Below are 72,089 nucleotides of genomic sequence, written 5' to 3'. Positions count from 1 at the left end.
AACACGAACCGGGAATGGACTTGCACAGTGTGAACTTGCTGATGTACCTTCAGTTGAGATTACTGACTGAATCAATTCCCACTGTCTGAGTAGGTGAATGGGTTCACCCCTGTGTAAAATGTTGGGTGCGCCAGTCAGTCAGATGATCGAGTGAATCCTTCCCCACAGTCTGAGCAGGAAGGATGATCGAGTGAATCCCTTGCTTCCACTTCTTAAATATCTGGACAGAGACAGCAAAACTGGCGTGTTGTGTTCGAGATTCCCATAGACAAATTCCCTGTCATTTTTAACCTGTAAAAAGATTTACAAAATTCATCAGTGGGTGTAGGACAACAGTTCAGATGAGATCACTTGAGTTGTCAAGGTGTGATCTGGCATCACACTGTTACAGTGAGGTTCAACCCAAGCTGGAGAGAGATATCATCTTCTAACTGGGCACAGTGCTGCCATCTGGAATGATCATCAAATTCTCTGATAGTCTTCCTGTCTCTATGAGAATGGGTTCAGAGGAGATGTGAGGGGTAAGTTTTTTTATGCAGAGAGTGCTGAGTGTGTGGAATGGGCTGCCGGCAACGGTGGCAGAGGTGGATACAATAGGGTCTTTTAAGAGACCCCTGGACAGGTATATGGAGCTCAGAAAATTAGAGGTAATTTCTCAGGTATGGCCATATTCGGCACAGCTTTGTGGGACAAAGAGCCTGTGTTGTGGGGTAGTTTTTTTTCTATGTTTCTACCCTCCCCAATCTGTGACCTGGCTCAGTTTGACTCTCTCCATTGGTATTATTCCCTGTTCCCACTGAGCTGCATGGGTGCCTGGCCCCACAGTAACCGAAACACTCTCACACGAATAGCCTTTGTTAACGTGCAGCTGGAATTTTCTTTTATGTATTACTAACTTAAAGTGCCACAGTTTTAACACCATATAAACAATTCCTGCTGAGATGAATGGTTGGTCCGCACAGCTAGTAAAAGGACTTAAAGTGAGTTTTTGTATTATTTCAGGTTCTTGTCACAGTCATAGAATAATACAATACAGAAACAGGCCCTTTGGCCCACCTGGTTGGTGCCGAGCTACTTAAACTTTCTACTGCCATACCCCTACCATCCAGGTACCTGTACAAACCTCTGAAATGTTCAACTTGAGCTTGCAGGCACCGGGTGTGCTGGCTGCTCATTCCACACCTGGATGACGGTCTGTGTGAAGACGTTTCCCCTCATGTTCCCCTTACCGTTTCACCTTTCACACTTAACCCATGGCTTCTGGTTGTAGCCCACCCAATCCCAGTGGAGAAAGCCAGCTTGCATTTACCCTATCTATGCCCCTCTATCACAATCAAATCTCCCCTCAATCTTCCACATTCCAAGCAATAAAGTCCTGATCTGTTCAATCTTTCCTAATAACCCAAGTCCTCCAGACCTGGCAACATCCTTGTGAATTTTTTCTGAACTCTTTCAACCTCTTTTACATCTTTCCTGTAGGTAGGTGACCTCAAGTGCAAACAAGACTCCACATTAGGCCTCACCAATATCTTCTACAAGTCAACATAACATCCATAAGACTGAAAGAAGCTGCAGAAGATTGTGAACACAGCGCAGCACATCACACAAACCAATCTTCCGTCCGTGGACTCACTTTACACCGCACACTGCCGGAGCAGTGCTGCCAGGATAATCAAGGACACGACCCACCCAGCCAACACACTTTTCGTCCCTCTTCCCTCCGGGAGAAGGTTCAGGAGCTTGAAGACTCGTATGGCCAGATTTGGGAACAGCTCTTTTCCAACTGTGATACGACTGCTGAACGGATCCTGACCCGGATCTGGGCCGTACCCTCCAAATATCCGGACCTGCCTCTCGGTGTTTTTGCACTACCTTATATTCCATTTTTCTATTTTCTATTTATGATTTATAATTTAAATTTTTAATATTTACTAATTTTAACTATTTTTAATATTTAATATGTGTAATCCAGGGAGTGTGAAGCGCAGAATCAAATATCGCTGTGATGATTGTTCGTTCTAGTTCCAATTGTTTGGCAACAATGAAGGATAAAGTATAAAGTATAAAGATCTATCATTGTCACTACTTTGGTTCATGAAGGCCAATGGGCTGAAATCTTTCTTTCTGTCCGTATCTAACTGTGACACCACTTTCAGTGAATTAAGGACGTGTATTCCCAGATCCCTTTCTTCTACAACACTCCTCCATGCCTGAACAGTCACTGTGAAAGTCCTCCCTTGGTAGGTCCTACCAAAGTGCAACACCTCACACTTGTCTCCGTTCAATTCCATTTTCCATTTCTCAAACCATTTTCCCAGCTGGTCCAGATCGCACTGCAAGCCATGATAGTCTTCTTCACTGTCCACTGCTGGTCCAGATCGCACTGCAAGCCATGATAGTCTTCCTCACTGTCCACTGCACCACCAATCTCGGTGTCAGCCACAACGTTGCTGATCCAGCTAACCATGTTATCATCCAGATTACTGATATAGATGACAAACAACAACAGATCCAGCACTGATCCCTGAGGCACACCACTAGTCACAGGCCTCCGGTCAGAGAGGCAACCATCTGCTACCACAGTCTGGCTTCTCCCAAAGACAGTGTCTCATTCAATTTACTATCTCATCTTGAATGCTGAGTGACTGAACCTTCTTGACCAACCTCCCATATGAGACTTTGTCAAGTGCCTTGCTAAAGTCCATGTGGACAACATCCACTGCCTTGCCTTCGTCCACTTTCCTGATAACTTCCTCGAGAGACTCTATAAGATTGGTTAGACATGACCTACCGTGCACAAAGCCATGCTGTCTATCCTTAATCAGTCCACATCTATCCAAATACTTATATATCTGGTTCCTGCACATACATTTCAATAACCTTCCCCTACTGATGTCAAGCTCACCAAAGTACAATTTCTTAGTTTATTTTTAGAGCCTTTCTTGAACAGCAGAACAACATTGGCTGTCCTCCAATCCTCCAGTACCTCACCTGTCACTAAGGTTGATTTATATATCTGTGCTTGGGCCCCGACAATTTCTGCACTTGTCTTCCGCAGAGTCCTAGGGAACAACCTGTCAGGTCCTGGGGATTTATCCACGGTAATGTGCCTTAAGACAGCAAACACCTCCACCTCTGTAATCTGTACAGGGTCCATGAAGTTGATGCTGCTTTGCCTCACTTCTATAGACTGTGTCCAACTCCTGTGCAAATACGGATGCAAAAAAACTATCTCCCCCATCTACTTGGTCTCCTCATATGGATTATCATTCTGATCTTCCAGCGGATTAACTTTCCCCTTGCAATCTTTTTGCTCTTAACATGTCTGCAGAATCCCTGAGGAGTCTCCTAAATCTTGTCTGCTGGGGCAACCTCATGCCTTCTTTTATTTTAACTTGAATTTCCTGTATTTCATAAGTACCCCATTTGTTCCTATCTGCCTGTACCTGGTATGCACCTCCTGTTTATTGACCTGGGAGAAGAAGCACAAAGGGGTGATGGAGTTGCATGGTGGGAGCTGGGGGAAGGGGTTATTTAAATTAAAGTTGCAGGGGGAATGGGAGCCTGAATAACAGAACAGATAGTAGAGGGGTTGTGGAGACAGATGCTGTTCAGTCCTCAGACAAAGTCAGGAATGAAAAACGTTGAGCATGGCGCAGTGAATATGCTGAGCCCTGTATATTTCAATACAGGGAGCAGCATAGGAAAGGCGGATGTGTTCACGGCGTGGAACAACACTAGAATTATGACACTAGGATCTGGCAACTGTGGATTGTGACAGGCTGCTTTATGGCAAAGGTGTGCTTGGTAAATGGGAGGCCTTCAAAGCAAAATTTTGAAAGTACAAGGCGGGTATGTGCTTGTCAGAATAAAAGGTAAAGTTGGAAACTGTATCTCTTGGTTTTCAAGAGATATTGAGACCCTGGTGAAGCACAAAATGGAGTTGCATAACAGGGATAGGCAGGTAGGTTCTTATGGAGTATAAGAAATGCAAGAGAACAAGGAAGAAATAAATCAGGATGGCTAAAAGAAAGCATGAGATTGCCGTCACAGAAAAGACGAAGGATAAGCCTCAGGGATTCTAGAGATAGATTGAGAGCAAAAGGATTGCAAGGCACAAAGTTGGTCCTCTGGAAGACTGGAATGGCAATCCACGTGTGGAATCAAAGCAGATGGGGGAGATCTTAAATATTTTTTTCATCTTATTTACTCAGGAGATGGACACAGTGTCAATGAGAGTGCGGAAAAGCGGCATTAAAATCATGGACACTGTACAGATTAATGAAGAGGAGATGTTTGCTATCCTGAGGCAAATTAGGGTGGATAAATCTCCAGGGCATGACAAGGTGCTCCCTCGGACCCTACAGGTGCAGAAATCGTCAGGGCCCTAGCAGAGATAATTAAATCATCCTTTGTGTCGGGAGAGTTATCAGAGGATTGTAGGATAGCCAGTTATTTTGCTGTTCAACATAGAACATAGAAATCTACAGCATATTCCAGGCCATTCAGCCCAATGTTTTGCCAACCATGAAACTTACTCTAGAAACTGCCTAGAATTTCCCTAGCACACAGACCTCTATTTTTTCTAAGCTCCATGTACCTATCTAACAGGCTTTTAAACGACCCTATTGTATCTGCCTCGACCACCACTGCTGGCAGTGCATTCCACACACCCATCACTCTCTGTGTAAAAAACTTACCCCTGCCATCCCTTCAGTACCTATTTCCAAGCAGCTCAAAACTATGCCCCTCATGTTAGCCATTTCAGCCCTGGAAAAAGCCTCTGGCTATCCACACGATCAATGTCCCTCATCATCTTATACACCTGAAAAAGGCTCTAAGCATAAACAAGGAAATTATACATTGCTTTGAGGATCTGTTGGAAGTATACAGAAGTAGGAGGGTATAGATAGGGTAAATGCAAGCAGTTTTTTCCACTGATGTTGGGTGGGACGACAACCAGAGGTCATGGGTAAGTGACTTCCCCATTTATACAACACAATACAATACAGCACAATACAGGCCCTTCAGCCCAAAATGTTGTGCCGAACATTACTTACTTTAGAAATTACCAAGAGTTCCCCATAGCCCTCTATTTTTCTATGTGCCATGTACCTATCCAGGAGCCTCTTAAAAGACCCTATTGTATCCGGCTTCATCACAGTGGCCGGCAGCCCACTCCACGCACTCACCACTCCGTAAAAAACTTACCTCTTGAGGTGATATCACGTGTCAGGACGTGACTGGACAGAGTTCCTAACGTGAGCAGAAATGAGAGAATGATCGAGAAGCATGGCAGTGTAAAACGTGGTTTTGTTGCTGTCAAATAAAAGTTCAATTCTGCCAGAATATGTTTGTTATTAGTAACCCACGGTACGTATAAAGAACACAACACCCCTGACATCTCCTTCGTACCTGCTTCCAAGCACCTTAAAACTGTGCCCTCTCTGCAGATTTCCTCTCGTTAGTGACTGGAGGCAGAACAAAGGTGATTTTCTCAACAGCTGATGTAAAATAGTTTGTTCCCTTTCTCCGAGTTCCCAGTCCTTGCATTTAGACAGCTGGAGCTCGGCTCTGTCTGAGAGATCCATCGGTTCCCATTCCCTCATCAGCCGGAAGCTCCCCGGGGTCCGTGCAGGGATCGTGGGGATGAGAGAGAGGGAAGAGAGCAGGACTGTCCCGGGATCGCGGGGCACAGTTTCCGGATGTCACAGTCACAGCAATTGCCCCTCAGTCGGTAGTGAAAATGGTCGCCCAGAGAAACACTTACCAGCAGCGATAGCCGAGGCCTTTAGTGTACTACGCATGCGTGATATTCGGGACCAGCCGCAACCCTGACGCCTGCGCATTCGATCGGTGCTTCAGCGACGGCGAAAAGTGTTACGCAGAGCTTTCAAGTTAATCACAGAGCCATTGAAAGTTTCTGCAAGCACTGGTTCAAGTACATAACTCAGTTTTTGTGTGTAGAAAACTCAGCAGCTCGTTTAACACAGAATGCAGCTCCCATAAAACATTACACTTAACATCAGCAAACGTTCCGCATGTTTAATGCCAAAGTAGAACGTTCTTACAAATGCAGATATAACACACAAGAGATTCTGCTGTTGCAGGAGATGTGGACACACTCACACAAAATGCTGGAGGAACTCTGCAGTTCAGGCAGCAACTAAGCAGAGGTGTACATAGCCAATGCATGCTGAAGGGGTTCGGCCTAAACGTTGTTTATTTGTTCCTCTCCACATTGACTGCCTGATCTGTTGATTTCCACCAGTATTTTGCAGAAATTAGCCACTTTTTTTTTGATCAACCAGCTTCCAAATGTTTTTGATCTTTCATTTGTAGCCACATCCAGTTGATCTGATTCCTCTTCTTCCCCCTCCTTGTAAACACTCGGTCCCATCTCTTTCTGGAACCCCAAACCCCTGACTCAGGCTGGCAACCCTTGGGGTCTGACTCTGGTCCATCGAAGATTCACTCTCTAGTCTGCTGTCAGACTTCAGCAGTGCATTGCAACAACCCAGCTGTCGATGGCACAGTCATTTGAAATTAGTGAAAACGGCCCAAAAAGTTAAAAAGAGCAGGAAAGAAGGAGTTTAACCACCTCAGTCCAGAGCCCTGGGGAACGGCAAAACCACAGTGAGCTCATTGTCTTATTCAGTCTGGAGAAAATCATGCAGGAAATTCATGCAAGTGTATAAGATGATGAGAAGCATTGGTCGGGTGGATAGCCAGAGGCTTTTCCCAGTGTTGAAATGGCTAACACGAGGGACATGGTTTTAAGCTGCTTGGAAGTAGGTACAGATGAGATGTCAGAGCTAAGGTTTTTAAACAAAGAGTAGTGTGTGTGTGGAATGCACTGCCAGCGATGGTGGTAGAGACGGATACAATAGGGTCTTTTAAGAGACTCTTAGATAGGTACATGGAGATTAGGAAAATAGAGGCCTATGCGGTAGGGTAATTCTAGACAGTTTCTAGAGTAGGTTACATGGTCGGCATAACGGACCCAAAGGGTCTGTAATGTGCTGTAAATTTCCATGATTCCATAATATTCAAGGGAAATTTCCTATCCCACGGGGTGGTGACTAGTTGTAACCTGTCATCACAGGGAGAGTGAGAGGGGAACAACAGAGATAGATATTGATATACTGATATGGAACATGAAACATGGGCAGGGACCAGATGAGCCGAGTGGCCTCTGTAGTGTACATTGTGAATGTGGTAGAGACAGCAAGTACCTGAGACACGGGAGTGAATATAGAACTGTTTTATCTTTCACAGATCCAGAATATTAAACACCAGTCTAGTTTAAGGCTAACATCAGCAGAACGGACTCCTCCAATGCTCAGTGACCAGGGTTCAGTCCTGGGTGCGATGAGCAGCCGCAAGAACTGCAGAATCTGACAGTAACAGTTCCTCATGAACCTGCAGCTGCCTTCAGTCACCGTGATGGTTAAACATTTGACATAGAGCTGATTTGAACTTCCTCCCTGATGTGAAGTTGCTGGTGTTGCAGCAGCTGGGATGATTGAGTAAAACTCTTTGTTCACTCCGGACAGAAATGTGGCCTCTATTTATTGTGAATTCACCGGAGTATCACAAGGTGGGTTAACTGAATGAGCCTCTTCACACACACGGAGCAGGTGAACGGCCGCTTCCCAGTGCGAAGCTGTTAGTGTATCTGCGATGGCATGGTTTTCCCTTCACTTTGAGCAGATTAGGTTCCTCTGATTTGCAGAGTAGGAGGTTATCTGTGTACCTGTTGAAGTGTTTCCTTCAATTTTGGAGGGACAATTATCTCCCAATTTGTGTAAAGGAAATTACAGTTCTACTGGATTCGCAAATGCAATATGCAGTTATGGGTGGGCTATTGATGGGAATCCAACTCTTTTGAATTTTGGATTTCCTGTGGTGTAGAAAGATGGGTGAGAATGCACACACAAAAAAAAAAACTGGAAACACCCTTCAGAACAGGCAGCACTGGGAAGGACAACCAGACTTAATGCTTCATCTCAAAGAACCTTTGTTGGAAGTATAAAGGAAACAGGAAGGTATGGGAAAGACAAGTGTGGCTCTATTTGAGAGACGAGAATACATTGCAATGAGAAAGGCAGTCTGATGTAGGAAAATTAATTTACCTGTCTGGAGGGGCTTATGGAATATCCTATATTAAGGGAGAAGGAAATACTCCCTTGTTTTTTTTTCTGGGGAGGGGGTTTATGGAATATGCTATATTGAGGGAGTAGGAACTACTCCCTTGTTTTTTTTTTCTGAATAATTGGTTTGAGATGGAGATCTGTTTTCTCCCGAGTCAAGGGAAATTGGAATACGTATTCCGTAAGAAGGAGTTAAATCACATCTAGTTTTTAAAATTATTATAAACAGGTTTGCTCCATCTAACACACGGACACCCCAAACATGACTTGCTCTGCTCACTCACCAGGAACTCCAGTGACGGCAATGACCGTGTACAATATTTTCTGCACAGTGCCGTACCTAACCCACATTTCAGACATTTTGTCCATCCAGTGATTTGACCCCAGACACCACAGACGATCTCTATGAACAAAATATTAAGTCTGTGATTTGAAATACCACTTAGCCACTCCAAAGTGACAGATTTCAACAGACTTAAAAATAAAGATTTTGAACAAGCCATTACGTCACACGAGTGTAATCCCTGCACTGACAGATTGTGATTAATTTAGTGAATTATTTTAGGTACTATTTGTGTGAGTTGGTTTGTTCCAACAAAGATTTGTGTCTGATTACAGAGGAAAAGATAGTCTTGTATGCAGAGTGAGGGATCTTCACAGGTTTGGAAAACAGGATTCCTTGGTGTGATGTGGAAGTTGATTCCCCTGGTGTGCACACAGGGAGATTTCCATGAACCGTGAGGGAGGGGTGTTCTCTAGTGTTTTGGAAGGTGATTTGCTCTGTTGAGGGAAAAGGTGGTTGGTGATTAATGAGGAACATGAATAATCTGATTTGGAAGCAATTAAGTCTCGCAGTGTTTTGGGGATGTGGGTCTTGGTGTGAAGGAAGGGGATTCTCTTGGTGTTAAGTGATGGATTTCTGTGGATGATGGTGAGTGGAGGAAAGCTCTCTGCTGTCTGGCTGGGGGTCATGAGCCTACGAGTGCAAATTAACCATGTTTCTTCACCCATTTCTCATCATCAATTGCCCTGATCCACAGATACGTGAGATGCTGATAGAGCAGACACCCTGTAAGTACGTCCTGTCTAAGTGCAGAAGATAAACGGAACAGAGAAAGCAGGAAGATGGAAAAGAGTTGATACAGAAGATACTGGATTATGGTCATGAATGTATTATTCTATTCAATGTATTGATGGGGTGGGGATGGTGGTGGGGAATCTGGGACAGTGGGGTAATCTAAGTAAAAAATGCATAATTATCCATGCAGTCTTTCTTCTGCATTTCCTACATCTTTTTGATAAACAAGTTATTTTTTTTTCCAATTTTAAAGTAAATTCTATTATTAAACCACATATATGTTACCATAAGCAATCCTGAGATTTACTTTCTTGCATATCAATAGAATAACAATCATAACCAAATCAATGAAAGACCGCCCAACTAAGGTGTTCACCAGAGTGCAGAAGACAACAAACTGTGTAAATACAAAATGAAGAGATGATCATAATAAATAAAAACGTACTGAATATTGAAAACATGAGATGAAGAGCTCTTGAAAATGTATCAATTGGTTCAGGAAACATTTCACTGATGGAGGAGGTGAAGTTGAGTAAAGTTATCCCCTTTGGTGCAAGAGCCTGATGGTTGAAGGGTGGTAACTGTTTCTGAACCTGTCCTTGATGTTAGGTGTTCCTGTTGACAGTGGCAGCTTTCCTGCCATAGCACTTCATGTAGATGTGCAGAATAGCTGGGAGGCCTTTATCGCTGACTGATTAGGCTGTATCCTTTACTTTTTGTAGGATTTTTTGTTCAAGTACATAGGTGTTTCCATTCTGCAAAGGCCAGTAAGTTGTCAATGATGGAATGCAAGGACAGATGCATTCATGACATTCTTATCTGTTTCAGTAATTGTGTCTGCATCTCTTGATACAAGGCATATGTTCCCATTTTACTTCAGTGTGACATTATGCTCATTTATCTACGTTGTGAAAGTCAATGTACTAAAGACACAGAATAATGCACAAATGTTTCCAGATAACTTTATGACAATGGGAACCAATCTAAACAGATTGCAGATAACATAATATATGGTGGCCATGTCCATCGGTAGGATAGTCTTGGGTTACAGGATGATATTGATTACTGGGGAAAATCGACAGAAAAACTTGCTCCACTCTTCTTGAACTCTCCCTCCCATCCCCTGCATGATCACGGACTCCTTGGTTAATGGTTTTGGCTGTTAAGAAAAAAAAAAGTTGGCAACCCCGGTCTACATGATAATTTCTCCATAATTTTATCAAGTTCTATCAAGATTCCCCTCTGCCACGAACATTCCAATAAAAGCCCATGATTGTTGAAACTCTAAACTCTGTTTATAAACCTTGGGACAGGCAGCATCCTGGTAAATCTTACCTGTACATTTTGAAAGTCACCTTAGGGAGATCGGAATTGCACAATTGTATTCCAAGTGGAAACCGGAATGTTTCATGGAGCTGCTGTTGACCTTCTCCAACCAATAACGACAGGCGTGTCAATAAAAACAGGCCTTCACCATTTTGTTGGCTTGCATACCTTTGTTCACTTTTAACCTGTTCTAAGATCAAACTGAACTCTTCCTGCATGGTCGTTAAATGTTTAATGGGGTAGTAAGTCTGGAATTTGATTGTAAATAAGGTGGGGCACCAGAAAACTGATTGAATGAGGATGAACCAATCAGGATGGATGGACGACGGAGACCATGCTGTCTCCCTTTTATGGGGAATGCTCCCAAGGTGGAGGGGGTGGGGTAGGTTCAGCATCTGCTACTCATTGTCCAAGGGTGACCTGCAGACTAGAGAAGGGAAGGAGCACATCAGGAAGAAGCGTGTGGGGTTCAAGTTTAGGGGTTCAGGCTCAGGTGTTGTAGGAAGGATCTTTGTTTCGTCAGCCACTCCTGTCACCACTCACAGTCCTGGCAGTGAGGCAGTGGGATACATGTGCTTAAACACCTGGGAGGGTAGCGGATAACAGTCTATTAATCCCGAGCTTCTAAATAATCTGGAATAAACCAGCAATGGCAGACAAGAAGATCAATGCGCCTTGATGTACCTTGCAAGATTGGTTTATTGTTGACACCTGTACCGAGGGACAGTGACAGTCTTGTCTTGAATACCGTACACAACAATCACAACACTACACTGTGCACTGCGGTAGAACAAGGTAAATCAATAACAGAACGCAGAATCGAGTATAACTGCCTCAGATAAAGAGATAAAGTGCAGTGCAGTTAAACAATAACGATATTGTGGCACATCGGACGGCAACTTGTTAAACGGCAATACGGAGTCGAACAGCGGTTCCCGCCACGACTCAAAGTTTCTTCTCATCGAGGTCGTCCGAGTGTGCGCTCCTGTCACAGAATCTTCTCGGAGCCAGCAAAGCACTGGATTACTCAAACCATCTTCAGGCTGTAAATCACAACCTTTACCTGTCCCAGAAACACATTAAAGATAAAAAAAACAGACATAAAAGAAGTAAAAAAAATATATATATTCGTGTCCTATGAGAGAGATGTCGACCGAGAGAGCGTTTCTCCAGCATTTGTGTCTGTTTTGGAAGAAGATGGTTGGATTCTAATCCAGGATCATTCCTCCCCCGAAGTCCAGTGCGGATGCCACTACATCACTGGCCAGATGGACAATAAGGTGCAAGATGCTAATCCAGTACATTGAGGTTGAGTCCATCTAGTTATAGTAGGGATATTCTTATCACATAAGGATATTATAAAACGTAATCATTGTCCTTATAACAGACTGTCCGTGAGCCTGGCAGTGTGAGCTTTCAGGCTTTGGTATCTTCTGTCCGGTTAGAGGGGAGACAGGATGTCTGGGGTGAGTGATTATACTGGCTGCTCTACAAGGCAGTGGGAAGTGAAGACAGAGTCCATGGAGGGGAGGTTGGTTTCTGTGACATGCTGAGATGTGTTCATAACCCTCTGCAGTTTCTCACAGTCACAGCAGGAGTATTTTGCTGTACCAAGCCATGATATCAGGATGCTTTCTGCCAAGGTCAAGGTGGACGTGGCTGCAGGGTTGTGGGCTGCCACATTTACCTGTCTGGATAGGGGGAGGAAATCGCGATGTGGTTCCACAGATGTCTCCACGGCCTGTGGTGGGGAGGTGGGTGATCTTACGTCTGGCTCTGTGTATGAATTAGGGAGGGAACCTCTCAGTCCACGACGGGAGTCCAGCTCCTTGTGTTCGAGGGAGGAAGTGCAGTGGCCGTTCACTTCGGCTGATCACTGTATCCACCTGTCCGGGTGCAGAACAAACATCCTCCAGCAGTTCTCCCACCTATTGCTTGTTGGGACATCGCAGACTCAGCCCACCCGTAGGTTCCTCTTGACCGGAAAACTCTGGTTTTCTATAGAACTCTGGTCAGATTGCACGTGGGGTATTGCATTTAGTTTCGGTCGCTCCATATCAGATGGATGCCGAGGATTTGGAAAAGGCATAGGAGAGGTTGTAATGAGGACCTTTAGGAGGAGATCTAGAAGGTGGAGTTGCACAAAGTTGGATTGTTCTTTCCGGAGTGGTGGGAGCCAAGGGGAGAACTGAGAGGATCATTATTGTCATAAAAGGAAATGATGTTACAGCTTTATCAATCTCTGGTTAGGTTGCATCTGGAGTTTGCAGTCGCCCCATTACAAGAAGGAGGCCAAGGCTTTGGGGAGGGGAAAGAAGAGGTTTATAGGGAGGAGATCTATAAGGAGGATTTGCAAGAACTTGTGTTATTCTTTCCAGAATGGCAGCTACCAAGGGGAGATAGAGAGGCCTATAAGAGTCATAAATGCGGTAGGCAACTGTGATCTTTCTCACAATATCAAAATACCGGATAACAGAGGACACGCAGTTAAGGTGAGAGAGGAAAATGTTCAAAGGAGGTCTGCGGAGAAATGTTTAATATAAAACAAAGCCGAGAGTTGCGGTTTCTGGAATGTATTTCTAGCTTGGTAGTGAAGGCAGTGGTGTGTTTCAGATTCTGTGATAGACAAACAAACACACAGAGAAAGGATGGATATAGACAACACGCAGGCAGGGTGATTAGTATAATTAGGCATCATCGGCTAAATCATATCAACCCAACATCACAGACTGAATTGTCTCTTCCTGTCCTACAATGTCTAACTGGAGAAATAATCACTGATGAGGGAAATTTCTTTTCCACTTCATTGTGAATATCAGTTCCTTCATTCTGAGTCTGTGACCGATGGTAATAGAATTCTCATTCAGGGGAAACATCCTCCCAGCCATCGGTCCAAATTATCTGGAAGAATGCATCAATTCTCCTCACAATTCCAGAAAATACAGGCCTAGCTCATTCACTGTCCCCTCACACAGACAGCTTGCTATCTCTTGAAGCAGTCAAGTCAGTGTGAGGATCTGTGACTAGACCTGGAAATAATATTCAACGTGCATTCAGGCAGAGGGATTAGTTTATTGAGGCTTAATTACATCAGCCCAACATCACAGACCGAATAGCCTTCTCCTTTCCTGCAATGTTGTATGTTTTAACTGGAGAAAGAATCACTGATTAAGGACATTTGTTTTCCACTCCTTCCTGAATATCCGTTCCTTCATTCTGGGGCTGTGACACATGGTATTAAAGTTATCATTCAGGGGAAACATTCTCCCTGCAATTGGTCTGAATGACCTGAAATAAGCCAGCAATTCTCCTCACAATTCCGGAGAATACAGACTCAGTCTCCCCGCACGCAGCAAGTGTGCCTTCCCAGAACGAGACCTGTCAGTGTGAGGAATAGTCTCGGCACCCTCTCTTCAATAGGGGTAACTTTCCCAAGGAAATGCGGCAAAACCTGGAACTAATATTCAACGTACATTCTCACCACACCCTGTAGGACCCCTCCCAGTCAGACATCTCTATACCTCTTCTCCAATCCTCCTGTATCACGGCACAGAATATCATTTGGCTCCCTAATTATTTGTGATACGTGAACGTTAACTATTAGTGATTTGTTGACAAGGACTGTCGGGTCCCTATGAACCGGTCACTCTGTCCCCAAGTAAATGTGGATTTTCTAGTTTGTTCCTCTGGGAATGAATGGCCTCGCATTCCCCCATATTCTGTCTGTCTGCCACATCTTCACTCCGTCACTTCTGTCTGCATCCCCAAACTCTCGCTGCGTCCTTCTCAAACCTTGCCTTTCAGCTCTGTACAACAGCCAACAGGGATATAATAAAGTTGGTCCTCACATCCAAATCGCCAATGTAGACTATGAACAGCTGGGGTCTCAGCCACAAACCCTGAGTCACCTAAATGTTGAACGTGTTCCATTTACTTCCTCTATCTGACCTTCACCTGCTGACTAATTCTCACACAGGCATAGTGTCCCGAACCCCATGTGCTTATCCGATCCTTTCTTCGGTTCTTCCAATACCACATTCATCAGTTCTCAATTAAACGTCTGTTTGTCCAATCCTGAATCCACACTGACTCTGCTAGCCCCAGTGAGTATTTGGGGACTTGGTCTGTGTCTCTACCTGTAAGATACTGATACAGAATTCAATGGGAATATTACCCATCTGTGGTTCAGTGTAACCATTGTATTGGTGACCTGTGTCGGGGTCTTGGGTTCAGTGTGGTACTGAATCTGAATATCTCTGCTGTCTGAAACTGTGGAACTGATGAGCTGTCAGTGTCTCTGTGCTCTGTAACATACCTTGTGTGTCAGACAGGAGCGGCTGATCTGGTGCCTCGACAGGAGGGAATATGGTAGTTGATTGCAGTTTGTTTTTCCAGTGGGTACGAGAAAGAAACTCGGTCAGTGAGGGAGAGGTAAATGTCATGTGGTTCTGTGAAGCGGCCGTTGCAGCCTGTGCCATTGTCAATCTGTCGGTCTGACTCTCTCTCTCTCTTTCACACATATATAACATTGCATCTGATGCTTGTCTTTCTTTCATTCACGTTCAGCTATCCTGCATCAATTCACCTCCCAATTTGTTAGATTATGAAGACATGCAGTCCTCTTCTACTGTCATTTAGTAATGCATGCATTAAGAAATGATACAATATTTCCTCCGGTGTGATATCACAAAACACAGGACAAGCCAAGACTGAAAAAAACTGACAAAACTACATAATTATAACATATAGTTACAACAGTGCAACAATACTGTAACTTGATGAAGAAGCCCATGTGCACAGTAAAAGTTCAAAGTCTCTCAAATGTCCCTCATCTCACGCAGACGGGAGAAGGAAGAAAAACTCTCCCTGCCACGCCCGATCACAATCCGTCTCTGAGTCATCCGAAAGCTTCGAGCCTCCGAATCAGCTCTCCGACACCAAGTACTGAGCGCCATCTCTGTACGAACGATTCGACCTCAATCTCGGTTGCCAACAGCAGGCAAAGCCGGGGATTTTGAGGCCATCCCTCCGGAAGATTCCCGACCGCGCCGTAACGACAGCAGCGAGCGAGCGCTTCTGAAATTTCTCCAGATGTTCCCCTGTGCTTTCACGTCCGTCTCCATCAAATCAGAATTTAGAGTCCTGTTTTTAATATTTAAGCGGTCTTCGCATTCCTTTGCCGATCGAAGCATTTCTTTGTAATTTTCGTTTGATCTCTTGCAGGTTTGAGATGCTCTTAAACGCCTATTACATCAGTAACATGTCAAAATTCTCCGCAGAGCTTTGCCAGCACTTTCTGTGTGTTGCCTTGAATTTCCAGCATCTGTAGGTTATCTCATGTTTTGTACATCAGCATCGTGATCATCTGATCACTGCCATCCCGTGTATGTGTGTGTGTGTGTGTGTGTGTGTGTGTGTGTGTGGCCAGGATGATGTTGAACGTGCAAAACCGCAGGGACAGAAGTTGGGAGTCGGACGTGTCATTGAACTCTGTTTACAAATGGATAATTAGCGAAGACAAAATTGAAATCTGTAAATGTGGCTGCTTCAGGTCTTTGTCAATAGAACTCCGACATTCTTTTCAATAGAACACACATCAAAGTTGCTGGTGAATGCAGCTGGCCAGGCAGCATCTCTAGGAAGAGGTACAGTCGACGTTTCAGACCGAGACCCTTCGTCAGGACTAACTGAAGGAAGAGTGAGTAAGAGATTTGAAAGTTGGAGGGGGAGGGAGGGGGAGATCCAAAATGATAGGAGAAGACAGGAGGGGGAGGGATGGAGCCAAGAGCTGGACAGGTGATTGGCAAAGCAGATATGAGAGGATCATGGGACAGGAGGCCTAGGGAGAAAGAAATGGGGGAGGGGGAAGCCCAGAGGATGGGCAAGAGGTATAGTGAGAGGGACAGAGGGGGAAAAAGGAGAGAGAGAGAAAAATAATGTGTGTATATAAATAGATAAATAACGGACGGGGTACGAGGGAGAAGTAGGGGATTAGCAGAAGTTTGAGAAGTCAATGTTCATGCCATCAGGTTGGAGGCTACCCAGACGAAATATAAGGTGTTGTTCCTCCAACCTGAGTATGGCTTCATCTTTACAGTAGAGGAGGCTGGGGTTAGACATATCAGAATGGGAATGGGACGTGGAATTAAAATGTGTGGCCACTGGGAACTCCAGCTTTCTCTGGTGGACAGAGCGTAGGTGTTCAGCGAAACGATCTCCCAGTCTGCGTCGGGTCTCGCCAACATATAGAAGGCCGCATCGGGAGCACCGGACGCAGTATATGACCCCAGCCGACTCACAGGTGAAGTGTCGCCTCACCTGGAAGGACTGTCTGGGGCCCTGAATTGTAGTGAGGGAGGAAGTGTAAGGGCATGTGTAGCACTTGTTCTGCTTACAAGGATAAGTGTCAGGAGGGATATCGTGGGGGCGGATGGGGGCCAGGGTGGGGGTGGGGGGACGAATGGATAAGGGAGTCGTGTAGGGAGCGGTCCCTGCAGAAAGCAGAGAGTGGAGGCGGGGGCGGGGGGGGAGGGAAAGATGTGCTTAGTGTTGGGATCCCGTCGGAGGTGGCGGAAGTTACGGAGAATTATATGTTGGACGTGGAGGCTGGTGGGGTGGCAGGTAAGGACCAGGGGAACCCTATTCCTAGTTGGGTGGAGGGAAGATGGAGTGAGAGCAAATGTGTGTGAAATGGGGGAGATGCGTTTGAGAGCAGAGTTGATGGTGGAGGAAGGGAACCCTCTTTCTTTAAAAAAGGAGGACATCTCCTTCGTCCTGGAATGAAAAACCTTATCCTGAGAGGAGATGCGGCGGAGACGGAGGAATTGCGAGAAGAGACAGGGTGAGAAGAGGAATAGTCCAGATAGCTGTGAGAGTCAGCAGGGTTGTTTCCACTGCCACATGTCCAGTCCTGGTATTCAGCATTCTCGGAATGGAATCGAAACCAGCCTCTGTGGATTCTGAAATCTGGATCTAAAAATAAACCGCTGTAGGATTCATCGATAGACCTCAGTGGGTCACGCAGATTTCCTTTCCCGAGGTGAGTAACTGCTGAGGTAATGCCTAGGAATTTAGAAGTGCTTGTCTTCAGTCGGCTGAATATTGACATCAGAGACAATGAATGGTGTTGAATTACCATGTTTATTCAAGTGACTGTTGTCAGTTCGTCAGCGGCATAACCGTATCTCTGGAGACTGATCCTTTGTATAAATCAGAGCCGGTTTGAATGCATTAGCTCAGAGTTGCTGAAGGAGCTGTGAGTTCAGAAGCAAGACAATTGGCAGATTATTCCTGAAATGGGGTATCCAGTCCTTTTACGGATAGGAGAAGTTTACTATCCATTTATTTCAGCCTTTGGAATTCCCGGTAAGCCGCCGTATCAGCTGCCGTTGGTGGGAATTGAAGTTAAATGCCAACGTAGTGATCGTTTCTGTCGCTGGTTTCCACGGTCACATGCTCAGTCCTAGTGTTCGGCATTCTCGGAATGGAATCGAAACCAGCCACTGTGGATTCTGATGTCTGGATCTAAAAATAAAACGCTGTAGAAATCATCGGTGGACCTCAGTGGGGCAGGCGGATTTCTTCCAGCGGTTTGTGTTTCAATGATGTAATGCTCGGGTCTCTGTGCTTTTGGTCTCGAAGCAGCTACACTGCATTTGCCAATATTGTGTTTATACTGCTGTGGAGATTTTAACAATTGCTTGTCTGCATTGGTATGTCAGCGGTCGTGTGAGCCACGTGTAATGATCAAACCATCGATTAGTGATAACGATTTAGGAAATGTGATGAGTTCCATGTTGCAGCATGGAACTTGAGGATTTTTAGTAAATGTGTGCGGTGTGACAGAAAATAAAACAGTTGTTGGACAACACAGTGACGTCGCTGCTGATCAATACTGTGAAGTGTATTCTATCATATCCACATCTGACCCCTCTACAGACATTCCACTGCGTCACCGGGTCTGCTACTGGACGTTGAATCCCTCTCCCCGGCTTCGCTGTGATGGATTCAGTCGGAGGCTTCGAGTATATCTGTGAGGCTGTATCAGACCTCGCTGTGACTGCTGCCTCGGACAATGTTCTGTTGTAAAATCAGCGAGGTGAGAAATGCTGGAATAGGGAACAAACACGGGGAATGCTAGAGGCACAAAGTAGCATCTATAGAAAGAGAAAGTCGTGTCATAGGGGCTCTCTGTAAACAGTTCCAACAAAATACACGTTAACTGCTTTCCCACATATTCTATTTTGCCTGGATGAGTGGTTCTGGGATTTCCTATTTCTGTTTCATCCTTCGGCTATTCTGTCGCTGACAGGGAGTTGCATGGAAGTTGATGATTGTCTAATGCAAGAATCCCGCCATCAGCGTCCAGATTTATTAATTTCATTCATATCAGACACGGATGAAGCCGATAGAAAATGTTCCAACCAGTACTGACTGTGAGGTTACCTAGCTTTATCTTTCCGCTGCCTCTTCACATTTTGGTCATCAGAAAGGAATCCAAATTCAAATCATTTGGCTTTATTTTAATGTATAAACTCAGTCAGCTCTTGGACCTCTCTTCAACTTTCTACCCTTAAATGCAGCATTAAAGTCCAAATATTAGATGATCCCCGAAAACTGCTGCATTGGGTTCTGCTCAGTTTTTTCTCAATTTGCTATTTTCTGTCTCTCTTCCAGCGAACTTGGTGGCGATTGCGATCCTCTCCCATGGAAAGTGCGGTCTCTCCAAATGTGTAACTCGCTACCTGGTGGGAATGGCAGCGGCCGATCTCCTGGTCGTTATCTCGCAACCGCTGCTGACGTGGACTGCTTGGATTTACTTTCGCCGATCATTCCTGTTCATTACTCCTGTGTGCAGTCTCGCCAGATGGTTGATTTTTGCGAGCACCGCGGCCTCTGTCTGGCTGACTGTCGCTTTCACCGTCGATCGATTTGTGGCTATTTGCTGTGAGAAGCTAAAAACAAAATATTGCACCCAGAGAACGGCGGCTGTGGTTATCGGGACAGTGAGTGTGCTAGTCTGTTTGGAGAGTGTCCCCTGGGGCTTTACTTCTGAACCTCTTGTAATAATTGATGGTGTTCCTTGGTATTGTGTTCCTACATCGAGCTACAAATACTCTTCTTCTTGGGCGGTATTTGAGATGCTTCACCGCATTTTTACCCCTTGTGTTCCATTCTTTCTGATTTTGTTGCTCAATATTCTGACAGCCAGGCGGATTCTAGCGGCCAGTCGAGCCCGCAGGAGGCTCCGGGGACAAAAGAGTGGAGAGAATGACAAGGACCGGGAGATGGAGAACCGACGCAAATCCATCGTTTTGCTCTTCAGCATAACCGGTAGTTTCATATTGTTGTGGGGAACAAATTTGGTATTTTATATCTATCAACGGATTTCAATGAGTTTTGTTTATTATTCTGTCATGAATCCCGTTTACATTGTAGAAGAGACATCGGGAATGCTGCAGATCATCTGTTCCTGCACTAACACGTGTATTTACGCCCTGACTCAGAGCAAATTCCGAGAGGACCTCAAGAATGCGGTGATATACCCACTGAAATGGATTTTGAAACTCATTAAATGATATAAATAAATGCTGTGCAGTAGTACAATCCAGCTGCTTTCATGTCCCTATTCTGTACTCCCACTTGTGAGTAAACGGAAACAATACGATGAACACAGTTACTGAAGGTTGTCTGCCTGAATAGTTAGATGTTCACTCTTTTCCAAAGTTGCCCCCTATCTGCTGGGTTACTCCAGCATTTTGTGTGTGTTGCCTTACAGTTACAAAACGGGTATTTACAGCCGATCCCGACGGTACCCCTGGACTCAGCATCCCAGAAAAATCCCCTTTGCATCTCACCCTCGCCATGCTGAAATTGAATGTTGAGGCGAACCTGTCACCCCTTCTTCCCGATTCTCACAAAACTGTCTGTTTTTGGAGTATAATTTCGTCGGTATCAAGCACTCCTGTTCCCATCATTACCCGTCCTTTCCTTCACGCTCCTTTTCTCCTCTGTCTCTACCTGTAGTTTTTCCTTTTGTTTTCCCGTTTGAACTAACTTCCAGTAACAGAATTTTAGCTCTCAGAGAAAGAGTTGCGTGGGGGGGGGGGGGGGGCGGTGGATGTGGGGGGGGGGGGGAGGAGGTGGTGGTGGTTGGGTGGAAGAGGAGATGCTGTGAACCTAAGAACAAAAGACACAGTGAAGAGAAATGGGAACTGATGTGGTCTAATCCTACACAAAGTGCTGGAGAAAAGCTTCAGCAAGCTCAGGCAGCGGGACCAGAGAGAGAGAGAGAGAGAGAGACAGAGAGAGAGAGAGAGAGAGAGAAAGAAAAGATCCAATTCTGCTGAAGAGTCTACAATTTACTCTTTTCCATAGATGCTACCTGGTCTGCAGAACTCTGCAGGCATTTTGGATTTGTAGAATCCGCAGAATGTCTTTTGTTTATGTTTGGTCTAATCCTAGTCAGTGTCAATGAGATGTTTGGCTGTGCCAACACAGAACCGACCCTGGACAAAGAACAAGTGTATAATGGTTGAAAAGGACAGCGTTACAGAAACGGACACTTGATAATTAATGGAACAAAGCCTCAGTTAATTTTGAACTCATGCAACTGGAAAATTGGAGGATCTTTAAAAACAAACGCGATCGGGGATATTATTGTTTATACAATTAGAAAGGTGGTGAGAATAGCAGCAGTTTGTATTTAGATATTGCATACTCCAGATGAAACTGAATTGCGGAATCAATCTGAATCCTTCAGTGATTGGCCCGTGATGTCAATTAATGTTAATCTTGAGTGGGTAATATCTAAATACAAACTCTAAATGTAAGCTTGTTTAGGACGGGTAATAGGTAGTGAGGATACTCCTGTTAATTGTATACCCATGACTCCTGGCATTAATGGAGGCTAAATACTTGAAGGGAATTCTTCACGATAGGATTGACAAATATTTGTAGAAGCATAATTAGAGACAGTCAAATGGTTTTGTGAGGGGAAGATCATGCCTTACACACCTGAATGACTTTCTGAGGGGTTGACAAAACAAAGGCTAGAGTGGTGGACGCTCTGTGTATGGAATTGAGTGAGACACTTGACAAGAGCCCCACAATAGATTCATCCAGAACGTCGGGAGGCATGGGACTGATGGAAAGTCGGCTGCCTGGGTTTGGACTTACCTTGCCCAGTGAGTATGGGACTGGCAGCAGATGGGGAGTTTCCAGGAGATCTGATTTTTCTCATATTTGTAAATGACTTAAAAGAGGAAGTGGATATGTGGGTTAGTAACTTGCAGTTTGAAGCTCCACGTAGCGTAGCACTTAGAATCCGACTATTCCAGCTTGGGGTACTGGGAATCGGAGTTCAATGCCGGTGTTTTTCTGGAAGGAGTTTGTACAAAATCCCCGTGATATTTATAGGTTTTCTGCCAAGTTAAAAAAGGAAGCAAAACTTAGCGATTAGGCTCGGGTAACATTGAGGTTGCTGGGCGCCGCGGCTCATTGTTCTTCGCTTCATCTCTAAATGAATCAAGGACACCTATGTGCTGTAGCTGTGGATAGCGTAGAATTTCATCATAGATTACAATGGGACATCGACACGGTGTAGAGCTGGGGTACAATGTGATAGATGGACTTCCATGAGTAACAGTACGAAATGATACATAATAAAAATTCAAACTGGATTACAGAGCACAAATGGCAGATTTTATCGCAGTGTGAAGGATCAGGGGAGTCGTGCTATGCAAGTCTATAGATCCTTCAAAATTTCCAACCAAGTTAATTGAGTAGCTAAGAAGGTTTATGGCTTAAGAACTGGCAACTCCGAAAAAGTGATCTCACTATTACTTCCCGTATCACGGGCTTAAGAGGGAAAAGATGCTAAGGAAGAACAGGTACTTGTGTGGCTAACAATTTGTGCAGGAGGAAAGGCATCGTATACACATATTATTGGGCTCTCTTCGAGGTTTGGTGGATTGGGGTAAGAACATTGGTTTTACAACTGCACTGAAAGGGAGTTGATATTCTAACTGGGAAGTCTGATGTATCTGCCCTGGCATTAACATGTGGCATGTGCAGGCCTGGTCTTGGAGGTTGGGCGGGAGAGTGGGAACTGGAACTACAAGTGAGTAAATAGGATTGAGTAAAAGGTAAAGACGAGGTCAAGGAACGCCAAAATGAAGTCCAGCCGGGACTCCGTTAATGAGCCCGGTGTTTCCGAGGGGCTGAGGTGAGGTTATGTCAGAAAAGGTGTGTAACACTTAAGACAGACGTACTTAGAACCTGGATTAGTACGTGACACAGTGAGCCAGATATTGCAGAGCTCTGGTTGAGAGAAGGTCAGGGCTGGTCGCTAACCATTCCAGAATTCTGATGATTCAGGCAATCCAGAGGGTGAGGTGGTGGTGTGGGGGTGGGGGGTCCTGCACTGCTGATCAGGCAGAATTTCAGAATGTCCCAGGTCCGAGATCATCCCATAGGCTTCATCAGTAACACGATGCAGGTAGAGCTCAAGAATAAGGAATGTGCAAACGCTCTGATGGTGTTCTACCTGCAGCCTGTAAGAGAGAGCAACAGACAGGTCGGGAGGTTATGGGCTGATGCAAAAGCAATCATGCAGTTATTGCGGGTAAATAATCACTCCAACATTACTGGCATTCCCTTATACCTTGAGGATGGATGGGGCTTTGTGGTTCAGATGGGTCCTGGGATGCTTCCTGAAAGAGTATTTAGAAGGGCGACCAGGGAGGGAGACGGGCTTGACTTAGTAGTATCAGTAGTATAATTCTGGAGCTTCGCAAACAGTTTTTGATAAGGATAAGACTGGAGCTGCAGGCGGATAAATGTAAATTCGGTGAAGGATAATGACAGTAGAATTGGGCATCGACTTGCAAACCAAATTATCCCCAAACTAGAATCATTCCAACCATTCACAGATGACAAAATATGTGTACACCCCCAAATCTGCACACTCCTCTCATATAAGTGTGCACCTCAAATCCAGCGACACCCCCAAATATGCGTGTACCCCCAGAACTGAGTGAAAAACATTCTAAGAAACAGGATATATAAGTCAATTGTTATATGGTAAACTGGATTTTCAGATAACACCTGGATTTGGAGTGTGAGTGGACAGCGAAGTAGGTTATGAAAACTTTTAGCGTGAGTGAAGCAGCTGGAAAAACGGGCTGAACATTTTGAAGTTGGAACTTAATGTGAAATTCCATCGAGATGGGATCTAGTGTGAGCTGTTGCACTTTGGCAGGACCTACCAGGGCAGGACTTATACAATTAGTGGAAGGTAACTCAGATGTGCAGGAGAGCAGAGGGTTCTGAGAATACAGTTTCAAAATTCCTAGATAAGGTCATGAGGAGAATCTTTGCACACACGCCTTCATATATCAGAGTACCGAGTACACGAATTAAAATGTTATGTTGAAGTTGTGTAAGACGTTATTGAGGATCAGCGTGGAGCATTATGTATAGTTCAGATCACATATCTGCAGGAAAGAGATCAATAAACTTGAAAGATTACAGAGATAATTTATAATGATGTTTCAGAAATTGAGGGGTTGAGTCAGAAGGAGAGAATCAATAGGCCTATTCTCTCCCAAACTGAGGCACTCTCCCCTCAAGTTAGGTGAGACTGGAACAAGAGTTCATATTTTAAAGGTGAAAGTAGACCACGAGAGGGAACTTCTTCACTCAGAGGGCGGTATGAACGTGGGATGAGTAGCCAGAGGAAGTGGTGAATGCAGGCTCAATCACAACATTTAGGAGACACTTGAACGGGTAAGTGGATGGGAAGTATATGAAAGGCTATGGTCTTAATGCAGGTCATTGGGACTAGGCCAGAAAGCAGCTCGGCAGAGATTGGAAGAGCCAGAGAAAATGTTTATGTGTGTGGTGTTCCATAACACTACATCTAATCCCGAAGAATCCTCTCCAGTAAGTTTCATACCCCGAAGTGTGACTCAGCAGTTGATATTTTCCAGGATAACCCATCCCCTTTTATGAATAATGGAATACCATTTATCTCCGCTTTTTGGGTATCTTGCTTGTAGCTACAGAGGAGAGGTCCTCTGAATTCTAATCTCCCGCTTCTCCAAGTAACCTGCAAGTATATCCCGCCTGGCCCTGGAAAATTATCCACCCTAATGCACTTTAAGAGACAAAACACTGCCCCCTTAGAGGTCCTGTACTTAAACAAATTTAAAAAAAACACTGTTGGTAACTACAGGATAGAAACGGTTCGATCAACGACTCTTACGGCAGGGAAAAGTCCCTTCAGACCCAATGCCTTGCGACTGAGATGTACATTCAGGCAAATTTCCATCCCAGAGCAGACGGGACAAACGCAGGCAGATGGGAATGTTTTGTATGGCACCTGAACGCCACAGAAGGGGTGGGCCGAAGGGCCACTGTCAATGCTGTAATGGAAATTTTGTCGCCGAAAGGTCGACTCTACTCCTCTCGATAGATCCAGCCTGACCCGCTAAGTTCCGTGAAAATGCTGCATTCAGCTCTGGTTAGCATTCTATATCAATGATACTTTGTGCTGGAAGACTGCAGAGGAAGTTGACCAGGACTGGGGCTTATGTCATGGGGAAGATGGGTATGTGTTGATATACTGTGTTGATCTAGAAGCGGGTTTGGGATCCCAGTTCATTACTCTCTTTAGGTGCTGCACAGGGTGAGGGGTTGCTGCGAGCGGCGTAGGGCCTGCTTGTCTTTAGCAGTCGAGGCACTGAGTTCCAGGGTCAGGTAGTTCTGTTGCAGTTTTATAAATCTCCAGTTTAACCACATCCTGAGTATTGGATTCTATTATTGGAAAATTGTGGGGGTTTTGAACTGAGAGTCGAAGAGCCTTAACAAGATGCTTCCTTGATAAGGAGAGATTGGACAGGCTTGGGATATTTTACCTGGAGCGGCAGAGGCTGAGGGAGGCCTGATTGAAGTTCATAGGAACATGAAAGGCACTGACATCGTGGACATCCCGTTTTTTTTTTCGCTGAACATGAAACATGAAATAACTAATACCAGAGTGCATGTACTTAAGATGAAAGGCCAGCGAAATCAGCATAGCGGTTGTTCTCAGATCTGCGCCTGGACGAAAGGAGCAAAAAAATCAAGCAGTTTGTAGGATGGGGGAAGAGGCAGAACGAGCCTCTTGTTGGATTTGGAGTAGGCGAGAGGAGGGGAGCTGGAAGCCAAGAGGAGATGGGCAGTGATTTGGCCACCACTGCCGGCCCACCAACTGGAGAGTGTCGTGATTAAGGGTCAAAACACTCTGTGAAGGTTGGGAACCACCTGTTGTCATCTGCTTCTGGCTGAAGGCTACGGTTACCTTATAAGGTAACTGGAGAATGCACCGTAACAGGTATATGTAACAAGGTGAAAGGGGGAAAACTACTGGTGAGAGAGTTTATTGGGATAATGATAATGTGTGACTGATGAAAATTGAGCATTATGAACTGTAAATTCAGAATCGCCGCTCTGAGAAACGATTCTCACATGGCCACGGAAATAAAAGACATTCAAATATCTGAGTCCGGGTGTTGTTTTGTATTCTCCGACAATATCACTATTTGAGTCCGAACGTGATTTGACTTGGCCTGACAAATTTGGCGACGAGGATGGGACTTTTTAAACGCGATATAGTGAACCCTTGACCGAGAATTTGGCCCCTCGGACTGTGCCAGAAAAGGTTGTCCCTCACCAGCCGGTGATCAGTGTACCTGCGTTCGGGTAAGGAAAAGAAGAAAACTGCGAGAAGGGACAGGGAACCATGAAATTTAAAATTGCTTTAAAATAAAACTGATCCACTTTGTGACCCAGATGTTCGCTGTTATAATCAGTGGATTGTATAAGTGTATAACTGAGGCTCGCGAATGTTGCAACATCTGTTAAGTACACTTTAATTCTGAAAAGTGTTGGGTTACCGTCCTAGTAGGTTGGTGGACCCCTCTAAAGGTAAACCGGCAAGAACGGCGCCTCACGAGCGACGCCCGAGTGATCCTAAAACGAAAGTACCGGTAAACGACACCGCGATGTAGGAAGTCGAAAAGTACAAGACAAAGAATTTGCTGGTTTCCTGCAGGATCGCCCGCTGATAAGGTTTGGTTGAGAACAGGGGATAGCATGTACTCTGTCACATTTTCTAGTGAGTCATATGCTTGGAGTCAAGGGGATTGGATTTATGGCGGTGCTTTCGACTCGCTAAAAATGAAATATTTGACCTCGATTACATGTTATGGTGTTCTAACAAATGGGGCACCAACAACTTACAACTGAACGCAAGAAAGAACCTATTTCTAACAAATGAATCATGATTTCGAGGTGGCGCTCTCTGCGTCGGCTATTGTTTCCGCCGAGGTGCCGGGTCAGAACGGGTCCCCGAATTAACACCTATTAGTCGGGAACAGACAGGTCAGAAAACAAAATCAAAAGGGAACAGGAGAGAAGCAGTAGATAACTCTACTGGGGAAGATATCAGTGAGTTTCCCCGAAAATTGTGGGGAAATCACAATTCTAAAGCCCTGGGTCGCGCCTGTGGTATAGAATACCGTTAATTAATCTCCTAACCCGCTAAGACAACCAACTGGCTCACACAAACTTGTCAAGTTTTCCAGCTCCTGCCCGGGGATTTGCGCGCACTCCTCAGTGTTACATATGGAACTTCTTGGGGAGGGACACAGAGTAGGTTCCCCAGTCCCAGACAGACGCCCGAACGTGACTGGAAACCAGGTCGGGCGGGCGATGTAAGACAAGCCATGGATCGCTAAGGTAATGGAACCCATTTTAATGACGGCCCGACAGCACGGGGATTTTTGCGAACTTTCCCGAAGTCCACATATAAAAGGCAAATCCCTTTCGGACATTATAGCTCGTTTTAAGGATACCTGGTAGTCCAGTGCTGGCAAACTCCTAGACCATCAGAATACCCAGCTGGCAGTGTAGACTTTTCTGAACTGCCTCCGACCTGCGATTGCCCAGTCCTTTCAGTTAACTAATCTTAATTGGCAGACCCAGCAGTTATTATTAAAGTTTCTATAAATGAAACATCCTTGAGATTTTTCACTCCCCACCCCCCACCCCAAATCGGTGTGCAAATATATTTGCCAACATACCCCTAAATTTGTGCACATTCCTAAATCAGCACGCACCACAAAATCCTTGTGGAACCCCAAATCTGCGTCGGCTTCCAAATTCACGCAACCCGCAAACTCGCTGACATCTCCACATGCACATTAGATTATTCTTGAGCAAAATAATTTCAAACAGATCACAATCTGTCTGCTTCCACCTTATAAAACAGTAAGAACAAAGTTCATAATTGGAAGTGCTTTAATTAATAAAATATCGGAAGTAAAGGAATGTTGAGATTTGTCACAACTCCACATGCAACGGCTCCCACAAATCCGTGTGCAGCCCCACTTGCCTGTGCACCCCCATGTTTTTAAAATGTTTCTTCTTTGAAAATAAAATGTGCGTACATGGGTGTCAGCTGGGTTGGTGGTGCATACGGTCTAAGGGTGCTTACGGATTTGGGGATATTGGTCGATTTTGAGTTGTAACGAATCTCAAGGTTGTTTCATTGAGAGGTATTTTATTAATAAATACACATTTAATTTTCATCTCTGCTCTTACTATGATTTTTAAGATGGAGGTTGCTACTGAGTGGCCTATTTGAAATTATTCCTCCTCTGGGATAAGCTGATGTGTATCCAAAGGGTGTTGTCAGGTTCGCAGTGAGCAGCGATATGGGTGTCCATCCGTACTTGTGAGTGCATCTCGATTTGTGGGTCTTGGTGGATTTGGGTTAATGACAAATATCAAGGTTGTTTCGTTTAGAGATACTTTAATAAATAATGCACTTCAACAGCGAACTTTGTTCTTGCTATTTTCAATGTGGATTCAGCCATCTTGTGAAAAAGATCGAAATGATTCTCACTCCAGGATAAACAATCGTACTTGCAGGAGCGCACTTGTATTTGAAGGTGCACAGACATTTGGAGATGTTCACGGCGAGTTTGAGTACACACGGATCTGGGGATGTCTCAAGGTCTTTTCGTTTATAGATACTTTAATAACAGATGTACATCGAACTTTGAATTTGTTCTAGATTTTTGAAAGCGGAAGCAGCTATTCTGTGAACTGTTAGAAATGACTCCTGCATTTGGATAACCTAATGTTCATGTGAAGTTGTCAGCGGGATTTGGATGCATATGGATTTAGGGGTTCGCTCTTATTTGCTGATGTGCGCAGATGTAGGGTCTGATATGTCTAATATGGAGGTGCACACGGATTTTGGGTACACCATATTTGGGTGTATCGGCCGATTTGCAGTTGCAGTTGAATTTTCGGATGGGTGCGGATTTTTATCATGGAAACAGTCATTTTCTGAACGGTTTGAAATGATTCCTGCTCTGAGTTAATCTGTTGCGGATGTTGGAGTTTCAGCCTGTTTGGAGTGGGTACTAATTTGTGGAGTGCTCTGATTTAGGGCGGTGTTGGCAAATAGGGGATTTCACACTGGTCAAATGATCCGAACAGATTCAGTGACGTGACCACCAGTATAATGGTGCAGTCTGATTCGCGAATGCTCGTTGATTTAGGAGCACGCAGATTAATATGGAGATGTTTACGGATTTCGGGTTTCTCACAGAGATGTGGTGCTTGTGGATTTGTAGTGTGACGTATCTGAATTTTGTTTTATTTATAAACACTTTCAGAATCAATGCACTTTGAAGTTTCAACAGTATTCTTGTTACTTTATGGCAAACAGTTTGCGAACGGTTTGAAATTATTCTTTGACCCGGATACTGTTCGGATCATGTGGTGGGTGTCAGCGTGTTTGGGATCCGCACTCAGTTGGGGATTGCACAGAGTTAAGGTAAATTCGGTATGTATACGGTGCACAGAGTTTTTGGGGGCTGCGCCTGGATTTCGGCATGCATGCAGATTTAGGCGTGTGCTCTGCCTTGGGGGTACACACGGATTTGGTGATATGCTCAGATTTAGAGCGTGTTGTCGAATATCCGGCTGCACACAGATTTGTAGTAACATAGATATTTGGGTTGCGTACGGATTTTTAATGTCGAAATTCCCCCATTTTCGAAAATTTTTGAAATGATTCCTGCTCTGGAATGATCTATTATGGGGTTGCAGCGTGTTTGTGATATGTACTTATTTCCAGATTGCGCAGACTTAGAACAGAGTCCGCTAACAGAGAGATACACACCGATTTGGAAACGTTCATTGATTTAGGGGTGTGTAGGCCAATATGGGGCTGTTTATAGAATTCGGGCTTCTAACGGATCTGTGGTGTTGGGAACAGAGAGAGCGAGAGACAAGTGGTGTCAGAATGGGAACAAGTTGATCTGAGGTCGGTGTGGTAAGTTGTAAATAAAATTGACGAACTCAGCGTGGGTGCAGGAAGCAGCACCAATTCAGACGTCACTGGACTGACAGCACCAATTCAGCCGTCAATGTAGGGCATGAACGGGTTGTTTCGGGAACCCAGGCAACCTCGCAGGAGAATGGCTTTGCACCTGGACTAATGTTTCTGGGCGGCCAGAAGGATTGCAAGGTGGAACTACGGTGTAAATTGGATAAGTAGGCCAGAGGTGAGGAGATAGGCCGGCGAATGAGGGACGATCATTGCAGCTGTATAATGAAAAATTTATGTAATTTCCGCTTGGGAGGTGTGAGTGGAACAAGGATATCGCAGGACCCAGAGGAACAAAAATTGCCCACAGTGGATAGAACTTCAGTGGTTTCAGGTCGAGCGACGCCGCAACGTCACGAGTTCTTCACAAACATGAGAGAGAGCGGTGATTTTACCACATTCTTTAGCTGCTCCCTGAACTTGGTCTGCGTAACGGTGTAAAGGGCCGTGTTCGTGCAACAGCTCAGAAGCTGCAGAATGGCGCCCAGCTCTCGCAGCGAATCAGGTGGGCGCACATACGTGACAAAAGCATACAGCCGATTCCACGCAGAATACACAGTGAAAGGTGCCCACAGCAAGATGAAATTGCCCGAGACGATCAGCAATAAAACGAGGGATTTCCTGCGTTTCTCCATCTCCGGGTCTCTGGCACTCTGTCCGTTGCCAGGAAAACTGAGTCTTCTGCGCGCTCTGCTCGTGACTAAGACGTGCCTGGCGGTGAAGCAATTCGTCAGCAGAACCAGCACAAATGGGAATACAGGGGTGAGGATGTAATAAAATAGTTCAAATTGAGTCGCGATAAATAAATTCAAATAATGCACTCTCCCCCTACAAATAAATGGAACAGCTATCCACGTGTAGTACCCCGAGAGTCTAAAATACCAGTAAATATTCTTTAAAAAGCCAATGGCACTCACTGTCCCCAAAACCACGACAGCGGTTTTCTCGGTGCAATATTTTGATTTCAGCTTCTGGCAACAAATGGCGACAAACCGATCAAAGGTAAACGTGACCGTGAACCAGACGGAGCAGTCGGTTGCGGTGTAAAGGAGAACAGCGTGGATATTACACCCCTTGGTCATTGATCGGAAGAAAACGTCGATTGGTACGTACATAAGTGGAATCTTGCTCAATATCAGGTCGAGGATAAGAACCAGCAGATCCGCCACTGCCATGGCAACCAGGTAGCAAGTGACAACTCTGGAGAGGCCGCACTTTCCCCGAGAAAGGACGAATATGGTCACCATGTTCACTGCGAAGATAGCAATCAATGAGGGTAAACACATCAGGAAGCATTTACATATAAAGTAATCCACTTTTCTGTATGTGACAATGTCAAGAATGAGCGTACCTGACAGAATAAAACAATCGCAAAAGTTAAACTGCTTTGCAAATGTGTGTACACTCAATGCAATATGTTGGACCGAATATCGGTAAAGAAACAGAGAGCGGAGGTTACAGATAACGATGGCTGACGATTGATGGATTTCGTACTTTTTGAGGCAAAGGGCCGAATAGCGCATCATCGATTAAATCTGCGGCATCTCGACTGTCGTGAAGTTAGTATCCTTGACAGGAACCACCTCTGGATAAAGAGCAGCTTCCCGCCGCTGACCGTCACCAGGGGCAACGGGATTTGCAAATGGAGCAGCAGCGCAAATCACAATTATTGCACCTCTCTTCCCGTTTCTCGACTTTGAGGGAGTGTTATTCTCTTCAAATTATACCACGAGGCTCACCGTCTATTTGTTGTAGCTTTGCCTTTATATTCGTATGATATTCATTATATTCTCAAATACGTTTTATTTTCTCAGCAAGAATGAAGTTGATTTGTCACCATAAAAATACGTCACGATCAATATTTCAAGAACTTACGGAAGTCTATCACGTTTTCAGAAATGTGTTACCTAGGCTTTAAACATCGTCAAATGCACCTGGTGTGAAATATACATTCTATAATTTTTGATCCCAAACGGAATATGCAGTTTTAAGAACACAGTGGGGAGGAAGACGGTCAGATGCAGGAGAGGGACGTCCTGATTACATTCGCGGAGAGATGCTTCCTTTGCTTCAGTGGAAACTCAGGCAACTCGTGAAAGTTGGAAAGTGATTAAAGTTTGTGTGAAATTTGTCTTCCGACTGATGTTGGTTAAAACGACCAGGGAGAAATGGAGAAGGAATGCTCACAATAAGGTTACACTTTCTACAGGAATAAGACAGATAATAAGATACACTGTTGTTGTAAACCCGCTCTGGATCATCACAAGTGTTAGCACATATTTCCTTAGGCAGGAGTCCTGGATTCAGTAAATTATCGAAGTGTATTTGCTTAATTATCAACTGGTATGTGTGTCAGCAGCCTTAATTATTATTATGAGAGGTACAGGCCAAAAGGAAAATGTGCAGTTAAATTTTGTTTCATAAGTTACCTTTGGACAGAGACTCACCGGGAAGAGCAATGATGCCGAGGACAGGGAAGAAAATCACTTGAATGGTGAATAAAACATTCGTGACTCGAAAATCTACCGTTATCCGTTCATCATGCGCAAAAATATATGGAACCATCCAGAAGATGTTTTTCCCATTTTCTGTTATATTCCAAGCCGTCCATCCCGAATTCTGATCCATGACAGAACGAGCCGGTCTGTCCTTACTCTCCTCTTTGTGCCGCTCCGGATCTCTGTCCGTGACAGGAGAGGCTGTGCTCGCTGAAACTGGGGGAACTGAGTGAAAGCGACTCTTATTAATAAGAGAGAGAAACCCTCCGGTGACGTCAGCAGCCTACCTTGAAAAGGCGCTATTTATTTTCCATGAAATGACAGAAAGAGTTAACCCTTGGTTTACCCAGTAGCTGAGGAAGAAGTGTGTATATAAGCACTGCTGCTATTACATATATTCGAATTACAAAAATAAATTTAAAAAAAACTAACAATATAACTGCACCTCTTCCTAGAGATGCTGCCTGGCCTGCTGCGTTCACCAGCAACTTTTATGTGTGTTGCTTGAATTTCCAGCATCTGCAGAATTCCTGTTGTTAACAATATTTCAGTCGACTTAGCTGAATATTAAGTTGAAAAAATGGTCCTTAAATAATGAACAAATGTATGTATTTTGTTTTAAAATCCCGTGTAAGGAATGAGGTAAATAAGTCAAAAATCACAAGTGATTCTTCCTTGGTGTGTGTAAAATAAGAAATGCAGAACAGCGGTTCTGGAACAGCGGCATTAGCTTAGGATGTGTTAATTTTTATAACAGAGAAAGACTATCAGCCTTTCTCGAAAAAGGGGTTCCCTTGGGAGCCGGGAGTAGCGAGTAGACAAGAGCGGCAGATATGCGGGGAGGAGGAAGACAGAAGGTGAGGGAGAGAAAGGCAGAAACAGAGACAGGGGATGATGGAATTAACTGTCGGCAACTGGGATCCCTCCAGCACAGTGTGGATCAGATCACCGAGTGGCCGATAAGTATTCTTTGCACGCAGTCTTACTCTGCCTCTACAAGTGGCTGACTGGTATTTCTCACGTCATCCTGATATAGTAGTAGATTAATAATCTTCAACATGTGTACTCAGTCTCGGTTTACTGCGAATTCTTCATGCTGTTAAATCAGAAAGAAACAAGGGCAAAAAATAACTCCTTACTGTCGATACCCGTATACCATACAAGAGGCCAGGACGCATTCATACATACGTTACCACTCTCCGGCAGCTGATGCAATTCCGCTGGGTGTAAAGAGTCGATGTGACAGAAAACACTTAAAACCAGGAGCATCAGCACCTTTCTATGAAATGACTTTGTACTTATTGGCAAGCAAAGGTGACGCTGTACGTTTGTACAATTTACCCTCCATTGAAAATCACACAAAAAACAAAAGACACCAGTGCTCTAAATCGGTTATTCGGTTTACTTTATTATGATTCTCCCCTTTATGTAGCCTTCTTGGAATGTTTCCTGTTCTTTAACAGTATCTGCCTTCATATATTATTTGAAAATCTTTGGGAACTGGTGTTATTTTCATTTCCCCCTGAATAATGTCATGGCATATTTGTGAGACTGCAAAGATCGAACGGGAACTAGTGAAACACGTCTCTTCTTGACTGTTATTAATCTCTGTTGTGGTTTGCAATGAGCTCCTCTTAAAGCTTAGAAATGTAGAAATAGCAGAACGGGCACGTTTATTCACAATGGTCACCGCAATATATTTGACAGAATGGTGTTCAAAGCGGTAAGCTTTTGATTAAAAGCGTACACGTTGCAATAAAACATATTTCTTCGTCACACAAAACATCAGACAAGCACAGTCGTGCATAGCAGGTGTCGAAGTAAAGGTATTCTTAGATTATTTTGTCGGCACCATTACGTCCAGCCACTGAATACAAGCGGCACATGGTTCTTCAGCTGCTAATCAACTGAGCAGTAATCAGATTTAGATTTGTGCGTATAAATCACAAATTTCAACAAATCCCTTTTACAGATGTGTAACCCTGTGCGACAAACACTCGTTTTCCCTGCTGTGCTCGGAGTGTAACCACGTCTGATGTGATGATAACGATAAAACACAGCGAGCGTTCTTCCCCAACAGCTTGTGTTTACTGATATTCTTGTGTAAAAATATAAATCCAGGAATGCATCAATGATACCAATCCTGAGCCACTGACTCTGCAGTATTATGTCTTGCTCAAACAGCCGTTATGTTTGCCTGTATGTGAGCGGCCATTGACAATCGTATATATTGTGAATATTTTCATATTTGCCTTTCGTAACCCGTGACAATGGGATCACTGATAATTGGACATCATCTTTAGTCGAACAGTTCTGCTCAGTGACATTTTTAAAGACAGAGCTTCGCACTGCCAGTGATGGTGTTGGAGTAGCAGCGATATTACTAGGGTCGACCCTACTGGAACTGGGCAAGCTGCTTAGTTCTCCGTGTGGACAGTGATGGGACTGGATATGCAGTGAGGTTATCACTGTGGTCAGGAATGTGGATTTGATCAGTCGTGACTCTGTCAGTCTGGTCAGTGATGTGTCTGGATCTGCAATGATAATAAGGAATAGCATATTTCCCTCAGCAATCAGGATTCTGAAAGGGCATTGAACCCAACAATACTCCCTCACTACATGTTGTCCTCTTTTTGCACTAATTAAATTTAGTTTTTTTTTACATATTATCTTCTAACTGTGATTTACAGTTTTTATTATTATGTATTGCAACGCATAACGACACATTTCACGACATATTAAACCTCATTCCGGTTCTGATTTTCTACAGTCTCTGATTCGCGGCTGCTCCATTTATTACTACTCGGGTCCATTTACGGAATAAACTATGCCTCTGATAGCCGTCACGTTTCAGAAGTGCAAACGATTTTTCTCCTTCAGATCTGACAACTTTCTTTATCTACTGTGCAATATTACATTTGTAAATGTTTTGAGTTTACACTCTACCACGAATCACTTTACACGGTACGAAATAAATAATGTATTGTGCCAACCTTATTTTAGAATCATGCTAACATTTATTTCTCATTTTCATCTGTTTTTACAGTGCACCAACGTAGGTCTATCTTTCCGCAGCATAGTCTACGTCATAGTCTATTCATGTTGTTCAGCCACTGGGCTGGTCCCTTTAGCATAATGTTTACTCCCCTGCACAGGTACAGTGATAGGAACATGCAAATTAACCGACACCAGTACTCTGCATTAAAGGTATCAGATGTTATTTTTTCTTTCGTGATGCATATCCAGCAATCGTCGTCTTGATTTTAATTGTAATGTACTAAAGTTGCATTTTGTCTTGGATATTTGCATTAGATATGACAGATATGTATCTCTTTAGGTGAACCACATATCCTAAAGATTAACAAGTACCATTTTGATTCATGTGATAACATACTGTATATTCATTGATAGAGCTGAGCTCTTTTATTTTAGCTTGTAGAAGAACAAAAGTACGTATAACTTTCCTGCACGAATATACTGTACTTTGCTGATTAAGTATGAGCTTCAATACAATCAGTCTCAGATGTTATAATGGGTCATGTGCTTGACTTGACTGCAGGCTAGGTCCAGGCCCCATTCGAAAGCCTGGTCATTCCTGCGGGCAGTGGCCACGTGACCTGATAGCTGCACGTCATGTTTCATGATTTTGCGATCTCCCTGGATTCAAGGATTCAAAGCTGGGTGGCAGTGTGAAATGTGAGGAGGATGTTATGAGAATGCAGGGTGACTTGGACAGGCTGGGTGAGATGGCAGATGCAGTTTCATGTGGATAAATGTGAGGTTATCCACTTTAGTGGTAAGAACAGGAAGGCAGATTATTATCTAAATGGAGTCAAGTTAGGAAAAAAGGAAGTACAACGAGATCTAGGTGTTCTTGTACATCAGTCACTGAAAGCAAGCATGCAAGTATAGCAGGTTATGAAGAAAGCTAATGAAATGCTGGCCTTCATAACAAGGGGAATTGAGTATAATGGCAAAGAGGTCCTTCTGCAGCTGTACAGGGCCCTGGTGAGACCACACCTGGAGTATTCTGTGCAGAATTGGTCTCCAAATTTAAGGAAGGACATTCTTGCTATTGAGAGAGTGCAGCGTAAGTTCACAAGCTTAATTCCCGAGATGGTGGGACTGTCATATGTCGAAAGATTGGAGCGACTGGGCTTGTATACTCTGGAATTTAGAAGGCTGAGTGGGCATCTTATTGAAACATATAAGATTATTAAGGGATTGGACACGCTGGAGGCAGGAAGCATGTTCCCGCTGATGGGTGAGTCCAGAAACAGAGGCCACAGTTTAAGAATAAGGGGTAGGCCATTTAGAACGGAGTTGAGGAAAACATTTTCACCCAGAGATTGGTGGATATATGGAATGTCCCAGAAGGCTGTGGAGGCCAAGTCTCTGGATGCTTTCAAGAAAGAGCTGGATAGAGCTCTTAAAGATAGCGGAATCAAGGTTATGGGGATAAGGCAGCAACTGGATACTGATTGTGGAAGATCAGCCATGAATACAGTGAATGGCGGTGCCGGCTCGAAGGGCCGAATGGCCTGCTCCTGCACCTATTGTCTATTCTAAGTTCCAGATCCCTTCTGACATATGGTTGGAAAAGTATCTTTTCCTCAGATCCCTCTGTATTGCCAATCCTTTGACACGATTCTATTGTCTAGATACTCTCCCGTCTCGTCGAGTGAGAAAGCTGTCCGGTTTTGAGTATTTCAACACCAGATGTACTGAAGAAGATGCTGATTATGTGTTATCTTGTGCGTAAGTCTATACTACACACGTGGAGTTTGAATCATTGACTGCACAGAAGCTAAAGTTGAAATTAGCAACATGTTTACCACTCAGTTACATTACTGCTTTGCTCAATCGCTTCGCTCCGTCGTCCGAGCTATAAAACAAGCTATTTCTGTTGGTGTCTGTTTCATAGAATTGGCAATCAGGTGTGCGGTGGCTTACCTGTATAGATTCCAGACCAGATGCAGTTTAATAATTTGCAATCTATTGGCACTATAATAACGACATATGGGCTGCACGTTTAAGATAAAAGCCGATGTTCGGGGTGGGCGCTGATCCTGCACCTGAGATTAGCGCTGAATCTGCAGGACAGTAGATGGAGCAGTAATGTAGAGCATCTATTGACGCCTTTGATCAATATAATCGCGATCACCTGACTGCAGGGAGCTCTCACTTGATAATTCTCAACTTGGATTCCACGCAAAGTGGAGGAATTTAAAATATGGGTGCCCTGACAATGACCAGGACACGCTGTTACATAACCAGTACTGTCAGTGTTAAGGCCACAGAGACAACAACATTATCATCATGGTCAACGGTAGTAATGACGCGGCAGCTTGGCCTGCAGTGAGATCATCCAGTCAGCTGAGCTGAGTTCCAGAGAAGCAGTAACAACACCAGGGTGTTCAGTGACGTGCTTTGAAAGTGCAATCCATTCTGCGTATTGAATACAACAGCCCGTAGCGGTTCTGACGCTCCAGCATTACACTCAATGTGTCGGCATCGTGCCTGCTGTTCTGCATTTCCAATGCAGGGAGTGGCTCCCTGGAGGTCGGAGAGATGAATCTGACCGCGTCTAGTGGAGACTTCGGCCAAATTTATCCAGGCTGTGTTTTACATCCGTCCCCATCTGCAGAGTCCTTCTCCGTAGAATATTGACTCCCATTGTAGCAAACATTTCAAATTATTGCAAAATACTTAGTAATAACATGTCGTACTCTCATTTTATACCAGCATATGACGCATTCCATATTTCTACATGTACTGAACTACATCTGTTTCTGACTGCAGTTAATCTGATTTGTGATGTGCAATAATTCTCTTTGTTGTTGTACACTGCCTGGCTGGCACAGTACAAACCCCAACATTTATTTGCAGCACTCTTTACAATATGTTGACGCGTTTAAACATGTGAAACGTATGTTTACGTGCATACAGGATATTTTAATAATTATATTCACAATGTTATTGTCAGTATGGGAGACCAGAAATAAAGAAGCAGCTGTATAAAGCTGAAAGCGATGTAGACTTGGCATTTTTCGGTTCCCTGGTGAGTTCTGTTACCTGCACCTCTGAACACAAGCTGCATCACTTTTCATACGTGATGCTCTTTATCCACTAATCCACTGAAAATTGTTCGGAATTATTTTTGTGCAGATAGACCAAATAAAAGAGATGTACGCGGCTCCTTCCCTCTGCCAGTTTGCAGGTTACTCTTGAGCATGGTTCGCCCACCTACTTAAACAATTACTCTGCTTCTCCCTCCGCCCGACAGATCAGGGGGACATGCAGTCTTGGGACTTGGTAGAGTATGGCCGTATTTGCAGCTAACGTACATCACAGGTCCCGGTCATGCGACCACTAGCACCAGGCTCTGAAGAGTGTAAGTCATGCCTCGGGTCCTCAGTTAAGGGACGATTTGTTGGCTTTTTGGTCATTGGCATTAATGTTGTGAATGAGTTAGTTGTTGAGACTGTGGTTGAGATTCTGGGGAGGGTACGACCGGTACGAGAGGGATGGGTTACAACTGAACCCGAAGGATCCAATATCCTAGCGGGCAGGTTGGCCTCAGTTGCTCGGGTGGGTTTAAATTAATTTGTTACAGGAATGGGAACCTGCAAGATGGTGCTGAAGATGCAGTCGTTGGTTTACAAGCAGAGGCAATGTATAGAGAGACTCCTTGAAAGGAAAGGCCGCTGATAGGACAAAATTGCAGTTAGGAGGACGAGTTGCAACATCAAAGCGGGAAAAATCGAAGTGTCTGAATCCAGGAATGTTGGTGTGACATTGAATGCACGCAGTACACTGGATATGGTAGAGGAACTTGTAGCACAGTTATTCATTGTCATACATGCATATGCAAAACGGAATCATAGTTGAAAGAAGTTTATAGCTAGGAGATTAATATCAAGGATACACATTGTAGCAAGGGACAGGCAGGAAGCTAGAGGGGGCGGCTTTGCTCTGTTCTGCAAGATTAAAGCAAATCATTTAAAAGAGGTCCCATAGGATCAGAAGGTGTTAATTCATTGTAGATAGATCTATGATCGAATTCATCCTGAAATTTGAGAAGGAAAAGCGAATATCAGATGTATCAGAACTTCAATGGAGTAAATGAAATTACAGAAGCATGAGAGAGGAATTGGCCAGAATTGATTGGGGGGAAAAGACACGAGCAGACATGGCTACAGAGCAGCAGTGCCTGCAATTACGGAAAGGATTTAGAAGGCACAGGATTCGTGCGTCACAAGAGAAGCGGTATTGTAAAGAAAAACATGACAAACTGTGTCGAACAAGAGAAGAGAAAAACAACTTAATATCCAAAAATTAGGCACATAAAAGAGCAAGAATTAGTGGGGTTAGATGATTGGGACGTTTTTAAACATTCAACAGAAGGCAACTAAAATGTCAATAAGAAGGCATCGAAGGGATGCAAAATAACGCTAGCCAACAATATTAAAGACGGTACCCACATTTTTTTAGATATATAAAGTGAAAGAGAGTGACCAGACTGGACATCGGACAGCTGGAAAACGATGCTGGACAGATAGTAATGGGGAACAATGAAATGGCGGACGCGCTGTAACATTTTGCATCAGTTTTCACCGTGGAAGACAGCAGCAGTGTGGCAGAAGCTCCAGATGTCAGGATTCATAAGTGAAACCAACACTCTCCCCAATAATCCCAAAATCAGAGTTGCTAAGTATATAATGTTCTGCATACGTGCGAGTAAATTTCCTGTCACATTACAAGTACTTCAATGCTACGTGATCTATCATGGCAACAAACGTTCAGTAGTCTCTTCATTATAGTAGCACATTAGGTGGTGCATGGCGTTTCTGAAGTTGTTAATGTTGGGGAAAATTTGATAGACCGGGGAATACTATATACAGCACTGAACGGACCATTTGGCGCACAATGTTTGCCGACTTTGACACTAAGTTCCGCTTTTATTTTCAAACGGATTGCACACAAAAATGAACCTGAGATTCACGTGAGAAAAATGTCACCAATAATGGACATAACTACGTGTTGGGAAAACACTCCATCACATTCGATCCCTCCAAGTGTAAATATTTTGAAGACTAATAATAATACAGCGAGTTTTTCAGTCAACGGACTGTGCCATTCCCGATATTATAGCGAATAGAATATAAAAGTTAATGCTGAATGCTTCTGTATTCCTCTGTCATATCCGTAAATATCTCTCCTCAGATCTCTAGATTATCAAGCTCATAACAACTTCTCGGACAATTCTGTCCGCGGCATCGGTAGTATTTTGGTCTGAAAGGGATTGGAAACGTCATCATTACTGTCAATGGGTTTTGTCGATTGTAGCTTGGATTAGATTAGATTATGAGGACAGAAATCCTCTTTTATTGTGATTTAGTAATGCATGCATTAAGAAATGATACAATTTGTTCCTCCAGTGTGATATCACAGAAACACAAGACAGACCAAGACTAAAAACTGACGAAAACCACATAATTACAACATACAGTTACAACAGTGCAAGCAATACCGTAATTTGATAGAAGAACAGAACACGGACACGGTAAAAATAAAGTCTCTCGAAAGTCCCATCATCTCAGGCAGACGGTTGAAGGAAGAAAACCCTTCATGCCAAGAGCTTCCAGCGCTGCAAACTTGCCGATGCAGCATCCTGGAAGCACCCGACCACAGTCCGACTCCGAGTCCGTCCGAAAACTTCGAGCCGCCGACCAGCACTCCGACAACAAGCACCGAGCACCATCTCTACCGAGCGCTTCGATCCCGGCCTCGGCAACAGACAACAGGCAATAGGCAAAGCCGAGGATTTGGGGCCTTCCCCTCGGAGACTCTCGATCGCACAGTAGCATCGGCAGCGAAGCAGGCATTTCAGAAGTTTCTCCAGATGTTCCTCCGTGCTTTTCACAACTGTCTCCATCAAATCAGGATTGTGCACGGCATCCTACTTCACAAATACGATATCAATTCGGAGCGGCCGCGCGCACTGCGTCACGCCGTCATCTTCTTCTCCCCCTGATGGATAATCAGTATTTCATTTCTTGCAAGGGAGTGGACACTGGAAATGCAGTCTGTTACCATTGTGGTCTCCGTTGTGCTTGAATAACCAGTGTCCGTGTGGAAATAATGTCTGGAGGATGGTGACAGTAATAGGGGGGACTTGTGGGCAACGACCAGTAAACAATAGAGTCGCGCAGAAAGCGATCTTTGGAAACCGGACATGGAGGAGGGAAAGTCCTGCCGGGTGGTAGAGTCGCTATGGAGATGGTGGAAGTTATAGAAGCTATCTTGAATGAGGAGGCTCATTGCGTGTTACCTGAGGACCAGGAGATCCCATCACTTCTGTTATTTTGGGAGGGATGGAGTGTTTTACCTGCGTGAAATGCGACAGGGAGTGGTGATGGCACCTTCGATCGTGGTGAAAGAGAATCTCCATTTACTGTAAAATGACTTGAGAGGAAAGTCTCATCTATGCAAATGATAGCACTTTTGCCAGTATCCGTGCGGCAGGAGGTATCGTCAAGATAACTGTGACAGACAGTAGCTTGGCTTTGTAAAATATTTCGTTAGATAATCTGTCTCTGGAATTTGGGACAGAAAGATCGATAGATGAGAGAGATGTCAGAATGGAAACAATCTAATCTGAGGTCCATGTGGGAAGTCGTAGGCAACGTAGATGAAAATGACGAGATCAGCGAGGCTGCAGGAAGCATCTCCAATTGAGTCGTCAATGGACTCGCGGCACCAATTCAGTCGTCTCTGTAGGGGGTGAACGGGTTGTTTCGGGAACACAGACGCCCTCGGAGGACTATGGCCTTGCAGGTGGATCAATGTATCCGGGCGGCCAGAAGGAATGCACGGTGGAACCATGGGGCAAAATTCACTAACATCCGTAGGGCAGTGATGGGAAGACAGGCCGGCGAATGAGGATAGAGCACTGCGGCTATGTAAGGGAGCCTTCTATGTAATTGCCGCGGAGGTGTGAGTGGAAGAAGGATAGCGCCGGACCCAGAGGAACAGAAAGTAACCGCAATGTATGGGACGTAAATTGGGTCAGACCGGAGAAACCGCTAATTCACGACTTCCTCACAACAATGACAGCAAGCGCAGAATTTACCATATTCTGTAGCTGCTCCCTGAACTTGGTCTGTGTAACGGCGTAAAGGGCCGTGTTTGTACAACACCTCAGAAGCTGCAGAATGATGCCCAGCTCTCGCAGCGATTCGGGCGGACGCACAGAGTTGATAAAATCATTCAGCCGATACCACGCAGAATAAACAGTGAAAGGTGCCCATAGCACGATGAAATTCCCCGAAGTGATCAGCAATAAAACGAGGCATATCCTGCGTTTCTCCATCTCCGGGTCTCTGGTATTCTGTCCATTGCCGGGAACCCTGACTCTCCTGCGACCTCTGCTGGTGACTAAGACGTGCCTGGCGGTGAAACCGTTCGTTACTAGAACCAGCACAAATGTCAATACAGGGTCGAGGAAGTAATAAAATAGGTCAATTTGAGTTATGAAACTGAAAACAAGAACTCTCTGTGAACAAATGAATGGGTTGATTGTCAACGTGCAGTTCTCTGAGAGCCGAAAACACCAATAAATATTCTTTAAACCCCTGATCACAGTCACTGTCCCCAAAACCACGGCCACAGTTTTCCCGGTGCAATATTTTGTTTTCAGTTTCTGGTAATAAATGGCGACAAATCGATCAAAGGTGAACGTGACGGTGAACCACACCGAACAGTCGGAGACGGTGTAAATCAGAGCAGCGTGGATATTACACCGTGGTCATTGAGCGGAAGAAAGCGCCGATTGGCATGTGCGTAAGTGGAACCTTGCTCAGTATCAGATCCAGGATAAGAACCAGCAGATCCGCCACGGCCATGGCAACCAGCTAGCATTTGACAACTCTGGAGAGGCCACACTTTCCCCGAGACAGGATGAATATGGTTACTATCTCTACTAGAAGCAGCAGCAGAGAGGTTTTATTTTTTCTGACGGGAGGCGGAAATGCGTGCCCTGTAGTGGCCAAATGTGGTGGAGGACCCGTTTGTTCTTCATGGCGTTCTCGGAGACGATTGTCCAACCAGGTGGACAGGGAGATCAGGGAATCCGGGCTGTCAGTGTCATCTCTTGCCGCTAGCTTGTTTTTCACCATGTCAATGAGACCGTTCCGAAATACGTTTTGAAGTGCCTTATTGTCGGCCGCTAACGTCCGGAACTCCACGAAATATTCGGCAACGCTGCGTGAGCCCTGGCGGAGTGTGAGTAGGCGCTTAGCCGTATCTGTACCACGGACGGAGTCGTCAAAGATCTTTCTCATTTCCGCGATAAAGGTTGTAAAAAAGAGCAGATATCCGGTTGATTATATCAAACAGCTGTAGCCCACGCTAAGTCACTTCCCCACAACAACCCCATGATATAAGCAATCTTTGACGTATCCGTGGAGTACGTGGATGACGGCTGCTATAACACCAAGGAGCACTGCAGAAGGAAGACCCGGCACTTTCCCAAATCCCCAGCGTAGTGCTCTGGTTCAGGTTCGTGCGGCTATCTTGATGGTGATGTTGCTGATGCGTTGGGTGTTGGCACTACAGGCTGTCTGGGCTGGTTAGACAGAGTTCCAGGAGTGGGTAAAATACGCGGTCCACCTGGTCACTGGTCTTCGTTACGTCAGCAGGGAGAACGGACGTTCGCCATGACCTCCTGGAGGAGTTGGTCATGCAAACCCAGTTGGGAGTCCTGGCTGGTGAGGTCTTGTTGCAGGGTATTCGTGTCCGCTAGGTGCATAGTGGCCAGATCTTTCTGTTGCAACGAATGAGGCGACACAGGCACGGAGATTTAGTTAGGATGCAGACGTGAACGGCAAACAGGAAGGAGAGCAGGAAGGCAGAAGACGGACAGAATTTATCTTGACTCGGAGCGTAGAGAGAGAAACGGCTGACAAAATCCTTCTTAGCACGGAGAGACGGAGTTACGCAGGCAAGCCTTGGTGCTGAATTAACACTTTAAAAGACTTATTTTGACGCGGGGAGGCTGGGTTTCACAGGTAAGCCTCTGAACTGGAGTTGAACTTAGAAAACTGATCCTGACACGAAGAAATTCAGTTTCACAGGTAATTTTCGATACTGGGCAAAACCTAGAACATACAGCCTTAAGCGGGAAAAGTTATTTACCACACCCTCAAAACCAACAATCTGGCAACTACTGGTTGTAACGCCGGAGTTCTCATGCTGCAGGTCCTGATGGAAACCAGGTGTGCCGTCATCAAAGAGAATTAGGAGCAAGTGGGAAACTGACGGTCGGAATTGTGGCACTATCAAAGGAAATTAGGAGAAAATAGGGAATTTACGATCCGGACCCTGACATGCACATTGTATCGAAAGGAAAGGCATGGAAGCAAAGCGCACAGCGTACTCCTGTTGGTACAAAACTAAAATCTAATCATTAGAAAGAGAGTACATATGGTCAGATGATGTATCTTTATACGTAGGGCTAAGGAACAGCAGGGTAAAATGACCCAGATGGGAGTTATGTAAAGATCCCCAAACAGTGGCTAAGATTGAAAATGCATGGCAAAAGTGTAGTGTTACGACAGACGTGAGGTATTTCAATATGTAGAAAGACTGGGAAATCAGATTTTCCAAAAACGCTTCCAAGAGGAGACATTTCTAGTATGCTATGATATGGCTTTTTCGAGCGGCTGGTGGTTGAGCTCACTTGGGGATCAGTTATGCTGGACTGGCTGTTGTGCAGGGAAGAGAAATTGATTAGATAGCTTAACGTAAAGCAACCTTTAAGGTGGTAAATACGGAGGATAGGTAGAGAGATTTACCGATGCATTATTGATTCCAAAGAAATTTACAGATGTCACATTAATATTACAAGTGCTCAGATACACAAATATTAGAGGAGAGGTACGAAGGAATAGAAGTAAGTACCTCAAAATATAAACTTTCCAGGAATTATAAATCAAAGATGACAATATTCGCAAGATTTACAAGTTTACACTGATAAGATGGTAGTGCAAGATTTGCTGTGAATTTATACAATAGTGGTGCACATTCACACAGTCCAAATAATAAGCGACGGTAAAATTCAATAGTATTGCAGTCAGTGTCCACCATACCTGGGAATGGTAAATAGTGCTCAAACTGAGCTCTGTCGAACAGAGTTTAACAACAGTCTAACAGGAAGGGACATTCACTTAGAGAATTGTGAGCAATTTTGTGTCTCTTTCTTATAAAGATATGCTGACATTGCGGAGGTCAATCAAAATGATTCCGCCTTTGAAAGGCTTGTCATATGAGGGGCATTATATGGCTCTAACCCTGTACTGTGTCATTCAGAGGAAGAAGGTTGAACCCCTGCATCAGCAAGGACCCGTTGCAATTTACCTATCGCCAGCAATAGGTCTTCGGTAGATGCAATTTCATTAGCTCTTCACGCTGCCTCTGACTATCTGGACAGCACAAACAACAAAGATGCTGTTAATCGACAATATCTCAGCATGTAATACCATCACTCTCACAATCCGGATTGAAAAGTTGCAGAACCTGGTCCTCGGTACCTCCCTCTACAACTGGATCTTCGAATTCCTAACTGGAAGACCACAATATTTGCTGATTGATGATAAAATCTCCTACTCGCTGACGATCAACACTGGTGCACCTCAGAGTTGCGTGATTAGCCCACTGCTCTAAAATCTTTAATGCTCAAATACCGTCTATCAATTTGCTGATGACACAACCATTTTCTGGTAGAACCTGACATGGAAACGAGAGGGCGTTCAGGAGCGAGATGTCCCAACTGGAAGAGTGGCGTCGTAGCAACAACCTTGCACTCAACGTCAGTAAAACGAAAGAGCTGATTGTGGACTCTGGAAAGGTAAGACAAAGGAGCACTTTCCAATCCTCAGAGAGATCAGAAGTGGAGAGAGTGAGCATTGTCAAGTTCCTAGGTGTCAAGATCTCTGAGGTTCTAAACTGGTTCCAACATATCTATGCAGTTATAAACAAAACAAGAAAAAGACCATACTTCATTCGGAGTTTGAAGAGGTTTGATGTGTGAACAAGTACAAATGCAGTTTAAAAAAATCCTCTTTAGATGTACCGTGACGCGCATTCTGACAGGCCACATCGCTGTCTGGTATGATGGTCGGGGGTTGTGGGGTGGTGGTGCTGTGCTACTGCACAGGACCGAAAGTATCTGCAGGCGGTTGTAAATCTCGTCGATATCATCTTGGGTACCAGCCTAACAAAGTACCCAGGACATCTTCAGGGAGCGGTGTCCCAGAAAGGCAGCGTCCGGTATTAAGGACATCCAGCACCCAGGACAAGCCATTTTTCCACTGTCACCATCCAGGAGCTACAGAAGCCTAAAAACACACGCTCGGTGATTCAGGTAATTTTCCTCCCTTCTGTCATCCGATTCGTAAATGGGCATTCAACCCGTAAGCACAACCTACTTTTTAATATCTTATTTCTCTTTTTTGCACGATTTTTAACTGTAATTGATGTACTTATGCCTTTGTTGCTATTATTATAATTTATTATATTCGTTATGTATTGCATTGAAATGCGGCTGCTACTTTCACAAATTTCACGACACATGCTGGTATAACGGCCTTTGCCGCAACTGGCTCCCGTTGCCTGGGGCGAATGGCCGTCGACCCCGCCAACAGTGCAATTGCTTTGGTGCGGATACGGTGTGAGGCACCCAGTGATCAGCCACGACACAAATATCAAACAATATGCCAAGTGCGAGTAAAGATTTATACGTTATAGCAAGTTTTGGTGATGGGTTAGTGGCAACAGCTAGAAGAAAATGTGCCCCGTTAGTAACATATCAGTCCTGTGCGCATAATATTTTAATACTTTGGAGCTCACGCCTCCGATTCCATCCACAACGTCTTTCCGAGACTCCGGCCACCATCCGAACCCCCGAGGTCCGGTATCTGCCGCCCTGGAACCGCTATCCGTTCCCCGCACGTCTGTCCTGTCGGCTCGCCTCCCGAAAAAGCCCGCGCTCCTCAACTCAGCACACATATACAAGATAACATAACATGACTTGCATTGGCTAGCAAATGAAGACAATTTCCAATATCACTACGTATATTCCAAACACGCTGTACAGAGAACACCTTGCTCAGCATTTAACAGTACGAGAAGCCATTTTGGTAATAAGCAATTAACAGTTAACTGTCCATCTAGTATTACTGAGAACCCTACATTCTCCCCCCACCGAAGTAAGTCATGCCGTCATGACATTCAGATAATTCGCCACGCCTTCCTGCAAAACAAACAGCCCAATCCACGTGCAGAAAGCAGGGAAATAACTTCCCAAAACAGTAGAGATCACACCCTGCTCCCCGGGTGCAACATAGGCCAACTTCTCCGGGGGGTTCCGACTTCTATGAGACCTACGTATCCCCGCTTCTGACTCTTCCGCCTCGGAGACTATAGGGGACCTTTTGAAACTACGAGGCGAACCCACCCCCGAGCGGTCACCCAAACCCCTCTGCGCCTCGGAACCCTCTATCTCTGGTTCAAACCCTACATACTGTCCTTCAGCGCCCTGCAGTACCACGGACTGCCTATCACTAGCCCCCCTTACCCCGTCTAACACAGTGGGGAAATGCCAGGACTCTCTTCCTCGATCACGGGAGTATAAGCGAACGGCAGAAGGTACCAACCATCCCAGTCATCATCCTCCGAGTCAGTATCCCGCACAGGGGCTGGACCTGGGCCCGTCTCTCCCGGGGTAGGCACGTCCTCCACCCTGCAGGGACGCAGAGTCCTGATACTGGGTGCAGCCGCCGCTTCAAGCTCCCGTTTTATCTGTACGTCTTACCCCAGGGGCAAAAGGTGATTCTGATGGAGAATCTTGACAGGCCCCTTTCTATCCTCGGGCCGGACCCGGAAAACCGGTAAATTTGGCATCTGACTCTCCACCACATAGGGCGTGGCTGCCCAGTGATCAGCCAATTTGTGCTTTCCAGTTAATCCCAGATTCCTTATGAGGCTTCGTTCTCCCGGTAGGAGTTGGGAGAACTTTACTTTCGTGTCATATCTCCTCTTATTTCCCCGATTCTGCCGGACGGCCGCCTCCCCGGCTAACTCGTAAGCCCATTTCAGCTCTTTCCTCATATCAGACACATACTTCAAGTAAGGCGTCGGCGATGCCTCACCCGCATCAGTCCCGAAACAGAGGTCAATGGGCAACCTGGCTTCGCCCCCAAACATAAGATAATAGGGGCAGTAACCAGTAGCTTCATTCCGTGTACAGTTGTAACGGTGAACCATTTGCCTAATATGTCGACTCCAGCGGTTCTTTTTGCTGATCTCCAGAGTCCCGATTAAACATCTCCGGCTGGGGACCGCCCTGCGGATGATAGGGCGTGGTCCTCGATTTCTCAACCCCGAGCATGCCCAGTCACTCATAGATGAGCTTACTCTCAAAGTCCCGTCCCTGGCCACTATGTATCCACCGGCGAAAAATATTCTCTCATAGCATTTTCGCCACTGTAGTCGCTCCCTGATCCTTGGTAGGAAAAGCTTGAGCATACCTGGTGTTTTGGACCGTGGTGACCAAAATATTCGTCGTGTTGCTGGCATCGGGTTCTATGGCCACGAAATCCATGCACGTCAGGTCAAACGGCCCCGCAATCTGCAAGTGGGACAAAGGGACAACCTGCCCAGGCAGCGAATTCCGCCGTATGCAGGATTAGCAGTACTCTTCGACTTCCGTCCTCATTCGGGGCCAGTAAAACCGGTCCTTGGGCAATCCTTAGGTCTTTTCCACCCCCAGATGTCCAGAGCCATCATGGAGGGACTTCAAGACAACCTTCCGATACTTCTCAAGCAGGACCAGCTGCCAACACCGAGGTCGGTCCGAGAGTGACCTTACCCGCTATAAATTTTTGTTTTTCAAACTCAACCGTAGCTATTCGCTCAATAACAGAAACACTGAAACGTGTTCAGTCTTCTCCGCCTGTGTCACATCCCCCTCTTCCACGGCGTGCCAGACAGGGCCAATGCCCGGGTCATCTCGCTGAGCAGCGGCCACTTCCCCAGGGTTTAACTCCGGCAGCTGTGTGGTCTTCAGAGCAGTCAGATCACTGTAAACTAGGGGCACGGCGTCATTGGACGCCCCGAATGAGACCACTGCTCGATCTGGCCCCTCCTTCTCCTCAGCTTGCACAGTGACAGCAAACTGGCACATCTCCTTCACCCTGGATGCAGGAAGACTCTCCCACTCCGCGTACTTCTTCAGTTCCTCATGCCTCCGTCGGGACAGAGCATCCGTATCGACATTCCGGCTCCCGGGGCGGTACTTCAGGCTGAAATCATATACAGACAAGGCTGCCAGCCACCGACGGTCTGTAGCATCCAGTTTATCCACCACCGCCCATTTCAACGCCAGCAACTCCAACTTTTGAGTGGGATAGTTCCTCTCCAAAGGTGACAAACACTGGCTGACAAATGCCACAGGTCTCAGGCCAGCGCCCTGATCCTGATATAGAACGGCCCCTAACCCTCATGACTGGCGTCAGTGTGTAGCACGTAGAACAATCGGGGGTTTGCAAAAGCCAGCACCGGCGCCTGAGTCAGCATCTCCTTCAGTGACAGAAAAGACGCTTCACATTTGTCATCCCATCTCTGTCCGAAGGGCTCTGACGGGTTCAAATATTCTCCCATCTCCCGTCCTTCCCCCACCCCCCTCTGTCCCAGGGGAGGGTAGCCACGCAGAGGTTGGTTCAAGGGATGACTCACCTGGGCGTAGCCCTTCACGAATCTCCGGTAGTACCCATAGAACCCTAGGCACGAACGCAGAGCACTCACGGTCTGGGGCCTTGGCCAGGTGGTCACTGCTTCGATCTTAGCCGTGTCCTTCGCTACACCATTTTGCGAGATAATGTGTCCAACATAGCTAACAGAACTGGCACTTGTCCAGGGAAAGCTTCAACCCTTCCTGCTTCAGCCGGTTGAGCACCTTCAGTATTCTCGCTTCTTGTTCTTCCAAGATGGATCCAAATACTGAGTCATCCAAATATACTAACATTTCGAGCAGGTTCCTATCTCCCACTGTCTTCTCCATGACCCTCTAGAAGGTGCTAGGGGCCCTCGATATGCCCTGGGGCATCCTTTCGAACTGGTAAAATCCCAGAGGGCAAATGAAGGCTGTATTCTCCTTATCGGCCTCACTCATCGGGATGGTAATATCCAGTTCTCAAACCCACTTCGCCCCACTCAGACAGGCCAGCGCGTCTTCGACCCGGGGTCTGTGTTCTGATCAACGACCCTGCGCCTGTTCAGTGTTCTATAGTCCACACACATATCAACCTTCCCATTCTTCTTCTGGGCCACTACGATAGGAGAGGCATAAGGGCTTCGGGACTCTGTAATGATCCCAGCCTCCTTCAACTTGCCCAAATGCTGCAGCACGTCTTCCACATCTGCAGCAGCCAGTCGCCACGATCTTTCACTAAACGGAGTATCCTCAGTTACCCGTATGGTGTGGTGAATGCTCTTGGAACAACCCACATCAAACTCGTCAGTGGAAAAAAAACACCCGTTAGCGTCAACATCTTCTGCACCAGCCTCCGCTTCCAGCCTTCCTGGACAAGTGATGCCCCAAAGTTAAAAGCTTTCAGCGGTCAACTTAGGCCCTTGGCCCAACAGCAATCTCCCAACTGGCCTCACGGGGGTGCTATGCATCACCATCATGGGGAACAAATGTTCCAGAGGCATCTCTCGCTTAAAGGTGACATCCCGTTTCGTAGTGTTCCTGACGAACACCACCAGCCTGCGTGCCTGCACCACCGAGGGCTTCTGCAACTCGGGTCGCATCAGCACCCCAGCCGGGAATCTTGACTCCTCCTTGAGATCTTCCGGGATGTCGACTAAAAAGGCTTCACCCTCAGGCACTCCCGGGAATCTAGGGATCCACTTCACTCTCGCTATTTCACCTGGAGTACCACCCTGGGCTTCGACTTGGCACACCATACAGTGCATCGTTCACACACCGCGTCTAGCCCAGGGCAACGCAACACTTCCTCAAAAGCAGCTCGGAACACTGGGTGCACTGACAGGGTCTCCAAAAAGTCTTCACCTGCCTTCTCCTTACAGGCTCCCAGGAGTCTCCGCACAGTAGGGGTACTGGACCCCACCAGAATTGACACCCCCCCCCGCCTCACCGGGGTCTGGGTAAACCAGTACCAGGGCCTCATGAGCCTCAGACACCCCCACCTCAGCTTCCAGGAACTCCAGTTTCACAGACAAATAGCCATCGTACGGGTAATCACCATCACTGATACCCCAAATTTCCAGTGCACTGAAAGGAGTAAATGGTAAATGCGCCAGCTCCTGATCGTAGAACGACCGGTACAGTAATGTGACCTGCGACCCGGTGTCGAGTATGGCTTTTACATCTATCACCTCTATCCGCATCGACACGCCGGATCGGGGTCCCACCAATCCTTCGGGGATAGGGACTTTTCCTCTCCAGGATCCCGCCGAACATTGCTGGGAACGGATTTTCCCAGAGACTCCAGTCTGTTCTAACTGAGTCTCTTCTAACTTTCCCGACACCTCCTTCCTCCTGGGACACCGGTGGGCACTCCCTCCGAGGGGCTCTCTGCCGTTCACATTCCCGCCTGAAGTACCCATGTTCCCCGCAGTTATAGCACACGCCTCGCCTCGCAGGACGCCGTCCTCCGCCTGACCTCAGTACCGTCCGTCCCTTCAGAGAGGGGCCTTCTCCACTAGTCCCCTTCTGCGACCCCATTATGTGTCTCTCGCGTAGATCTTGCCCCGGTCATTTCACCACAAGGAGCTGCTACCGAGGACGGCACCGTACTAACGAGGCCCTCTTCCCCTCCCAACGCGTCCTCCTCCTCCCTTACCTCTCTGAGCAACTGAACAAAAGACGGGGGTGCGGGGGGACACGCTCTACGGGACTGCCGGAGTCTCCCAGCGATCACATCATGTCTCTGCGTGCCCCTGGGTACCTGGTCAATCCTTATCCGATCCATCTCATTCCCTTGAATAACCACCCCCGCCCCCGGGGCCTCAAGCAATTTAGCCTTCGCTCCAGCCGGAAAGGGTACTCAGAAAACTTTTCCCCTTTCTCCTGACGCAGATTCTGAATCCCCCCTAAAAGCTCCAGCGTGCCCCCCGTTAGCCCAAAAGGCTCCCCTAATGCTTCTAGACCCTTGTGGAGGCCCCAGGTGCCACTGAGACACTGAGGGTTCAGACGACGAATGCTTCCAGACACCCCATCCAAGAAGCCAAGGGCTGGTTAACTTCCACGCCTTTTACCACCTCAGCTGCCCCCCTTCTCAAACTTTCTCCCAATCTGTGCCGCTTCTCCTCCTCAGGACACTGCCACTCACCGAGCAGCTGAGAGGTATGTTCTATCCAGGTCTCATCATCATCTTCCCTTTCGGGGATGTGGGTCCTTCCTGAGGAAATTCTTAACTGCTGACGCGGACCCACCGCCTTGTTCACCAGGGAGTTAATGGCTGAGGCCAACTCAGAGCCTTCCCGCTTCCGTGGGGAATGAGAACTGTGACGAAAGAGGGTTACAAAAAGTACAAATAGATTAAGATGTTCCTGGCACCAGTGGGATCAACAGTCGATCTGCCACCTGTTTTCAGGAGAAACAGAGATAAATAAGACATGGAGCAGCATTTGGAAATGTTAATGAAGAGACGAGAGAGTTTAACGGAAGGAGACACCGGTCTGGGTATAGTCAAGATCGGCTCCGTTTGAACCCTGAACTGTTTGAAGTGATGGACAGGCGATACCCCAGCAGGAGGATAAAAAGGGACAGGTTCGCTAAGGCAGGACACACACGACACCAGGAGGTAACGAGACCCTGGAAGCGGTGCGCCTCCCGCAAGTCGGTGGGAGTTTTTGGAGGGCTGCTCGCGGGACCAAGCCATAGACGCACAGGGTGGAAAGGTACGATCGGCGGGACCTGGTGTGTGTCCGCCCTTGCCTGGGTGCCAGGTTCACTGCAGAGGAACGATTGTATCTGAAACGGAGGGGTCACAGTCGGTGACCTCAGAAGACATTACAAAGAGCTCGCCCGAAAGCTGACTGCGAGGAATATCGAAGGTCTGTGTGGAATCCGTTTTGAATATTCATTCGCTTTCTCTCTGTCTCTCACGGCACGGCAGTGATTACTGTGAACTGAACTGAACTCAATTGAACTGAACTTTGCGTCACTTTGAAACTGGTCATTTTCCCCTAGATGACGATAAAGCTTGATTGATGCTACTATCCTAGCTCTGTGTACATGTGTGTTTATCATTGCTGAACTGTTGCATTTATTATCCTTTTGATTAGAGTACTGCGTTGCTTATTCCTTTAATAAAACCTTCTTAGTTCCAGTAATCCAGACTCCAACTGAGTGGTCCATTTCTGCTGGTTTGGCAACCCAGTTACGCGGTACGTAACAGAACCAATTACATTCTCCAAATCTGACCACTCCCTTCCTTCATCCTTCAAAACCGATTGACCCTCTCGCTAAAGTCTCCGCCCCTACCTTCGGGCAACTCCTCTGGCGTCCCTTCAAACCCTTCCTCCGTGACAGCGTGCATGCCCCATCTGACTCCCGTTGCAGAGGGTGATTAGCCGTCGATTCTGCCAAAAAGTGCAAATGCTTTGCTGCGGATACTGTGTGAGGCTCCGAAATGTCAGCCACGACACAAACATCAAATAATATACAAAGTGCAAGCAAAAAATATACTTTACAGTAATACTTGGTGATGAGTTAGTAGAAACAACTATTGAAAAGGCGCCACACAGGTAAACCTATCAGTCTTCTGCACATAATATTTTAATACGTTGGAGCTCACACCTCCGATTCCATCCACAACGTCCTTCCGAGACTTCGGCCACCCTCCGGACCCCGGAGGCTCGGTATCTGGCGCCCTGGAAACGCCGGCTCCGCACGTCCGTCCTCTCCGCTCGGGTCCTGAAAAAGCCCGCGAGCGCCAGCTCAGCTCACACAGACAAGGTAGCATAACATAGATAACTTCCATTGCTTAGTTCCTCCGTTATCAATAAGTATAACTGAAACCTCTCAGCTACAGAGAACATGACCCAATAGTTAGCATTACAAAGAAGTCATTTCATTATAACACCTTAGAGAAGCCATTTTATAATAAGCAGTTAACAGTTAACGGTGCAGTTAATATTATCGAGAACCCTACGCTCATCTGTGAATTCAATTAAATTCGTGAAGCACATTCAAAATTCCAGGAATTTTATTATTGACAGCATTGACCAAATCTGAGGGAAAGCAATAAACTGAGTTTTCTGCTCCATATACCAAGTGATTGCTCGCTATGATTGGCACAATGATATTACAACTTGTTACACATCAAGTAACAATTTGGGTATCAGATTAATTAGTCTTGTGTAATATTAGAAATCCTACACTAATCAATAGAGTACTGGCTACATGTGATGGCATTCATAGCCAGAGGATTCGAGCACAGGAGCAGGGAGGTACTACTGCAGCTGTGCAAGGCCTTGGTGAGACCACACCTGGAGTATTGTGTGCAGTTTTGGTCCCCTAATCTGAGGAAAGACATCCTTGCCATAGAGGGAGTACAAAGTAGGTTCACCAGATTGATTCCTGAGATGGCAGGACTTTCATATGATGAAAGACTGGATCGACTAGGCTTATGCTCGTTGGAATTTAGAAAATTGAGGGGGGATCTTATTGAAACGTATAGAGTTCTAAAGGGATTGGATAGGCTAGATGCAGGAAGATTGTTCCCGATGTTGGGGAAGTCCAGAACGAGGGGTCACAGTTTGAGGATAGAGGGGAAGCCTTTTAGGACCGAGATTAAGAAGAACTTCTTCACACAGAGAGTGGTGAATCTGTGGAATTCTCTGCCACAGGAAACAGTTGAGGCCAGTTCATTGGCTATATGTAAGAGGGAGTTAGATATGGCCCTTGTGGCTAAAGGGATCAGGGGGTATGGACAGAAGGCAGGTACAGGGTTCTGAGTTGAATGATCAGCCATGATCGTACTGAATGGCGGTGCAGGCTCGAAGGGCCGAATGACCTGCTCCTGCACCTATTTTCGACGTTTCTATTTACGAGTAGAAGTATTGCTGAACCTGTTGCTATGGGACCTGACGCTCCTGTCACTCCTTCCGGACAGCAGCATGGAGAAGTGAGCATCACCTGGGTGACGGGCGTCCCTGATGATGAATGCTGCTTTCCGGTGATTTCACTCCTTGTCGATGTTTTCAGCGGTGGATAGGGATACACATCTGATGGACTGGCTGCATCCACAACTTTTCATTGTTTATTCTATTCAAGGAACCCGGTGTTTCCATACCAGACAATGATACAACCAGTCAGGGTACTCTCCACTATTCTGGTCTAGAAGTTGGCCTAATTACAGTTGACATGCTAAATCTACACAAACTGACGTAGTATAGAGGGTAAATATCGCTAAGTCTTTCCAGGATAACGGCGAGCAAATTCTTCTCCTCTGAGCCTCTACACTAAGGATCCCAGTCAATATGGGGGATATTATAGCCACAGATGAAAATATACTCCAAGATCAGGCCTTTTTCCAGAACCGGGAAGCAGGAGTAACAAATCTATTTTTTTTTTTTTTACAGTGTATGCATTAAATGCCTTGGGATGCCCGTTAATACTCTTCACTCTAGTCATTTCCTCGTCATTATTCACTCTCCTGATTCACAATTTAACCTGCTTGTTGATTCTTCATGTTCCTCCGAGAGCCAGTACAATTTCAGCATCCCAAACTTTACATTGTCTTCTCTCTCTCTGTCTCTCTCTCTCTCTGCAGTAAAGACGATGGTATTTTGTTGTCATATGTAAAACTGTTACAATTGTGCGACTGGAAGATAGTTCATGACGTCAGAGAGGAGAAGAACCTATAGGTTGAGAAAGAGGAGAAAACGAGGGTGAATGAAAGGACGGGTTATGACGGGATCAGGAATGGTTATTACTGACGAAAGTATACCCTATGATCAGGCAGTTCTGTTAGAACCAGGAAGCAGGGGCAAATGATTCGCCACAACACTCAATGTAATCGGGGTGTGAGGTAAGGCGCAAAGTGGATTTCACTGGGACGCCGAAGCCAGTGATGCCGTCAGAATCAGCTGTAAACAGCTGGTTTGTTACTCTAAGGCAACACACACAAAATATGATGGAACTCAGCAGACCAGACAGCAATTATAGAAAAGAGTAAATTATGATAGTGTGTGTTGTTCTCTATTTCGAGCATCAGCAGATTTTCTCCCGTTTTAGTTCTATAACTCTGTTCATCACATTGTTTCCATTTATACACAATGGGTTAACATAATAGGGATCATGAAGACAGCTTGATTGTAATAATTTACAGTATTTATTTCTAACGTTTAATGAGTTTCAAAATCCGAATCGTTGGGTATTTCAGCATTTTCTTGATTTCTTCTCGGAATTTGCTCTGGGTCAGGGCGTAAATAAAAGTGTTGGTGCAGGAACCGAGAATCTGCAGCATTCCCGATATTTCTTCAGTAAGGTAGTGGGGATCTGTCACAGAATAATAAACAAAACTCATTGAAATCCGTTGATAGATATAAAATGCCTGCCGTGTTATCCAGCACAGTATGAAACTACCGGATATGCTGAAGAGCAAAACGATGGATTTGCGTCGGTTCTCCATCTCCCGGTCCTTGTCATTCTCTCCATTCCTTCGTCCCCGGAGCCCCCGGCGGGAACGGCTGGCTGCTAGAATCTTCCTAACTGTTCGAATATTGAGCAGCAAAATCAGAAAGAATGGGACACAAGGGGTTAAAATGCGGTGAAACATTGCAAATGCCGCCCATGAGGGAGAACTTTTGTAGCTCGATGTATAAACACAATACCAGGGAACACCATCAATTACTGCCAAAGGATCGTGTACAAATCCCCAGGGTACACACTCCAAACAGGCCAACAGAATTACTGTCCCGATAACCACAGCGGCCGTCCTCTCGGTGCAATATTTTGTTTTCAGCTTCTCACAGCAAATAGCCACAAATCGATCGAAGGTGAAAGCGACAGTCAGCCAGACTGAGGTTGCAGTGCTCGCAAAAATTAACCATCCACAAAATCTGCACACAGGAGTGATGAACAGAAATGATCGGGGAAAATAAATCCAAGCAGTCCACGTCAGCATCGGGTAGGAGATAACCATCAAGAGATCGGTGGCGGCCATTCCCACCATGTAATGATTGACGCATTTGGACAGACCGCACTTTCCCCGGGACACAATCACAATGGCCAGCAGGTTCGCTGAAAGAGAGACAGGGAACAGAAAGTTGAAAAAAATACTGAGCAGAGGCTAGTGCAGCAATGTGAGCGGAAATCGTAATACTTCCATGTCATTGACGCGTTTAGTGGTGGAAGATTCCAAAAAGGGCGCAGATCTGGAGGAGACAAAGAAGGACGTTACACAGTTAAATAAAATCAATATATTTTGTGTACGAATTCCTTACTGGTGACCAAAATGTGAAGTGGCAGCGGGATGTGAAAACTGGGTATTTACCTCCTCAGAGTCCATACTAGATGGAACGTTTTCTACTGGCGCCTCCGCATTTCGTGACATAAGATGAATACATCCGCATCCTGATTGCGGGATAGTTCCAACTATCAAGCAGGGGAGAGGAATTCATCGTCCAGTAGCCAACTCAGTATCACTTTAAGATAACTGGATTGGTGTCAGATGTAGATATAACGTAATACATTTTATGGTGTTGATAACTATGAAGCCACACGTCTGTTGTGATAATTGTCTCAACAACGACTTCATTGAGTTGTCCATCAACTGCTTCACAGTCAGTCACAGCGCACACATTTATTAAAAATCCACAAGTTTAATGCTGCAACATGGAATTCCTCACATTTACTAAAATGATACTACCAGTCGATGGTTTGATTATTGCACCTCACAAGACCGCTCGCATACAAATGCAGACAATCCGTCCATATAAACACGGGGAGCTGCATAGACATAATATTTTCTGATTTCAGTATAGCTACTCCACGACCAAAAGCAGATAATCACGAACACCACATTATTCAACAGAAGCAACTGGGAAAACTCTGCCTGACACGTTGAAATCAAGAATCGCTGAATTCCATCATCGGTTTGTTTTTAGATCCAGATTCCCAAATCTACATTCTCGATCTTTCCATTCCCTTCCTGAAATGCAGCAGACTGGGACTGGACATGCGGCAGTGGAATCCAGCGACAGAAACAATTACAACAATGGATTTCAACTTCAGTTCCCACCTACAGCAGCTGATACGGCGGCTTACCAGGAATTCCTAAGGCTGAAATAAAAGGATAGTAAACTTCCCCTATTCTCAGGATGACTGGATAACTCATTTCAGTGCGAATTTGTGATCTGATGCTTTTGAATTCACAGCGCCGGCAGAAAATCTGAGCTGGTGCTTTCAAAACGTCCTGATTTATACAAAGGAGCAGTCTCGAGAGACACGGTTATACCCCGACTAACGTCATTAGTTACAATTACTTGAGCAAACATTTTTATTCAACACCATTGACTCTGATGTAAATATTGGGCAGATTGAATAGAAATATATCAAAATTATTGGGTATTACGTCAGCGGTGGGAATTATGACAAAATCTGAGCTTTCTGTCGCAGCAGCCATATTTACAGGGTTCATGTTTTTGTTGGCTACTTATTAATCTGCAAACAGATTTCACTGACACCGCCTAATTTCTGACCCAGGGTTTCAAATTTTCAGTGTTTCACCTCCTCCTGACCACACACACAGGAAACAAACACACACACAACGCACAGACACACACAAACACACACACAACACACACACACACACACACACACACAGCTACACACACACACACAGAGCTACACACACACACACACACACACACACACACAACACACAGACACACACAAACACACACACAACACACACACACACACACACAGCTACACACACACACACACACACAGCTACACACACACACACACACACACACAACACACAGACACACACAAACACACAGACACACACAAACACACACACACACACAACACACAGACACACACAAACACGCACACAACACACACACACGCACACAGCTACACACACACAAACACACACACAAACACACACACAACACACACACACACACACACACACACACACACACACACACACACACAAACACACACAAACACACACACACACACACACACACACACACACACACACACACACACAAACACAGATCCTGGAAATGAAAGTGAGCGCACACTAAGTGCTAGAGAAACTTCGCTGAGTCCGTCAAACATGTTGATATGCTGCTGGAAAGGTTGACTTTCATAAGCCGTCCACTTCACAGAACCTTCGACGTTTTGACTCTGTCCCACTGACCCAGTTTCCTTCTTCTTCCCGCAGGGAAAGACTACAATATTCCTTCCTGTCGATACGCAAGTTAACGAGCATCTGTCGCATCGAAGGTGTGTTTCAGAGAACAGGGATACTGACAGCTCCTCAGTTCTACAGTCTTAGACCGAAGGCATTCAGTCCCACACTGAGCCCAAACCAGATACACATTCCACTGTTACACTGAACCACACATGTTCAGTATTTTCATTGTATTCTGTACCACAGTGTCCTATAGGTAGCGAGAGTGACCCAGATCCCAAATGCCCACACACGGTGCTGGGAGGATTGCAGCAGCGGGGTTGACAGAGTCAGTATGGGTTCAGGACATTAGAAACAGTTGGAGCATTACGAACTGATGGATGTGGTGTTGGTGGAATATTAGGAAGTTTATAATAAGCAAATAAGGTTCTGGTGTGCTTGTGTAGACTTAAAATTAGTCAGCAGTTCAAAGACAGAGAGAGGGAATGAATGGGCCACTTTCGATTTGGAAAGCTGTGACGAGTAGGGTGAACCAGAGATTGGAGCTGAGACCCCAGCTGTTCACAGTCTACATCGCTGATTTGAATGTGCGATGTTATCAATGTCTGCTCGTGTTACAGAGCTGGGCGGCAGGATCAGTAGTGAGAAGGATACAGAGTGGGTCCGGGGACTCAGCCAGAAGTGAATGAGTGAGGACCTGGCACATGTACAATGTGCGGGATGACTTGAGGCCAACCATTCCGAGAAGAACAAGGTAGGAAAAGCCATTTTTACGTGGGGGCGGAGGTCATCTTTCAGAGGGACGTGAGGAGCATTTTGAATAATTCACTGAGAGTTAACATCAACTATTAAGGGAAACAAACTTGAATTTGTCCTATGAAGCAGAATGACTGGGGAAGAGGAGGTGTCTAACTGGGTTCTGGCGAGAATGCATCTTGAATATTATAACCATATAACCATATATAACCATATGACAATTACAGCACAGAAACAGGCCATCTCGGCCCTTCTAGTCCGTGAAGAACTCTTACTCTTACCGAGTCCCACCGACCTGCACTCAGCCCATAACCCTCCATTCCTTTCCTGTCCATATATCGATCCAAATTAACTTTAAACGGCAACATTGAACCTGCCTCAACCACGTCTGCTGGAAGCTCGTTCCACACAGCTACTACTCTCTGAGTAAAGAAGTTCCCTCTCATGTTACTCCTAAACTTTTGTCCTCTAACTCTCAACTCATGTCCTCTTGTTTGAATCTCCCCCATTCTCAATGGAAAAAGCCTATCCACTTCAACTCTATCTATCCCCCTCATAATTTTAAATACCTCTATCAAGACCTCCCTCAACCTTCTACGCTCCAAAGAATAAAGACCCAACTTGTTCATCTTCTCTCTATCACTTAGGTGATGAAACCCAGGTAACATTCCAGTAAATCTTCTCTGGACTCTCTCCATTTTGTTGACACCTTTCCTGTAAATCGGTGACCAAAACTGTACACAATACTCCAAATTTGGCCTTACCAATGCATTGTACAATTTCAACATTACATCGCAACTCCTATACTTAATGCTCTGATTTATAAAGGCCAGCATACCAAAAGCTTTCTTCACCACCCTACCCACATGAGATTCCACCTTCAGGGAACTATACACCATTATTCCTAGATCCCCCTGTTATACTGCATTCTTTAATGCCCTATCATTTACCGTGTATGTCCTATTTTGATTAGTCCTACAAAAGTGTAGCACCTCACACTTATCAGCATTAAACTCCATCTGCCATCTTTCAGCTCACTCTTCTAACTGGCCTAAATCTCTCTTCAAGCTTTGAAAACCTACTTCATTATCCACAACTCCACCTATCTTAGTATCATCTGCATACTTACTCATCCAATTTACCACCCCATCATCCAGATCATTATTGTGTATGACAAAAAACATTGGACCTAGTACAGATCCCTGAGGCACACCACTAGTCACGGAACTCCGATCTGACAAACCGTTATCTACCACCGCTGTCTGGCGTCTCCCTTCCAGCCACTGCTGAATCCATTTTACTACTTCAATATTAATACCTAACGATTGAACCTTCCTAACTAACCTTCCGTGTGGGACTTCGTTAATGGCCTTACTGAAGTCCATATAGATTCAATAAGATTTGTCAAACGTGACCTTCCACGCAAAACTCCATGTTGACTGTTCCTAATCAGACCCTGTTTATCCAGATAATTACATATACCATCCATTAGAATACTTTCCATCAATTTACCTACCACTGACGTCAAGCTCACAGGTCGATAATTGCTAGGTTTACTCTTAGAATCCTTTTTAAACAATGGAACAAATGAGCAATACGCCAGTCCTCCGGCACCATACCCGTTTCTAATGACATTTGAAATATTTCTGTCAGAGCCCCTGCTAGTTCCACACTAACTTCCCTCAAGTTCCTCGGGAATACCCTGTCTGGACCCGGAGACTTATCCACTTTCATATTCCTTAAAAGCTCCAGTACTTCCTCTGCTTTAATCATCATAGTTTCCATAACTTCCCTACCTGCTTCTCTTATCTGACCCAATTCAAAGTCCTTCTGCCTAGTGAATACCGAAGAAAATAAATTGTTCGGAATCTCCCCCATCTCTTTTTGCTCCACACATAGCTGTCCACTCTGATTCCCTAAGGGATAAATTTTATCCCTCAGTATCCTTTTGCTATTAATATAACGGTAGAAACTCTTGTGATTTATTTTCACCTTATTTGCCAAAGCAACCTCATATCTTCTTTTAGCTTTTCTAATTTCTTTCTTAAGATTATTTTGACATTCTTTACATTCCTCGAGCACCTCATATTCTCCATGCTGCCTGTAATTATTGTAGATATCTCTCTTTTTCCCAACCAAGTTTCCAATATCCCTTGAAAACCATGGCTCTCTCAAACTTTCATCCTTTCCTTTCATCCTAACAGGAACATAAAGATTCTGTACTCTCAAAATTTCACTTTTAAATGACCTCCATTTCTCTATTCTATTCTTCCCATAAAACAAATTGTTCCAATCCATTCCTTCTAAATCATTTCGCATTTCCTCAAAGTTAGCCTTTCTCCAATCAAAAATCTCAACCTTGGGTCCAGACCTATCCTTCTGCATAATTATGTTGAAACTAATAGCATTGTGAACACTGGACCCCAAGTGTTCCTCAACACAAACCTCCGTCACCTCACCTATCTCACTCCCAAACAAGAGATCCAACACTGTCCCTTCTCTAGTTGGTACCTCTATGTATTGCTGCAAAAAACAAAACAAAACAAAAAAAACTACCCTGCACATATTTTACAAACTCCAAACCATCCAGTATGAGCTTCCCACTCAAACTGTCGTTTACCGGTCTCGTCGCACTTCCTCAGTAAACTCATCCTTGTAGCACTGAGAGTGCAGGGATTATTCCTCACACTGTTTGCACTGGTTCCAGGGATGGCAGGGTGTCGTGTGAGGAGAAATCGTGTGAGCCAGGCCGGTATTCTCTGAAATTTATGAGGAGAATTGATCGATTCTTTGAATTATTCAGACCGATTGGAGTGATGATTCTCCAGAAATAGGATTCTGTTACCATGGGTCATAGCTTCATCAAGAAAGAATAAAAATTCAGGACGGAGGGGGAAAGAAAATGTCCTTATTCGGTAATTGTTCATCTAGTTGCAATCCATAACAGTGCAGGACATGAAGGAGCCCTTTGGTCTGTGATGTTGGGCTGACGTAATTAAGCCAGTGAAGCCTAATTAAATTAATCCGTCTCCCTGCATGTTGTCTATATCGCTTCGTTCTCTGTGTGTTTACTTGCCTAAGAGCCTCATAAATGCCACTGTTTCACCTACCTCCTGCTCCACCCCAGAACTCCATTCCAGAACCCCACAACTCTTTGTTTTATTTTCTTCTAAGTTACTTCCTGCACATGTCTTTTGAATATTTTCCCCTCTCACCTTAACTGCATGCCCTCTGGTATTCGGTATTTGATGCTCTGAGAAAGATACTGGCTGTCTACTTTATTTGCGACTCGGATAAACATTTCAGTCTCCGTTTCGCTTCTGACACTCTGCGAAGAACAATACAAAATTGTGCAACTTCTCCTTTTAGACCTCCTCCTAAACTCCTCCTGTTGAAAGTCTTCTATTCCCTTTCCAAAGGCTCGGCATCCTTCCTACAATGGGGCGACCGAAACGAGATGCAATATCCCAGATGCAACCTGGCCAAACTTTTATAAAGCTGCAACATTACCTCCTGGCTCATGAACTGAAACCTTCATTAACAAAGGCAAATATGTCACGGAGCAGGAGCAGTGGAGGAAAGTGACTCATCAGTATGAAGCTGCAGACCTGGAAATGAGGCCAAAGAAAAGATAACGAGGGGAAAGGAGATGGCAGATGCACTAAATGAATATTTTGCACAAGGCTTCACAGCGGAAAGTACAAGCATTGCGCCGGATGTTATAGGCTGTGAGTGGGGGGCATGATTGCAGTTACTATAACAAGGGAGAGTGCGCACAAAAAGCTGGAAGATCTCATAGTGTATAATCCCCCGGACCATGTGAACTGCGCTCTCGGGTTATAAAACAAGTAGCGCTCAAGAATGTGTAGACATTAGTAATTATCTTTTCACAATTAAGTGGACTCTGGCAGAGAACTGGAAAATTGGAAATGTGACTGTACTCTAAAAGAAAGCAGGAAGGCAGCAGAAAGGAAGTTGTGGATCAGTTGCCCTGACAGCATTGGCTGCTAAAATTTTGGAGTCATTTGTCAAGGATGAAGTTATGAAGTCCTTGGACACACAAAACAAGATAGGGCAAAGTCGGCATGGTTTCGAAAAGAGAAGATTTTGTCTGATGAACCTGTTGGAATTTCTTGAGGATATTAATGATGCCATACTAACGGGGACGCAGTGGACGTGGATATTGAGACTTTCATAAGGCCTATGACAAGGTGCCACACATAAGGCTGCTTACCAGGTTAAGGCCCGATTATATTATAGGAAAGTTACTGGCATGTTTAGAGCATTAACTGATAAGTAGGAGGCAGCGAGTGGGAATAAAAGGCTCCTTTTCTGGTTGCCTGCAAGTTTGTGTTCCACAGGGGTTGGGGCTGGGACCGTTGCTTTTTTATGTTGTATCTCAATGATTGAAACGGTAGATGATACAGAGATTGGTGGAAGGAAGGGTAGTGTTCAGGAACCCGGGAGGCTGCAGTGGGACTCAGACAGATTAGGAGGATGGGCACTCGCTGCCTGCTACAAATTCACTGCGTCACCTTTAGGTACCGAATGTTTAATATCCTCAACAAATTCCAACAGGTTGGACAGGCAAGACTTTCCCTTAAGGAAACCATGCCGACTTTGTCCTACCTTGTACTGTGTGTCTAAGTACTCCATAATTTCACTTTAACAATTGACTCCGAGATCTTCCCAAACACGAATGAAGCCTAACTGATCTATAAGTTTCTTTCTGCTGAACGTTACTAGTGCCTACACAATCTCCAGCGCTTCCTTTTTCAGAGCCGTGGGGTGGAGTTCATCTGGTCCAGTAGAGTTATGTACCCTTAGGTCTCTCAGCTTCTTGTGCGCACCCTCCCATGTTATCTTAACTGTACTCACTTCCCTCACCTCACACCCTTGAACATCCGGCGCACTGCTAGTGTTTTGACAGTGAAGGCTAGTGCAAAATGCTCATTTAGTTCATCTGCCATCGCCTTGTCCCTTGTCATTTTATCCTCATTTTCTTGCGTTCCTATATCCAATATCATCTCGATTTATTTTCTGACATGCTTGAAAAAATGTTTTACTGTCCACATTGATACAGTTTGCAGCCTGAGTCTTTTCCCACCTTCTTATTCTTTTTTTACTTGCTCTCTCTAGGGTTTTTATAGCTTCTCATTCATCTTTCTTCGTACTAATTGGCGTTTGTTTTGCCCCTCGCTTTTACATTTGCTCAAGTTGGATTTCTCGACTCTTACTACTCTGTGTTCGGAACAATGAAGAAAAACTTCCCACAGATGCCCTTTACGATCGTGTCTAACTGTGTTACAACTTCTGTCCGCTGATCACTCAGCACATCAGTGCTGTTCAAGCTCATGTCAGATTGCAAAACCTCACACTTGCCGGAATGAAATTTCACTTTCTTCATCAACTCTCCTGGCAAACAATCAAACCGTTTCCAACCTTTCCACTGCAGATGCGGAGCATTGCGGGGATGATGACTTGTTATAGTAACTTAGTCTGTGTGCTTCTATTTGTAAACACCATTCAGTCACCATCCAGGTCGCCAGCATCACACTGATATGTCAGAGCCGGTATCTTTCTCAAGGCAGGAAATAAAGGGCATGCAGTGAAGGTGAGAGGGGAAAACGTACCAACGACACGTGTAGGAAGTTACTAAAAGCAAAATAAAAAAAAATGGGTTGAGGGCGTCTGAAATGTATTTCTGGGGTGGTGCTGCAGGTGGATAAAACAGTGGCATTTATGAGGCTCTTAGACAGGCAAAGAAGACCACAGGGTATGGGGGGTGGGGTGGGGGGCGGATACAGACAACATGTAGGCAGATGGATTAGTTTAATTGGCACCACTGTCTTAATTATGTCAGCCCAGCATCACAGACAAAGGGTGTCTTCCTGTCTTGCACTGTTATAGCTTCTAACTAGAGAAAGAATCACTGAATAAAGAAATTCTCTTTTCCTCTCCGTCCTGAAAATTTGTTCCTCCATTCTGAGGTTATGACACGTCGCAGCAGAATCATTATTCAGGAAAATCCAGCATTATTTGCACCAAATGAGTTACTGCTGATGACTGCCCAAGAAATTTGCTATATTTCTCTGAAAATGGCCTAATATTTATATCAGAGGCATTGGTGTTGAATTAAAGTGTTTGTTCAGGTAATTGTGACTAATGATGTTGTTCAGGGGTATAACCGCATCCCTGGAGAGTGATCCTTCGTATAAATCAAGGACATTTTGAATACAACAGCTCAAAGTTTCTGCAGGAGCTGTGAATTCCCGTGCAGCAGAAGTGAGACTGTCACTGAAATGGGGTATCCTGTCATCCTGAGAATAGGGGAAGTTTACTATCCTTTTATTTCAGCCTTTGGAATTCCCGGTAAGCCGCCGTATCAGCTGCTGTAGGTGGGGACTGAAGTTGAATTCCAATGTTGTAATTCTTTCTGTCGCTGGATTCTGCCGCCACATGTCCAGTCCAAGTCTACCACATTTCTGGAATGGAATGGAAACAGAGGAAATGTGGATTTTGCGATCTGGATCTATAAACAAACCGCTGCTGGAATTCAGCGGTTCCGCTAATATCTATGGAATTCACGGGTCAGGCAGAGTTTTCTCAGCTGCTTTTGTTCAATAGTGTTCCTGTTCGGGTGTCTATGCTTTTGGTTTGGTAGCGGTTACATTAATATTGCAAATATTGTGTTTGTAACAACCGCAGGAGGTTAAAAAGATCGATTGTGTGCATTTGTATGTGAGCGGTTGCGTGAGGTATAATAATCAAACCATCGACTGGTTGTAACATTTGCGAGCAGTTCCATCTTGTAGCGTGAAACTTGTGGATTTTTAATTATAGTGTGCGCTGTGACTGAATGTGAAGCAGCTGATGGACAACACAGTGAAGTCGTTGCTGACCCATTTACCATAACCGACTTGTCTCTTCATAGTTATTAATTCTGCGAAATGTTTTCTATTATATCTACAGCGTCAGTTACTTGACGATGAATTCCTTTCCCCTGTTCTCTGTGCTGGTTTCACATCTGTCTTTCAGGTTCTTTCAGATCGCGCTGTAATTATGGCATCAGCCAGTGTTTTGTTGTGAAGTCAGGGAGGTGGCAGATGCTGGAATAGGAAATACGGAGAAAGCTGGAAGCATTAAGCGTCATTCAGCTGAAATGGAAAGAGATAACTTCACAGAGGTGTCAGTGGCCTCTCTCAGAGCATTTCTGAGACGAGACACTTTTTGCGGTTTTCCACATATTCTGTTCTTCCTGGATGAGTATTTCTAGCATTTCCAGATTGTTTCTATCCTTCCGCTGTCCTGTAGCTGGCAGGGAGCGCCATGGAAGTTGATGATTGTCTAATGGAAGAATGCCGCAATCAGAGTCCGGATTTATTCATTTCATGCTAATGAGACCAGGAGAAAATCCTCCATCCAGTATGGACAATGTGGATGTGATTGCACAGCTTTAGCTTTCCGTTGGCTACTTCACATTTCGGTCATCAGTAAGGGATCCGTACACAGATAATAGTGACTTTACTTTACTGTGTGAAGTCCTTCTCTGCCCCTCTTTAGACCGTTCCACCAATAAATGCAACAATAAAATGGAAATATTACAGGATGCCCTCCCACTGCTGCATTGGCTTCTGCTCAGTATTTCTCAAACTTGCTGTTCTGTGTCTCTCTTCCAGCGAACCTGCTGGCGGTTGTGATAGTGTCCCGGGGAAAGTGCGGTCTGTCCAAATGTGTCACTCGTTACCTGGTGGGAATGGCCGCCGCCGATCTCCTGGTCGTCATCTCGCAACCTCTGCTGACGTGGACTGCTTGGATTTATTTCCCTCAATCTTTCCTGTTCATCACTCCTCTGTGCAGACTCGGTACATGGTTAATTTTCTCGAGCACTGCGACCTCTGTCTGGCTGACTGTCGCTTTCACTGTCGATCGATTTGTGGCTATTTGCTGTGAGAAGCTGAAAACAAAATATTGCACCGAGAGAACGGCGGCGGTGGTTGTATGCACAGTGAGTGTGCTGGCCAGTTTGGAGTGTGTCCCCTGGGGCTTTGTGTACGAGCCTTTGGTAATAATGGGTGGTGTTCCCTGGTATTGTGTTTTTACATCAAGCTACAAAAAGTCTCCCTCATGGGCGGCATTTGCAATGATTTACCATATTTTAACCCCTTGTGTTCCTTTTTTTCTGATTTTGCTGTTCAATATTCGGACTGTCAGGCAGATTTTAGTGGCCAGTCGAGCCCGCAGGAGGCTCCGGGAACGAAAGTGTGCAGAGAATGACAAGGACCAGGAGATGGGGAACCGACGCAAATCCATCATTTTGCTCTTTAGTATAACCGGTAGTTTTATATTCTTGTGGGTAACACGAGTGGTATTTTACATCTATCAACGGGTTTCAAAGACGTTTGTTTATTATTCTGTCACTGACCCCCGTTACATCACAGACGAGATATCGGGAATGTTGCAGATTATGAGTTCCTGCACCAACACTTTTATTTACGCCTTGACGCAGAGAAAGTTCCGAAAGGAGCTCAGAAATATTCTTAAATACCCATTGATTCCGATTATGAAACTCATTAGACGTTAGAAATAAATGTTGTAAGTTATTCAGTTGCCTTCATGTTTCTTATTCTGTACCGCCACTTGTGGGTAAATTTAAACCATGTTATGCATGGAGCTATAAAACTAAAACACGAGAAAACCTGCAGATGCTTGAAATAGAAAACAACACACACAGAATCAGAGTTTACTCTTTTCTACATTTGCTCTCTGGTCTGCTGAGCTCCATTAAGATCTTTGTGTGTTGCCTTAGAGTAACAACCCAACTGTTTACAGCGTCCCAGAGGGATCCACTTTGCACCTTACCTCACGCCCCGGTTGCATTGAATGTCGTGGCGAATCATTTACCCCTGTTTCCTGGTTCAAACAGAACTGCCTCATCATGGGGTATACTTCCGTCGGTAATAACCACCATTACACCCGTCATTACCGGTCCTTTCTTTCACCCTCGTTTTTTCCTCTTTCTCAACTTGTAGGTTCTCCTATCTGACATCATGAACTAGTTCCAGTAGCACAATTTTACTGATTTACATATGAAGACAAAATTCCATTGTCTTTACTTCAGAGACTGAGAGAGAGAAAGAGAGTGAGAGAGAGAGAGAGAGAGAGAGAGAGAGAGAGAGAGAGAGAGAGAGAGAGAGAGAGGAGGGAGATGTTGTGGACATCTGAAATTATGAAAAGCTGATATTAGGTCTCGAAGGAACATAGGGAACCAACGATACAATCACTCTGTGATTCGGGAGACTGAATAGTGACGAGGAAATGACTAGAGTGAGGAGGATTAACGGAAATCCCAAGGCATTTTATGCATACACTGTAATTAACATTATGCTGGAGAGAGCGCAGGACCACTCAATGATAAAATTGTGAGTTTATACCCGGAGCCAGAATTGGCGTGCGAGGCAGCAAATAAATACTTTGCATTCATTCGACTTCATGAAGAAGTAGGACATGGAGGAAGAAGTGTGTATGGTGATATTCTCAAAGGGATGATAGTTAGGGAATGTGATCAAAGAGCATTAAGGTCGTAAATAACTCGTTGGGTTTTGTTCACTGGATGTCACAGACCACATGCAGGGAAAGATGTAGTTTAACTTGTCATCACGCTCGGAGAGATTCGGCGGGTGCGGGCGCCCGGTGCTCGGCCGGGGGCCGTGGTCGAGTTGTCAGCGACTTGGCCGGCTCCACCACCGGACTTAGTCTGGCGAGGAGGGTGTGCGAACACCCAGCAGGACTAAAAAAAACAAGGCCTTACAAAGAGTGGATGAGCTCTTTGAGAGCCAACGGTCATCTTCCCTGGAAGAGATTAAAGTCTCACCACGTATCTATTTCTTTGTCGTTGTGCTCACAGAAAGAAAGTGTTTTTTTTTTGGAGGATCGATCAGGCGGATCGATCGGTGGCTCTTACAGTGTGAAAAGGGAGTGACTGGTGGGGAGTTGTCCATGTGGCCAACTCTTCCCTGGGATGATGATTCCACATCAGAAGAACGGCCCCCTTTGTTGCGGTCACAGTCGATGACTTTTAAAGGATTTCGGAGGACAACGGGAAGATCGACGGCGTCAGTTCGCCTGACAATTCAAATCTCTCCCTGTTTCTCTCTCTCTCTCTCCATCACTACTCAACTCAATACCACGAACTGAACTGAACTTTACTCATTATCGTAAGACTATTTATTTACCAGTAGACTTGAAGAAGCTTTGTTTTCATATACATTGCACACTTACTTATATGTAATCATTGCTAACTTGTTTGATTTACCTGCATTTATATTACTGTATTGCGTAGTTACTAACAAATATCATTAGTTAATAGCAATACCGGACTCCAAAGTGTTTTCTATTTCTGCTGGTTATTTAACCCGTCACGGGGCACATGACAATAAAGATAGTCTGTCATAGGTAAAGTCCTCCCCACCACTAAGAACACCTACAAGGAGGGATGTCACAGGAAAACAGCATTCATCATGAAAACGCGCATTGTCCAGGTGATGCTTGTTTAAGGACGCTGCCTTCAGGAAGGAGTTTCAGGAACGTCAATTCCCACAGCACTAGGTTTAGGAATAGCTTTTCTTCCTAAATGATCAGGCTTTTGAATTAGAGGGGAATAATTGCACTCACCCGAACAATGAGCTCACATCAAAGGGCTCCACAACTCAAGTGATTGATACTGACTTCATATTAATTGTTATCTTATTTCTTATTTACATCAGTTCCTTCAGTTAGTCCTGACGAAGGGTCTCGGCCTGAAACGTCGACTGCACCTCTTCCTACAGATGCTGCTTGGCCTGCTGCGTTCACCAGCAACTTTGAAACGAGGGGAGCAGTAGTGATAGCGGATTCGATAGTTAGGGGGATAGGTAAGAGGTTCTGTGGAAGAGATCCAGAATCCTAGACGGTCAGTTGTCTCCCCGGTGCCAGGGTCCGCGATTTCTCGGATCGAGTTCTCAGTATTCTCAAGAGGGAGGGCGAGCAACCAGATGTCGTGATCCATGTAGGGACCAATGACGTGGATAGAAAAAAAGAGGAGATCATGCAAAGAGAGTTTAGGAAGTTAGTTGCAATGTTGAAGAACAGGAACTTCGGGTTGCAATCTCAGGATAGCTACCCATGCTACGTGCTAGTGAGGCTAGGAATAGGAAGATAATGCAGCTAAATACGTGACTAAGGAGTTGATGCAGGAGGGAGGGCTTCATATTTCTGGACAATTGGGCCTTGTTCCAGGGAAGGTGGGACCTATTCCGACGGGACGTGTTGCACCTGAACTGGAGGGCGACTAATATCCTTGTGGGAAGGTTTGCTAGAGCT

The 72,089-nt window shown here is 45.2% G+C and overlaps 1 protein-coding gene across 1 annotated transcript; it reads right to left on the bottom strand.

Annotated features, from left to right (window-relative positions):
* Window positions 1-30,357: 30,357 nt before the first annotated feature.
* Window positions 30,358-32,569, bottom strand: LOC140207991 (probable G-protein coupled receptor 139). The gene is made up of 2 exons (XM_072276523.1): window positions 32,452-32,569; window positions 30,358-31,256 (listed from the first exon to the last, which is right to left on the bottom strand). The coding sequence occupies exons 1-2, from the start codon at window positions 32,567-32,569 to the stop codon at window positions 30,358-30,360; spliced, it is 1,017 nt and encodes a 338-aa protein (XP_072132624.1).
* Between the last annotated feature and the right edge of the window lie 39,520 nt (window positions 32,570-72,089).

This window comes from Mobula birostris, chromosome 13 (assembly GCF_030028105.1).
Source record: "Mobula birostris isolate sMobBir1 chromosome 13, sMobBir1.hap1, whole genome shotgun sequence".
Classification (NCBI taxonomy): Eukaryota; Metazoa; Chordata; class Chondrichthyes; order Myliobatiformes; family Myliobatidae; genus Mobula; species Mobula birostris.
Note: the sequence above shows the minus strand (reverse complement) of the source record. Positions and strands in the feature narration are given on the sequence as shown.

Coding starts and splice junctions, on each gene's coding strand:
- LOC140207991 (XM_072276523.1), bottom strand. CDS start 32,569: ATGGTTCCATATATTTTTGCGCATGATGAACGGATAACGGTAGATTTT. Junction 31,257..32,451: donor CGGCATCATTGCTCTTCCCG/GTGAGTCTCTGT, acceptor CTATCTTCGCAG/TGAACATGGTGACCATATTC.